At 45.1% G+C, this 62,857-nt stretch overlaps 1 protein-coding gene and 5 non-coding genes across 6 annotated transcripts; 4 read left to right on the forward strand and 2 right to left on the reverse strand.

Moving 5' to 3' along the window:
• Nucleotides 1-24,305: 24,305 nt before the first annotated feature.
• Nucleotides 24,306-25,329, reverse strand: LOC115077624 (olfactory receptor 1019-like). The gene has a single exon (XM_029579919.1). The coding sequence runs from the start codon at nt 25,326-25,328 to the stop codon at nt 24,306-24,308; it is 1,023 nt and encodes a 340-aa protein (XP_029435779.1). The 5' UTR covers nt 25,329.
• A 17,693-nt stretch (nt 25,330-43,022) lies between these two features.
• On the forward strand, nt 43,023-43,103 carry TRNAS-CGA. Its single transcript has one exon. It is a non-coding gene; the product is annotated as a tRNA-Ser (tRNA).
• Nucleotides 43,104-43,992: 889 nt separating this feature from the next.
• On the forward strand, nt 43,993-44,074 carry TRNAS-CGA. Its single transcript has one exon. It is a non-coding gene; the product is annotated as a tRNA-Ser (tRNA).
• Nucleotides 44,075-46,672: 2,598 nt separating this feature from the next.
• TRNAS-AGA lies at nt 46,673-46,754 on the reverse strand. The gene has a single exon. It is a non-coding gene; the product is annotated as a tRNA-Ser (tRNA).
• A 12,620-nt stretch (nt 46,755-59,374) lies between these two features.
• TRNAK-CUU lies at nt 59,375-59,447 on the forward strand. The gene has a single exon. It is a non-coding gene; the product is annotated as a tRNA-Lys (tRNA).
• Nucleotides 59,448-62,007: 2,560 nt separating this feature from the next.
• On the forward strand, nt 62,008-62,080 carry TRNAK-CUU. The gene has a single exon. It is a non-coding gene; the product is annotated as a tRNA-Lys (tRNA).
• Nucleotides 62,081-62,857: the final 777 nt, after the last annotated feature.

Below are 62,857 nucleotides of genomic sequence, written 5' to 3' on the forward strand. Positions count from 1 at the left end.
TTAGAAGTATTTATAGTCACCATGTATCCCTTCGGGAAAGAAAGAATCCCTCAGGCTGAAAATTTCCAATCATAGATCACATGGCAGAGAAACAGCAAGGGAGTCCTGTATTATGTACATGGTTAGACTATCTTATATATTTGTGATCGGGGGCAGAGGAAGTATTCTCAGATTATATCTTATGAATTGCTAAAGAATAGATTTCTAACCACATTATTCTCCTTTCAGCGGGCTTCAATGGCAGCAAAAATTTAAATTATTCAATTTCTCTACCTTTTATCATTTATCTCTAAAAGTACATAGCATTATCCTCCTAGCACAGCCTTCGGCATTCATAGACATCAAGAGCATTACCCTTAGAATTACTGCAAAATGACAAGTTCCTTACTCATTGGTAGTCTCTCTCCCTGCTGCCTAACATTTATTTTATTTATTTATTTATTTATTTATTTTATTTTTAACTTTTATATACCGACATTCTTGCATTAAATGCAAATCATGCCGGTTTACAGTGAAACAGAAAAACATAACCTCCCTTTGCCCTCTAGCCCACTCAGGAAAAATATGTTCTACTCCCATCCCCACCCAAATGGGTCCCCCATTTCCCCTGGCTCTACTCCTTACATCAAGGGAAGCCGAGCTCGTCAGAGATAGGATCAGTACCCGATCGCTCCTGTCCCACCAGCAGCATCACTGAAGATGGCACTGGAAAAGCTGTGGCTCCCCTGTCCACCAGTGTCCATTCTGTGCAGGCACTTGATGCAAAGAGTGCACTATTATTGGCTTCCCTTTCTTTATGAAAGACTTAAACTCAGCTTCCCATGTGTTGTCTGTAAATTTCAGTGCAGTCTATCATGGCCATGTAAGAAAGTCTTCTGGTTGCGCTACAACACACTCTAGTGCAGCAGCCCTGCCATAGAATCCCTGACAAGTCTACCACTAATGCATCACTGATACGATGCTCAGAGAGGATTGCACTGATTGTACATGAATTCTAAACATGCTGTAAGCTGGCATGGGCAGGCTAAAAATCCAAAGTGTGGTTTATTATTATTATTATTATTATTATTATAGAGAGTACCAAGGTCTGGAAGCAGATGCCATGAAATAAAATCTTTGGCATGAAGGTGCTTTTATTCAGTTTCACTGTACACACAGGGATGGTTAGACAGAGTCTGCATTGTCAATGGACATTCACTGCCATTCAGAATACATATTGGGAGAGAGTGTCACACAATTAGGAAGTTAATGCTTAGTGGAAATACATGATATTTTCATCTTTTCCAGAGTGGATTATGTATTCACTAGTTATACTCATTATCTATGGGAAACAATTAATGAAGACAAAAGACATTTGGAGCTCAGTTTCCAGGCCTCCATTGTAGAAATAAAATTAAGGGGGATGTTGGTCACCGCACTGTTTTCTTCCGGTGTCCATTAAATGGAGGTGAGAGTGATCATGGCATTCTCCTATTCCCCTGCTGACCAATCTGTGCTAGATTCCTCTGCATTTAGTAGGGATGTGCATTCGGATTGACCGCATATGGAAAACGCAACTCAATATTTTTTTTTAACTTAAAAAAAAGATGGGGCGTATACGAGCAGATTTCCGACATAAATGAACATAGATATGTCGGATACGGCGAATCGCCATGCGCGCGCTTTCTCGCCGCCATTACCTGCGACTCGAGCTCGGAGCCCCGGATTACCTGAAAATGGCGGCGCCCCTGCGGTAACCATGCCAACCTGTCTGACCCTGTCCTGTGAGTCTCAGTGACTCACAGGAAAGGGTGGGACAGGTCGGCATGGATACTGGAACGCAGCGAATCTGCGTTCACCTTTTCAGAGAAGCACTGAATGCAGCGAATCGCGCTGTCATTCCGTGCTTCTCTGAGGATTTCCTGAAGAGCCAGCAGCACTATAAAAGCAGCAGCAGCACGAGGACTGACGGACATTGTCAGCGATTCAGTGGGGAGGTGGGATCGGGATCGTGCAGGGTGGGCTTAGGCAGGCTGAGGCAGAGAAGATAGCAGAACCCGATTTGATAGACAACACAGAACAGAACCAGATTTGATAGACAACACAGAACAGATTCTTTGTTAGGGAAAAAAAAAAAAGAACATTCTTATTGAGTGAGTCTGTACATTTTATCCTGGGCAGTGCCAGGCAGGGCTGGCAGTACTCTGCCTCATATTTGCTATTTTTAAACAGACTTAAAAGCATTCTCCTTGAGTGGTTCAGTGCTGGCTGGGCAGCAGTTCCAGGGCTGGGAGTACTCTGCCTCATATCTACTTTAGTTCTATGTGCACTGCAGTGCACACAGACAGACACATTCCGTGCATTGCCAGGCAGGCAGTGAGGCAGTGGGCATTGTAAACAGAGTGAACATTGCCCTTCAGCGAGTCTGTTCAATTTGCTATTTTTAAACAGACTTAAAAGCATTCTCCTTGAGTGGTTCAGTGCTGGGTGGGCAGCAGTTCCAGGGCTGGGAGTACTCTGCCTCATGTCTACTTTAGTTCTATGTGCACTGCAGTGCACACAGACCGACACATTCCGTGCATTGCCAGGCAGACAGTGAGGCAGTGGGCATTGTAAACAGAGTGAACATTGCCCTTCAGCGAGTCTGTTCAATTTGCTATTTTTAAACAGACTTAAAAGCATTCTCCTTGAGTGGTTCAGTGCTGGGTGGGCAGCAGTTCCAGTGCTGGGAGTACCCTGCCTCATATCTACTTTAGTTCTATGTGCACTCCAGTGCACACAGACAGACACATTCCGTGCATTGCCAGGCAGGCAGTGAGGCAGTGGGCATTGTAAACAGAGTGAACATTGCCCTTCAGCGAGTCTGTTACATTTGCTATTTTTAAACAGTCTTAAAAGCATTCTCCTTGAGTGGTTCAGTGCTGGGTGGGCAGTGCCAGGGCTGGCACTGGCAGTTCTCTGCCTCATATCTACTGAAAAGGAAGCTTGTTCTCTGTGCACTCACTGCACACACACAGACAGACACATTCCGTGCATTGCCAGGCAGGCAGTGAGGCAGTGGGCATTGTAAACAGAGTGAACATTGCCCTTCAGCGAGTCTGTTCAATTTGCTATTTCTAAACAGACTTAAAAGCATTCTCCTTGAGTGGTTCAGTGCTGGGTGGGCAGCAGTTCCAGTGCTGGGAGTACCCTGCCTCATATCTACTTTAGTTCTATGTGCACTCCAGTGCACACAGACAGACACATTCCGTGCATTGCCAGGCAGGCAGTGAGGCAGTGGGCATTGTAAACAGAGTGAACATTGCCCTTCAGCGAGTCTGTTCAATTTGCTATTTTTAAACAGACTTAAAAGCATTCTCCTTGAGTGGTTCAGTGCTGGGTGGGCAGCAGTTCCAGGGCTGGGAGTACTCTGCCTCATGTCTACTTTAGTTCTATGTGCACTGCAGTGCACACAGACCGACACATTCCGTGCATTGCCAGGCAGACAGTGAGGCAGTGGGCATTGTAAACAGAGTGAACATTGCCCTTCAGCGAGTCTGTTCAATTTGCTATTTTTAAACAGACTTAAAAGCATTCTCCTTGAGTGGTTCAGTGCTGGGTGGGCAGCAGTTCCAGTGCTGGGAGTACCCTGCCTCATATCTACTTTAGTTCTATGTGCACTCCAGTGCACACAGACAGACACATTCCGTGCATTGCCAGGCAGGCAGTGAGGCAGTGGGCATTGTAAACAGAGTGAACATTGCCCTTCAGCGAGTCTGTTACATTTGCTATTTTTAAACAGTCTTAAAAGCATTCTCCTTGAGTGGTTCAGTGCTGGGTGGGCAGTGCCAGGGCTGGCACTGGCAGTTCTCTGCCTCATATCTACTGAAAAGGAAGCTTGTTCTCTGTGCACTCACTGCACACACACAGACAGACACATTCCGTGCATTGCCAGGCAGGCAGTGAGGCAGTGGGCATTGTAAACAGAGTGAACATTGCCCTTCAGCGAGTCTGTTCAATTTGCTATTTCTAAACAGACTTAAAAGCATTCTCCTTGAGTGGTTCAGTGCTGGGTGGGCAGTGCCAGGGCTGGCACTGGCAGTTCTCTGCCTCATATCTACTGAAAAGGAAGCTTGTTCTCTGTGCACTCACTGCACACACACAGACAGACACATTCCGTGCATTGCCAGGCAGGCAGTGAGGCAGTGGGCATTGTAAACAGAGTGAACATTGCCCTTCAGCGAGTCTGTTCAATTTGCTATTTCTAAACAGACTTAACCGCATTGTCCTTGAGTGGTTCAGTGCTGGGTGGGCAGCAGTTCCAGGGCTGGGAGTACCCTGCCTCATATCTACTGAAAAGGAAGCTTGTTCTCTGTGCACTCACTGCACACAAACAGACAGACACATTCCGTGCATTGCCAGGCAGGCAGTGGGCATAAACAGAGTGAAGATTGGCCTTAAGCGAGTCTGTTCAATTTGTTATTTTTAAACAGACTTAACCGCATTGTCCTTGAGTGGTTCAGTGCTGGGTGGGCAGCAGTTCCAGGGCTGGGAGTACCCTGCCTCATATCTACTGAAAAGGAAGCTTGTTCTCTGTGCACTCACTGCACACACACAGACAGACACATTCCGTGCATTGCCAGGCAGGCAGTGAGGCAGTGGGCATTGTAAACAGAGTGAAGATTGGCCTTCAGCGAGTCTGTTCAATCTGCTATTTTTAAACAGACTTAACCGCATTGTCCTTGACTTGGTCCGTTCATTTTGTTATTTTAAACAGACTGAGCATTCTTCTTGAGTGGGTCTGTTAATTTAGTTATTTTAAACTGACCGAACATTATTATTGTGGGACAGTGGGCAGTGTTACCACTAGTACTCATTGACATTAAATCCATAATGTCAGGGAAAGGGAGATGCAAGCGACTTAGTGGGAATGGCAGCGGAGGCACCGCAAAAGACACCAGCGCAACACCACCAGTACAGGTAAAAAGGCAACTGTCGCAATCAAACGTCTTTGTAGGGGATGGCAGTTCCATGGCAAAAAAAAAGAAATCAGACCATGAAACTTTGCAATCGCCAGCACGTGTTTCTGGCACTGTAGTTTTGGAGGAGAGTGAAGAGGAGGCAGAGTCTAGCCAGACAAAAGTTACACACCCAAGAGCAGCCAGGGGACAGAAGTGTCCTGCAAAACTTTGCGGTGACAAGGTAGCGCTGGCACTGTTAGCTTCTGATTCAGAAGAAGAATCTTCTTGGATGGGATTCTCATCAGAAACGGAAGATGTAATACCTGAGCAATCTTCGGTAGAATTGTCAGTTAGTCCTGTTTTAGCCTCCACCTCCAGAAATCTGCGGCAGGGGAGACATTCCACTGATATCGAGGAGGAGGAAGAGCTGTCAGAAGGGAGACAGAGGGTGACTGTTGCCCCCGCTGGCATTGCTTCGCCGGGTGCAGTGGGTGCACCACCCACACCCAGTAGTACCTCAACTCCAGTGCCACCATCCACCCCCAGGGCGGGAAAGAGAGGAGGATCACAAAAGAAATCTGCGATCTGGGCACATTTTAAAGTGACAGAAGACCCGCGTTATGCTCGGTGTAATTACTGTGCCAGGGATATTAGCAGAGGCAAGCAACTGGGACATCTGTCAAATTTTGGCATGGAGTATCATATTAAGAGGCAACACCCAACAAGATTACTGCCATCTGGGGATGGTAGCATTTTCCGTCAGGGGACCCCTTCCCCTTCCAACCAGGGTGCAGTGGTAGGAAAGCAGCAGAGTCAGCCCACGCCCTCATACCCTTCTAGCAGTCAGGCAGCAGGCCAGAAACCCACTGACATGTGGGAGAAGCGACAATGCACCATGTTGGAAATGGGGTGGAGTGCGGTAACGCTATCCCGGGGTAGGAGGCAGGCAGCCGCAAAAGTAGTAACCAGGAGCATTGGGGAAATGATTGCCCTTGATGACCAGCCCCTGCAGTTAGTTGAGAATGTGGGTTTCAAACGTTTCTTGAAGGTCGTACTTCCAAATTACAAAGTCCCCTCCAGAACCACATTTAGTAGAAAGGTCATCCCCAGCCTGTACAAGCACTGTGTCAGTCGCGTGCAAGCACTGCTAGGTAAGGCAGACGGAAGAGTGCATTTCACCTGCGATATCTGGACCGCCATGAATGCTGCACACTCTTACCTCTCTCTGACAGCACACTGGTGGGACATGGCAGAGGCAGGGGCAGCCAGCAGCTCTATTACTGAACAAGCATCAGGGTGGAGGTGGGCTTTACTGAACACCCACCTGACGGACCATTCCCATACCGCTGCCAATATTCTAGCATGCATCAGAAAGATGCTGGCGAGCTGGAAAGTACACCAGCGAGACAGTAAAACGCGGGCAGGCTTTTTTGTCACAGACAACGGTGCAAACATGGTTAAGGCAATAAGCGATGGGCGGTTTAAGAACATCCGATGTTTTGCACACACTCTGCATCTGGTAGTGAAGTCAGGTTTGGGCTTGGAGTCCAAGGACAAGGAGACTGAATACCTGCGTCGGTTAATACACAAGTGCAGGAACATAGCAGCACACTTCCACAGAAGTGTCAGGGCGGGGCAGGTTCTCCGAGAAAAGCAGACTGATTTGGATATGCCTTAGAAGCGTCTCATTCAAGACGTTGCCACCCGGTGGAATTCAACCTTTATGATGCTGGAGAGGTTACTGGAGCTGCAGACACCCCTTCATGAACTTTCTGGTACAATAGACATAGGTGTGCAGAATCCCCTAGGGCATCACGATTGGTTAGTCATGAGTCAGCTGGTAAAAATCCTGCAGCCCTTCAAGGACGTCACGGAGGAGCTGAGTTCCAGAAGTTCCACCTTGGCTGACATCATCCCTATAGTGAAATTCCTGGATGACCATTTGGAAGGCATTAAACGGCAAGAGGGAATGACTGCTGAGGTGCTGCAGTGTGTGGATGTTTTGCAGCAGCAGGTGAAAGACAGATTAAGGCCTTTAACAGAGGACAGCACATACATGCTCGCCTCTGTCTGTGATCCCCGTGTGAAAGGTAAACTCGCCCTACAGACCAATTGTCTGTCATTTGTGAAGGAGCTGTTGTTAGCACAGGTCCGTGAACAGGAGCACCATAGGCGGAGACAGATTAGGCTTGAAGCACAGGTGGAAAAAGCAGGCACGTCACAGAGTTGTGCTGCTGCTAGCCCTGGCAGGAGAAGGACTGTGTCAGTGACAGATACTATTATTAGTGCGTCCACCTCAACGTCAGAACACCCAAGGCATGTTGGCCATAAAGATACATCAGTTGTGCAACGGGCGAGAGAGAAAGTAACTGGATTGAATGACTCTCAGCCCTCCCAAGCACAGGAGGAGACAGCAGCAGAGCTGTCAGTGACACGGTATCTCTCAGAGCCGATAGAGAACACGCAGACAGATCCGCTGGCATATTGGGCACACAAGTCCACTGTCTGGCCACACCTAGCCAAAGTGGCTGAAGGATATCTGTCATGTCCACCAACCAGTGTGCCCAGTGAACGTGTTTTTTCAATGACAGGGGATATCATGAGCCCTCACCGCTCAAGGCTGTCACCGGTCTTGATGGAAATGCTAGTGTTTTTGAAAGTAAACCTGCCATTGCTTGGCTTTCCCGATTTTCCTTGTGAATGGCAAGATGAATAAAAGCTATTGAAAGGAGCCTTGCAGCAGTTCCAATTGCCTCCTATGCTCAAGATAATGTAAGCACTGCAGCACATGTTCTTGACATGAATCGCTGTGCCTGACCGGCATCTACTGTGCAGCCCTTGTGTTCCCACAAGTGTTTTAACTCCGTTGCTGTTCCTGCCTGTACCTCCAGGCATTGTGTTCCTACTGGTGTTTTAACTCCATTGCTGTGCTTGCCTGTCCCTCCAGGCCTTGTGTCCCTAGCCGGGATTGACCTCTGTCCTCCAATGATGTGCCTGTTCCTCCAGGCCTTGTGTCCCTAGCTGGGCAGTTCCGTTTTGTTATTTTAAACAGACTGAGCATTGTCCTTCAGAGTGGGTCTGTTGATATTGCTATTTTAAACAGACTGAGCATTGACCTTCATAGTGGGTCCGTTAATTTTGTTCTTTTAAACAGACTGAGCATAGTCCTTGAGTGGGTCCGTTAATTTTGTTCTTTTAAACAGACTGAGCATGGTCCTTCAGAGTGGGTCCGTTCATTTTCTTATTTTAAACAGACTGAGCATTCTTCTTCAAGGCCGAAGTGGAGAAGGGATCCATGTGAACAGCAGTTCAACATGGGTCAGTCGGTCCTAAGAGATAGGCGAGAGCCGTTCCGAAGGGACGGGCGAAGGCCTCCGTCGCCCTGGGCCAATCGAAAGGGAGTCGGGTTCAGATCCCCGAACCCAGAGTGGCGGAGATTCGGCGCTGGGCTCTTCCCTCTTCACTCGCCGTTACTGAGGGAATCCTGGTTAGTTTCTTTTCCTACGCGGCTTGTGTCCCTAGCTGGGATTGACCTCTGTCCTCCAATGATGTGCCTGTTCATCCAGACCTTGTGTTCCCACGCGTATTCTTATTTCTGAGAGATTTTCCGATTCCTTTGTCATCAGCTAAAGTGCATAAGATGCGTTGATGAATAGTTTTGAAGATGACACATCTGGCTTTATAGATGATACGGAAGTGGACGGGTAGCCAATGTAACTCTTTCAGAATGGGAGATATGTGGTCTCTCTTTCTTGCGCCTGTTAGTAATCGGGCTGCTGAATTTTGAACCATCTGTAGTGGTTTGGAATAGGATGAGGGCAGACCTAGCAATAGGGAAATGCAGTAGTCTAATTTCGCAAAAATGACTGCTTCGATGATCGTTCTGAAGTCTTGAGCATGGAAAAGAGGTCTTATCCTCTTCCGAACCTGGAGTTTATAGAAGCAGTCTTTGGTTGTTTTGTTGATATGTGCCTTGAAGTTTAGCCGGTTGTCTATTATCACTCCTAACTCTCTAACTTGTGTGGTAGGTAGGTTGGTGGGAAGAGTAGTGTTGGAGATATTGTTTTCAGGAGAGATGAGTAGGATTTCTGTCTTGGATGAGTTTAAGATGAGGTGTAGGTTGTTTACTACTTGTTTGATTTTCTGGTGGCATGTTTCCCAGTACTCAAGAGTTTTACAGTATGTGTCTTTGATAGGGATGATGATTTCAATATCATCTGCGTAAAGGAAGTACTTTAGATTGAGGTCGGTAAGAAGTCGGCAGAGAGGAAGAAGATAGATATTAAATAGGGTCGGAGACAATGAAGAACCTTGAGGGACTCCTATGACAGAGTCAAATCTTGAGGATTCCTTGTTTTGGAGTTTAACTTTGTAACCTCTGTAATTGAGAAACGTTTTGAACCAGGATAGGACAGTGCCGCTGATTCTTATGGACGAAAGCTGGTTTAGGAGGATGGCGTGGTTGACCGTGTCGAACGCTGCGGAAAGGTCTAACAAGATCAATAGGAAAGAGTTTCCTTTGTCGAGGCCCATTAAGATATAATATTATATCTTATAGTTGTGGTTTGGATCATATTCTTTAGGTGAAGACGGTTGTCTATAATTACTCCCAGGTTTCTCACATGGTTGTGGGTGAGAAGGTGTTTGTGATGGATCTGAGATGGGAGGTTTTCTTGCTTGTAGGAAATGAAGAGGAGTTTAGTTTTAGAGGCATTGAGGACCAGGTTTACACTGTTGAGGAGATTAGTGGTGGCTTGTAAGCTGTTGTTCCAAAGTGCGATGGCTTTGTTAATAGATTCTGTTATGGGAATAAGAATCTGAACATCGTCTGCATAGATGTAGTGAATGAGGTTAAGACTACTTAACAGTTGGCAAAGGGGAAGGAGGAAACGGCGGGGGAAACGGCAAAGCTGCTGCCAGGGGGGGCTATAACACGCGCCGCCGGAGCGGCGGGCCACCTGCCCCCCCTGGGCCTTCCCAGCCGACACGGAGCCGGTTGCGGCGCTCCGCCGCGGAGGAAATGCGCCCTGCGGCCGTCCGGGAGGCGTTCCCCGCCCCCCCGCGAAAGGGGTGGGGGATCCGCCGAAACCCCGGTCCCACCGAACCCGCCGGGTTGAATCCTCCAGGTGGACTGCACGCACCTCACCCGTTTAACTCTTAACGGTTTCCCGCCCTTTTGAACTCGCTCTTGAAAGTTGTTTTCAACTTTTCCTTACGTACTTATTGATTTTATTGATTTACTTTATTTTTTTTATTCCTGGACGGGGCCGGGGCCGCGGACTGCACGCAACCCACCCGTTTAACTCTTAACGGTTTCCCGCCCTTTTGAACTCGCTCTTGAAAGTTGTTTTCAACTTTCCCTTACGTACTTATTGATTTTATTGCTTTACTTTATTTTTTTTATTCCTGGACGGGGCTGGGGCCGCGGACTGCACGCACCTCACCCGTTTAACTCTTAACGGTTTCCCGCCCTTTTGAACTCGCTCTTGAAAGTTGTTTTCAACTTTCCCTTACGTACTTATTGATTTTATTGATTTACTTTATTTTTTTATTCCTGGACGGGGCCGGGGCCGTCCGGGAGGCGTTCCCCGCCCCCCCGCGAAAGGGGTGGGGGATCCGCCGAAACCCCGGTCCCACCGAACCCGCCGGGTTCAATCCTCCAGGCGGACTGCACGCACCCCACCCGTTTAACTCTTAACGGTTTCCCGCCCTTTTGAACTCGCTCTTGAAAGTTGTTTTCAACTTTCCCTTACGTACTTATTGATTTTATTGATTTACTTTATTTTTTTATTCCTGGACGGGGCCGGGGCCGTCCGGGAGGCGTTCCCCGCCCCCCCGCGAAAGGGGTGGGGGATCCGCCGAAACCCCGGTCCCACCGAACCCGCCGGGTTCAATCCTCCAGGCGGACTGCACGCACCCCACCCGTTTAACTCTTAACGGTTTCCCGCCCTTTTGAACTCGCTCTTGAAAGTTGTTTTCAACTTTCCCTTACGTACTTATTGATTTTATTGCTTTACTTTATTTTTTTATTCCTGGACGGGGCCGGGGCCGCGGACTGCACGCACCTCACCCGTTTAACTCTTAACGGTTTCCCGCCCTTTTGAACTCGCTCTTGAAAGTTGTTTTCAACTTTCCCTTACGTACTTATTGATTTTATTTATTTATACCGGCATTGCATCCTCTGTAGGCTTCCCTGGTGGGTCTTGTGCATTTGAATAAACGAAGAGGAATTTGTAGGTCGATTATGGTGTGTTGGTGAATGATTTCTTATATCAAGGTGATGGATTTGTAAATGACTCTGAACTGAATTGGTAACCAGTGGAGGTCTTTTAGGACTGGGGAAATGTGGCCTCCTTTCCTAGTGTTTGTTAGTAGACGGGCTGCTGCGTTTTCAACCATTTGGAGTGGTTTTGTGTATGAGGAAGGGAGTCCAAGTAATGTAGAGTTGCAGTAGTAGAAAATGAGGGCTTGGAGGATGGTTCTGAAGTCTTTGGTGTGGAAGAGTGGTCTTATCCTTTTTTAAACTTGCAGTTTATAGAAGCAGTCTTTGGTGGTTTTATTGATATGGGATTTCAAGTTCAGTAAATTGTCGATTAGCACACCTAGATCCCTCACATGAGTAGTTTGTAGGTTGGTTGGGAGACAAGCTGTGAGATTGTTGTCAGGAGTTATGAGTAATACTTCAGTTTTAGAGGAGTTTAGTACCAGATTTAGGCTTTTGAGGAGGCTTTTGATTTCTAGGTGACAGGAATCCCAGTATTCGAGGGTTTTTGTGTATGATTCTTTGATGGGGATCAGGATCTGGATGTCGTCTGCATAGAGAAAGTGTATTAAATTGAGGTTGGTAAGGAGTCGGCAGAGTGGTAGGAGGTAAATATTAAAGAGTTTAGGGGATAAAGAGGAACCTTGTGGGACTCCGATGGCCGAGTCGTGGCGTGGTGATTCTTTGTTCTGGATTTTTACCTTATAACCTCTGTTGGTTAGCAACAATTTGAACCAGGCGAGCGCCAATCCAGAGATTCCGATTGCTACTAGCTGTTTCATCGGTCTCGTGCCAGTATTCAGCCTTACACGGAGTTTACCACCCGCTTTGGGCTGATTTCCCAAAGAACCCGACTCAGAGAAGACCCGGTCCCGGCGCGCCGGGGGCCACTACCGGCCTAACACCATCCGCGGGCTGATCCTCCATCAGAAGGACTTGGGCCCCCGAGCGGCGCTGGGGAGGCGGTCATCCGTATGCCACATTTCCCGCGCCCGCCGGACAGGCGGGGATTCGGCGCTGGGCTCTTCCCTCTTCACTCGCCGTTACTGAGGGAATCCTGGTTAGTTTCTTTTCCTCCACAGCTTGTGTCCCTAGGTGGTCCCTGCGGGTCGGTACGGCAAGAGCGGTATTCAAACAGCAAGCACTGGGGTATGAAAATACAGACCCCTGTGTACTTACTTGGTAGAGGTTTTGCTAGGAGTAAGAATTTGTTGAGGATAATGTCAGTTTCTTAATAAGATCTCATGCTTTGACTGTTGAGGAGATTAGTGATGGCTTGTAAGCTGTTGTTCCAAAGTGCGATGGCTTTGTTAATAGATTCTGTTATGGGAATAAGAATCTGAACATCGTCTGCATAGATGTAGTGAATGAGGTTAAGACTAGTTAACAGTTGGCAAAGGGGAAGGAGGAAACGGCGGGGGAAACGGCGAAGCTGCTGCCAGGGGGGGCTATAACACGCGCCGCCGGAGCGGCGGGCCACCTGTATATACAATATATACAGCTTCTGAGCAGAGAATTTATTGATGGTGCGTGTTAGGTGGAGTTCGGGAAGGCTTGCCTGAAAAGCCATGTCTTGAGTCTTTCCAGAAAGGTTAGGAGGCGAGGTTCATTTCTGAGATCTCCCCGTGTACAACATTTTGAATTAAACATGCCACTTTATATTGTATGCGATATTGGATGGACATGCACAGCATTCCAGGTCAAACCCTTTTAGAGATGTCAAGCCTCGACAGACAAAGTAAAAAGTAAGAAATTGTTGAACTTGGAGGTGGACCCTTGTCCGGGGGAAACGGCGAAGCTGCTGCCGGGGGGGGGGGGGGGGGGGGGGCAATAACACGCGCCGGAGCCGGTATTTACCCTTAGATGGAGTTTACCACCCACTTTGGCCTGCATTCCCAAACAAACAGACTACGAGAAAACCCGGTCCCGGCGCGCCGGGGGCCGCTACCGGCCTAACACCGTCCGCGGGCTGAGGCTTGATGAGAAGGACTTGGGCCCCCGAGCGGCGCCAGAGAGGCGATCTTCCATACGCCACATTTCCCGCGCCCGCCGGACGAGCGGGGATTCGGCGCTGGGCTCTTCCCTCTTCACTCGCCGTTACGGAGGGAATCCTGGTTAGTTTCTTTTCCTCCGCGGCTTGTGTCCATAGGTGGGATTGACCTCTGTCCTAGAATGATGTGCCTCTTCATCCAGGCCTAGTGTTCCTACTGGTGTTTTAAGTCCATTGCTGTGCCTGCCTGTTCATCCAGACCTTGTGTTCCCACACGTATTATTATTTCTGAGAGATCTTCCAATTCCTTTGTCATTTTCTGAAGTGCATAAGTAGGGTAGCTAAATGAGGAGAATATTGGAGGGGCGAAGTTCCATATTCAAAGCTGAGTAGCTGTACTTATCTAGTGAAAGTTTGAAGGATCAGGGAAGGCTTGTAAGAATAGCCAAGTTTGTTAATAGATTCTGTTATGGGAATAAGAATCTGAACATCGTCTGCATAGATGTAGTGAATGAGGTTAAGACAAGTTAACAGTTGCCAAAGGGGAAGGAGGAAACGCCGGGAGGGGGGGCTATAACACGCGCCGCCAGAGCAGCGGGCCACCTGCCCCCCCTGGGCCTTCCCAGCCGACCCGTTGCCGGTCGCGGCGCACCGCCGCGGAGGAAATGCGCCCTGCGGGGGCCGGGGCCGTCCAGGAGGCGTTCCCCTCCCCCACCCCCCGCGAAAGGGGTGGGGGTGGGGGATCCGCCGAAACCCCGGTCTGACCGAACCCGCCGGGTTGAATCCTGCGGGCGGACTGCACGGACCCCACCCATTTACCTCTTTACAATTTCACGCCCTCTTGAACTCCCTCTTCAAAGTTGTTTTCAACTTTCCCTTGCGGTACTTACTTATTTATTTTATTTAAGGTTTTTTTATACCGGCATTCATGAAATCGTTCACATGATGTCGCTTTACAGAAAACAGGGGTGCAAAGAAAACAACCTATAACATAAATACACGTGGTGAAGAGATGCAGTTACAATTAACTGGGGCTATGAACTGGGAGTGTAAGAAATAAAGAGGGATAGAGGAGGTTAATTATATACATGTGTAGAATATAAAAATATACAAGAGTACATTACAAATATGGCGTCCAATATATACAGCTTCTGAGCTGAGAATTTATTGATGGTGTGTGTTAGGTGCAGTTCGGGAAGGCTTGCCTGAAAAGCCATGTCTTGAGTCTTTTCCGAAAGGTTAGGAGGCAAGGTTCATTTCTGAGATCTGGGGGGATGGAGTTCCATAACGGTGGACCTGCTGTGGAAAGGGCTCAATCTCTAAAGGTGCTGTGATAAGTGGTTTTGGAGGGTGGAACAAGGAGGCATCCTCTGTAGGCTTCCCTGGTCGGTCTTGTGCATTTGTATAAACGGAGAGGAATTTGTAGGTCGATTATGGTGTGTTGGTGAAAGATTTTGTATATCAAGGTGATGGATTTGTAAATGACTCTGAACTGAATTGGTAACCAGTGGAGGTCTTTTAGGACTGGGGAAATGTTGTCTCTTTTCCTAGTGTTTGTTAGTAGACGGGCTGCTGCGTTTTGAACCATTTGGAGTGGTTTTGTGTATGAGGAAGGGAGTCCAAGAAATGTAGAGTTGCAGTAGTCTAATTTGGAGAAAATGAGGGCTTGGAGGATCCTGGTTAGTGTCTTTTCCTCCGCGGCTTGTGTCCCTAGCTGTGATTGAACTCTGTCCTCGAATGATGTGCCTCTTCATCCAGGCCTTGTGTCCCTAGCTGGGATCGACCTCTGTGCTCGACTGCTGCGCCTCTTCATCCCGGCCTTGTGTTCCCACAAGTGTTTTAACTCCGTTGCTGTGCCCGTTCCTGCAGGCCTTGTGTTCCTCTGGGGATAGGGAAATACATACAGTAACTGAGTGTAAGCAAGTATGATTTGCATTGAATACAAGAATGTCAGTATATAAAAATGACAAATAAATATAAAAATAAATGAAGTGCTATAAACTTTTTAAAAAAAGAATATAAATCCATAAAAAAAAAATTGTACTATCCGAGTATCAGTGTTCATCCATGTTCCTACTGGTGTTTTAACTCCATTGCTGTGCCTGCCTGTTCATCCAGGCCTTGTGTTCCCACAGGTGTTTTAACTCAGTGGCGGTGCCTGTTCATCCAGGCCTTGTGTTCCTCTGGGGATAGGGAAATACCTACAGTACCTGAGTGTAATCAAGTCTGACGTGCTAGAAACGTTTTCGAATAAGAATATAAATACATTAAAAAACAAATAATTACTATCCGAGTATCCGTGTTCATCCAGGCCTTGTGTTCCCACAGGTGTTTTAACTCAGTGGCGGTGCCTGTTCATCCAGGCCTTGTGTTCCTCTGGGGATAGGGAAATACCTACAGTACCTGAGTGTAATCAAGTATGACGTGCTAGAAACGTTTTCGAATAAGAATATAAATACATTAAAAAAACACATAATTACTATCCGAGTATCCGTGTTCATCCAGGCCTTGTGTTCCCACAGGTGTTTTAACTCAGTTGCTGTGCCCATTCTTCCGGGCCTTGTGTTCCCACAGGTGTTTTAACTCAGTGGCTGTGCCTGTTCATCCAGGCCTTGTGTTCCCACAAGTGTTTTAACCTGGTCGCTGTGCCTGTTCATGCAGGCCTTGTGTCCCTAGCTGGAATTGACCTCTGTCCTCGAATGATGTACCTGTTCATCCAGGCCTTGTGTTCCCACACGTATTCTTATTTGTGAGAGATCCTAGGCTCCAATTCGTTTGTCATCAGCTGAAGTGCGTAAGTACAGTCTGAATTCACTAGACGCCAACGTAATTCACTAGACGCCAACGATATTCACTGGACGCCAATGTAAACACCGGGTACACACAACTCTAGGGGTGGACCCGTTCCAGGGAGTCCTTCCCTGAACAAGCATGAGGGTGGAGGTGGGCTTTACTGCACACCCACCTGACGGACCATGCCCATACCGCTGCCAATATTCTAGCATGCATCAGAAAGATGCTGGCGAGCTACCAGTGTTTTAACCTAGTTCCTGTGCCTGTTCATGCAGGCCTTGTGTCCCTAGCTGGGATTGACCTCTGTCCTCGAATGAAGTGCCTGTTCATCCAGGCCTTGTGTTCCTACTGCTGTTTTAACTCCATTGCTGTGCCTGCCTGTTCATCCAGACCTTGTGTTCCCACACGTATTCTTATTTCTGAGAGATCCTCCAATTCCTTTGTCATCTGCTGAAGTGCGTAAGTACCGTCTGAATTCACTAGACGCCAACGGAATTCACTAGACGCCAACGATATTCACTGGACGCCAATGTAAACACCGGGTACACACAACTCTAGGGGTGGACCCTTTCCAGGGAGTACTTCCCTGCACAAAGGAAAGGGAACTCTCTCCTGGGCCAATTGATAAGAAAACCACAATTCTGCAGCCAAAAATAGGCTGGAAATCCTTCCCCCATTGACTTTAATGGGCGACATATGTACATATACCCAACTCATTAGATTTTTTTTATGTCCATATTGGCCGCAAGTGGGACCCCCTTTCGGACATAAGAAATATGAACATAAAATTTTGCTCTGCACATCCCTAGCATTTAGGACATTATGCAAAGGTGTTTAGCTAGGTACATAACTAGTTACCTGGCTGCAGACCCCTGGGTGGGTATCATCCCCCTCAGAGCAGGTAGCACTACTCGGAGGCTTTCACAATGTATTTTTAGCTGATGTTTTTGTATATATATAATATGTTAAATTGTTGGATATATATCTTAAATTTAAATGTTGTGTATATATATTGTTAAATTTTCCATTCAACGTATACCAGTTTCATAACAATGCAGAACAAAACAGCAAGACTCCTCACTCCCCCCCCCCCCCCACACCTCCACCAACTGGTAAAATATTTCAGGCTCTCATAAGTGTTAGGTTCTTTGTACTATCCTTGTTGTTTTCAGTGCAGGGCGGAAAATAGACATTTAGATTTAGATATTCGAACGCTCTTGGCTGGATAAATCTGACTTAATTGGCTAAATGGCTGTTGTTGAATATCCGGATACACCACTTAGCTGGTTAAGTGACTTATCTAGTTAAATAGTTAGCCATATAGTCAGTGGGTGAGCAGTGGGCCTAACAGGGCAGCACTACCTAGCTGGTTAACTTTGCTGGATAAGTAGCGATAATGACCCTTATCTGATAAAGTTAACTGGATAAGTTAGCACCCATGGCATGTGTAAAGTTAGCCAGATAAGATTATCCAGCTAACGTTAATACTTATCCAGGTGTATTCAGCGGCATTGCGTGCCACTGAATAACCCATTTATGTTAGCCTGATAAGTCTTATCCTATCTTACATAGCTGGATATATTTTAATATTGACCACTTAGATTGTACTACTTTAGGTCTAAGATTTTGGTGTCAAAGGTTTGTGGTCTAAGTGTAGCAACTCTGCTAATTCCACCATCCAATATGAAAAGAAGGACTTTGTCTTGATATCCATTTAGCTAGAATACATTTTTTTTTACTAATCACAAACCTTTAAAGGCAAATAATAGATCATATTTAAAGCATCCAATATCTTCAGGCATAGTGCCTAAAATACAGAAAGTTGCACATAAAGGCTTTGAATCCTCTAAAATAGTAGACATAAATGGAATTATTTCTCCTCAAAATTGTTGTCCCAAATCATTACATTCATAACGAAACATTTAGTATGTGAAGAGCTTTGATACCCATTTGGTGTGCTCTATATGGAAAGATTATTCATCTATGAAGGATTTGTAGCTGCTGTTCTCTCATTAAAACAGAAGCTATTGATTTAAACAGCAACACAATGCTAGCATTTATATCATCTCCTCAACTGTCAATTTAAACATGAACTCCAAACTTCAGCCAATATTTTCGTGGTATTGTAAGATGTTACCCAATGTAAATATCTATAAAATATGGACAATGTATGTTTACCCACTTTATATATCTGCAATGTACCAGAATTGTAATTCTGCCTGTTAATTTTCAGTTTGTCATGAACAAAGCTAGATATTTGCATGTGAGCTACAAAATCTGTTAGACCAAACCCTAACTGTGATTAGTGTTTTTCAAAAGAATGGAATTTTTTTTGCTTGATTATTGATAAAGGACTGAAATGTGTCAACCTCTTTCTGTGTGAGAATTTGAAATATATTCCTTGAATCACCGGTAGAAACTATGGATTGCCACTAATTGGTAGCCATGGAGATGTCTCCAAAGAGAGGGATAAACTGACACATACATTTCCACGTATACTGCATAGTTTACTGTCAATGAGATCAAGTGAGTCCTTACTTTTTGCATGTAGTATAAATCTAAGATCATAAGCAGCCACCAAATGCTGTTCTGCCTTAATATCAGAGTAATCATTCCTTTTCCATGACCAATCTCCCAGAGATCTCATTAAACAGGCCAAGTTGTAATACTTCAGAGTGGGGAAGCCCCATCCATCCTCCATTGTGAGAACAGATAACTATTGAAGTTCTTGCCCTCTTTCCTTTCTACATGAATTGAACATGTTATTCAGTAATTTAATATCGGCCTACCTTGGTACTAATGGCATCCTTTGTAGACACTATAATAATTTGGATAGCAAAGATTTTTTTTAATCAAAGCTATTCAACCTTAGTTGGATATCTTGTCCACTAAATGTCCTAGTGAACTGAATATTGCCCTCAGCATGTCCAAATTTAGTAGAGATATAATCTGTAAGACAACGGAAGTTAGTGATCCCAGCCTGGTTTAGGTAATACAATGATATTCATCACCTTCAATGAGTCCGGCATCTTCCCATTGACAATCATATGTAAAAATAAAGCTTTAAGGTTATCTAATAATGGTGCGTTGAAAGAGATATAGAAGTGAGCTGTTAGTCCATCTGGACCTGGTGCTTTAAAGTTATAGATGATATTTCAGAGGTTTACAAAGCAGCATTTTACATTTCCGTGAGCATTGCCCCCTTCATAGCAGCTAACAATACATGGGGGCTTTCACAATGTGCTTTTAGATGATTTAAAGAGAGGCATTACTGGGGGGGGGGGGGGGGGTGATGGAGGCTGGGGATAAATAACACATGTATGATTGTGTTTTCAGATGTACCAGTGTTCAATGTTTGGCTTCTATTCCATTGCCCACAGGAAAAGTTAGTGCAAATGCTTTTGAGCCTCTGTATCTCATAGGAAGATAGCGAAAGGAAACTTTAAATATTGGCTACAAAGTCCCTGGGGAGAAAAATGTCCATGCACTTTACAACCATGCAGGTTACTGAAAATGACCCTGCATGCCTCTATCTATGTGTCCCATGTACAGCACCAGTTATCTACTGGTTTCTGAGCCCAGTTCTGGGAAGGTCAGCTGAGAGACAGCGTGGTCACTCGCTAGCTAAGTTCTGCCATGGAGAGCCCACTCATCATCCCTTAAACATCCCTCAAACTGCATAGGTCAATGCATATTAAGAACTGGAAGGAGTTGGTAGAGTCAGGCCCAGTTTTGCACCAATGCATGCATGAACTTGTAGTTCCAGGTTTTCTAAAAACAGCAGCAGCCTGAATTTGCAGAACTGAGCTGGGCTGTCTCTGATCTTGTAAACCCAGGACTTAACTTCTAGACAAAAAGAAAGTGGAGGAGAAAGGGTTGATTTGGGAGAGCAGGGCCGGGGCTGGGTATAACCTTTGTGAGGGAGAAGGGCGAGAGCCAGGTGTGACCTCTCTCCTAAACACTCGCACACCATATATGCAAACACATCCAGTGCTAGCAGGCTTTCACCTCCTTTCTCATCGACTTGGCCATTCTCCCTCATGGCCTCCTCAGTTGTGCCAGCAAACTGCACAAACATCAGAGCCATGTAGCTGCTTCCATCTCACAGTAAGCAGTTCCAACAGTCTTTGCTCTGCTTCCTCTGGGGCTTGGAGGGTCAGAAATGATCCTGGGCCCCTGCCTGCTCCACTGGTCTGCAGGGGAGTCAGAAATGATTTCCGCTCCCGGCCAATGTTCCATCTAATTTTTGAAAAGCTGCATGCTCAAACATTTTCTTTTTTGCCACATTTTATAAGCTGGCCTCAAATTTGTGAGCTATGAGCAAACAATATTGGGATTTTATGTGTGCACAGGGTTCATCACTTGTGTACATGCACACATATGTACAGTTTAGGAGGGACCAAAGCTCTAATCTGCTTCCTTGAGTTCTGAAGAAAAGGTGGCAGGAGGCCATTCTGGGTTGTTCTGCCAGAAATAAAGCCTCGAGTAGCATAAAAAGAGGTTGAATTAGCAGAGGTTTGAAATTTGTGAGCTGCTGTGCTAATCATCAAGGCTAGGATTGAAACTTTAACAAGGGGGCCTCTGCTTACAAGTTTCAGACTTGTGCTAATCTAAGCTTTTTTGTACTTCTTCTTTGCTCTGTAGTGTCTGCTTCAGTGTCGCGCCTTCCACCTTCTCTTCCCCATAGAACAGGAAGGAACGGCTTGTTTAGGAAGCAGAGTGGCTGCTTTGCTGCTCCTGGCAAACCCTCTCTCCTCTTCTTCCCTGCAGGCTGCCTGAAGGAGAGGAGCTGGAGCAGAACTCCCCCGTGGCTTTACCTGTTAAGTCTGAAACGTCCTGGTGCAACCTCATTTTGGGCCTGAAGGGGAGGAGCTGGAGCAGAACTCCCCCGCGGCTTTACCTGTTAAGTCTGAGACATCATGGTGCAACCTCATTCTGGGCCTGAGGGGGAGGAGCTGGAGCAGAACTCCCCTGCGGCTTTACCTGTTAAGTCTGAGACATCATGGTGCAACCTCATTCTGGGCCTGAGGGGGAGGAGCTGGAGCAGAACCCCCCTGCGGCTTTACCTGTTAAGTCTGAAACGTCATGGTGCAACCTCATTCTGGGCCTGAGGGGGAGGAGCTGGAGCAGAACTCCCCTGCTGCTTTACCTGTTAAGTCTGAGACATCCTGGTGCGACCTCATTCTGGGCCTGAAGGGGAGGAGCTGGAGCAGAACTCCCCCGTGGCTTTACCTGTTAAGTCTGAAACGTCATGGTGCAACCTCATTCTGGGCCTGAAGGGGAGGAGCTGGAGCAGAACTCCCCTGCTGCTTTACCTGTTAAGTCTGAAACATCATGATGCAACCTCATTCTGGGCCTGAGGGGAGGAGCTGGAGCAGAACTCCCCTGCTGCTTTACCTGTTAAGTCTGAAACATCATGATGCAACCTCATTCTGGGCCTGAGGGGAGGAGCTGGAGCAGAACTCCCCTGCTGCTTTACCTGTTAAGTCTGAAACGTCATGGTGCAACCTCATTCTGGGCCTGAAGGGGAGGAGCTGGAGCAGAACTCTCCTGCTGCTTTACCTGTTAAGTCTGAGACATCATGGTGCAACCTCATTCTGGGCCTGAAGGGGAGGAGCTGGAGCAGAACTCCCCTGCTGCTTTACCTGTTAAGTCTGAGACATCATGGTGCAACCTCATTCTGGGCCTGAGGGGGAGGAGCTGGAGCAGAACTCCCCCTGCTGCTTTACCTGTTAAGTCTGAGACATCATGGTGCAACCTCATTGCTGGGCCTGAAGGGGAGGAGCTGGAGCAGAACTCCCCTGCTGCTTTACCTGTTAAGTCTGAACTATCATGGTGCAACCTCATTCTGGGCCTGAAGGGGGAGGAGCTGGAGCAGAACTCCCCCTGCTGGCTTTTACCTGTTAAGTCTGAAACGATCATGGTGCAACCTCATTCTGGGCCTGAAGGGGAGGAGCTGGAGCAGAACTCCCCTGTGCTTTACCTGTTAAGTCTGAAACTATCATGGTGCAACCTCATTCTGGGCCTGAAGGGGAGGAGCTGGAGCAGAACTCCCCGCTGGCTTTACCTGTTAAGTCTGAGACATCATGGTGCAACCTCATTCTGGGCCTGAAGAGGAGGAGCTGGAGCAGAACTCCCCTGCTGCTTTACCTGTTAAGTCTGAGACATCATGGTGCAACCTCATTCTGGGCCTGAAGGGGAGGAGCTGGAGCAGAACTCCCCTGCGGCTTTATCTGTTAAGTCTGAGACATCATGGTGCAACCTCATTCTGGGCCTGAGGGGAGGAGCTGGAGCAGAACTCCCCTGCTGCTTTACCTGTTAAGTCTGAAACGTCATGGTGCAACCTCATTCTGGGCCTGAAGGGGAGGAGCTGGAGCAGAACTCCCCCGCGGCTTTACCTGTTAAGTCTGAGACATCATGATGCAACCTCATTCTGGGCCTGAGGGGGAGGAGCTGGAGCAGAACTCCCCTGCTGCTTTACCTGTTAAGTCTGAAATATCATGGTGCAACCTCATTCTGGGCCTGAGTGGGAGGAGCTGGAGCAGAACTCCCCTGCTGCTTTACCTGTTAAGTCTGAAACATCATGGTGCAACCTCATTCTGGGCCTGAGGGGAGGAGCTGGAGCAGAACTCCCCTGCTGCTTTACCTGATAAGTCTGAGACATCCTGGTGCAACCTCATTCTGGGCCTGAGGGGGAGGAGCTGGAGCAGAACTCCCCTGTGGCTTTACCTGTTAAGTCTGAGACATCATGGTGCAACCTCATTCTGGGCCTGAGTGGGAGGAGCTGGAGTAGAACTCCCCTGCTTCTTTACCTGTTAAGTCTGAAACGTCATGGTGCAACCTCATTCTGGGCCTGAAGGGGAGGAGCTGGAGCAGAACTCTCCTGCTGCTTTACCTGTTAAGTCTGAGACATCATGGTGCAACCTCATTCTGGGCCTGAGTGGGAGGAGCTGGAGTAGAACTCCCCTGCTTCTTTACCTGTTAAGTCTGAGACATCATGGTGTAACCTCATTCTGGGCCTGAAGGGGAGGAGCTGGAGCAGAACTCCCCCGTGGCTTTACCTGTTAAGTCTGAAACGTCATGGTGCAACCTAATTCTGGGCCTGAGGGGGAGGAGCTGGAGCAGAACTCCCCTGCTGCTTTACCTGATAAGTCTGAGACATCCTGGTGCAACCTCATTCTGGGCCTGAGGGGAGGAGCTGGAGCAGAACTCCCCTGCTGCTTTACCTGTTAAGTCTGAAATATCATGGTGCGACCTCATTCTGGGCCTGAAGGGGAGGAGCTGGAGCAGAACTCCCCCGTGGCTTTACCTGTTAAGTCTGAGACATCATGGTGCAACCTCATTCTGGGCCTGAGTGGGAGGAGCTGGAGCAGAATTCCCCTGCGGCTTTATCTGTTAAGTCTGAGACATCATGGTGCAACCTCATTCTGGGCCTGAGGGGAGGAGCTGGAGCAGAACTCCCCTGCTGCTTTACCTGTTAAGTCTGAAACGTCATGGTGCAACCTCATTCTGGGCCTGAAGGGGAGGAGCTGGAGCAGAACTCCCCCGCGGCTTTACCTGTTAAGTCTGAGACATCATGATGCAACCTCATTCTGGGCCTGAGGGGGAGGAGCTGGAGCAGAACTCCCCTGCTGCTTTACCTGTTAAGTCTGAAATATCATGGTGCAACCTCATTCTGGGCCTGAGTGGGAGGAGCTGGAGCAGAACTCCCCTGCTGCTTTACCTGTTAAGTCTGAAACATCATGGTGCAACCTCATTCTGGGCCTGAGGGGAGGAGCTGGAGCAGAACTCCCCTGCTGCTTTACCTGATAAGTCTGAGACATCCTGGTGCAACCTCATTCTGGGCCTGAGGGGGAGGAGCTGGAGCAGAACTCCCCTGTGGCTTTACCTGTTAAGTCTGAGACATCATGGTGCAACCTCATTCTGCAATTTGTATCCCCACAAATTAAGGACTCTGCAAAAATAACTGGTAACCCCTTTATGAGAGACAGTAACCTCACTAGGCAATTTGGTTTTGAATTTTTGGGATTCATAAGTACAAAGCATAATGTGAGATTAGCCTTTAATAAAGAGATTTTAAAAAAATGTAGAAACATTAAAATGATAACAGAAATAGACCATGAGACCCATCTAGTATCTGCCCCATTCCATTCCTGGTGCAATGCCCCAGAGTCCAGCTTATCACTGGAATTGCCCTCAAGTCTTAAAAACTCAGGATCCTCTCTGCTTGTCTTCACCACCTCCTATTTTATACGGAGGGTCTGAACAGAACACATTTCTTGCTGTCTTTTCGTTAACCCTGACATTTGACAGTCACAAACACAGATGTTCTTCTAATCATTCATTTAAAATGATTTCTAATAAATACTTTTTGTAGGGCTTCTTTTACTGCTTTGTTATTCAGACTGTAAATGAGGGGGTTGAACATGGGGATTAAAACATTATACAGCAGAGCAAAGAGCTTGTTTTGATCCAGTGACTGCATGGATGTTGGCCTCATATACAAACACATTATAGTCCCATAAAAGAGAATAACGACCGTGAGGTGGGAGGAGCAGGTGGAGAAGGCCTTGCGTCTCCCCTCCGCAGAACGGATCCTCAGAATGGAAGAGATGATGTAGACGTAGGATGTCAGGGTTAAGATGAGGCAGGGCAGTACTATAAAAAATCCAGCAATGTAAGTTATACTTTCAACAGCAAAGGTACTGGTGCAGGAGAGTTTTAGCAGTGCGGAGAGATCACAGAAGAAATGATTAATCTCAATAGACCCACAAAAGGAGAAATGAGATACGAGAACAGTATATGCCACTGGTCCCAGAAACCCAAACATCCAGGTTCCTGTGACCATCAATAAACAGACTCTGGGATTCATAATTGTAGTGTAACGTAAGGGGTGACAGATGGCCACATAGCAGTCATAAGCCATGACTGTAAGGAGAACATATTCTATACCTAATAAAGAGATGAAAAAGTGCATTTGTATAAAACATACAAATGCAGAAATATGTTTCCCTTTCCTCAAGAAAATGTCCATCAGTTTAGGGAGCGTGAGTGATGTGTAAGAGATATCGAGGAAGGACAAGTTACAGAGGAAAAAGTACATGGGGGTGTGCAGGCGAGGGTCCAGGCACGTCAGGGTTATAATTGTGAGGTTCCCCATCAGGATGATCAGGTAAATCAGTAAGAACAGAAGGAAAAGGGGGATTTGTAGCTGAGGGAATTCAGGAAACCCCAAAATGATGAATTCTGTCACTGTGGTGAGATTTTCCTCTTTGATTGGGGTCTGGGAAATTAAGGATAAATAGTCATCATTAGAAATTATCTCATTAGATGCATATGAGGGGGAAGCTATCAGATGCTGCATGGGGACACACACAGTTATTCAGTTTGAAAGGCGAGGTCCATCCACAGAGTTCAGTCTTCTTTAAATAGCCCATGTTTGGGTATTACTTGTTTGTTATGTTGATGATGTTGAGTTCGGGAAGACATCATTCATCTTTTCTGAGAGCCTTCTGGCTCACCCATATCCTGAGAAAGAACAGAGAAAGAACCATTAGGGTGAGTCAGCTGGGCGAGTATGAAGGGGTCAGTTTTGAAAAGCATTGACTAAGATTTTACCTTAACGTAGAAAAAGAGAGGGGCAGAGATAGCCACTAATCAGCTAAATAACACCAAATAGTGTAACCTTAAACAATCAAGTAAGAAACATAATTAACATCCCTAATGTGTCATTATAAACTTTGAAATAGGTAAGAGCCACACATCATTCTGTAACCCCTTGTCTCATTGCCCCTGCTCCCTGGAGTGAATGCTCCATTGTGAGGGGAAGGATTTACTCTCAAGGGCCAATGCGCTGACCATTGCTGTGTCTTCAGTGTGCCAGTAAATAGCTGGGACTTCATACTGGTGTTCCAAAATAAAATTTTACTGAATCAAATTTTCAACATGAATAATTTGGCATTATGCACATTTCTTTCTTGTAGCTTCCCACATGCAGAAAATAAATTCCAATTATAAAATCTGTGTCTTTTTTAATCTCTCTATGGGGTTCCCTCTGTTCCCTCCTGGATATTAGTGTGGGCTTCGTGGTAACTAAGAAGGTTCCAGCCTTCTACTGAGGTTTCTTCTTGGTGATTCCTGTAATCTACTGCTTGATGTTGATTCTCAGTTCCATTCCTCTCCTTCTTAGTGTGCCAGGTGGGCACCTGCTCTGCTGCTGGGTGAACATTGGATAGGGAGCTCAGTGCTTCCTATCTCCTCTCAATGGGCATTGGATTGGCAGTCCCTCCCTCCTCTAAACGATTTCTATCACGATGACACTGAGAATCTCAGGTTGAGTGAAATGGGATGAACTTCAAGGTCCCTAAAAGTGAAAGGCCACCTCCATCTATTAAAGCAGATCTCTCAGGGAAGCCTTACACATCTCTAGCATCACTAATGCTAAATCATAAGTGACTGTTCCTAGATGTAATCACAAGACATTCTAATGCTTAACTCATATTCAAATGTTATTAGAACATCACAGAATCCTTCCTTAGATGCCAAAGTCAAGTTTCATCCATGGCATGCTTTATTTTTAATTCAACCCTGACATAAGTCATATTTTCCTCAGAAAAACTGCTTCAGAGTGAAATAACTTCATATGCTGTTAAGGCATCATCAAAAATAAACACAGGAGAGATCATATATGCACAACATTCATCACAAGTGAGGACAGCGTAGGAAACATATCAATAGGTGCATTTCATAGGTTATCAGGGACAGTGTTATAATATTAATTACGGCATGCAATGGATGTCAATTGGTTTCAGCTTCCTAGTGATGTACTTTATAGTGAAGGATGCTATGGATGAATTATTTCTGTGTTCATCACTGCACAGTAGCAGTGCTAATTCTGCTTTCTTAACATATCTAAGATACTGTTTTTGTGATGTCATAAACCTTTGTGATGTGAATAAACCTTGCTGAGGGTGTTTAACGTTTGTAAAACAGGACTGAAGTTTGCCATTGAAAAATGTTTAAGAATCATTGTGACACAGAAGCAGAAAGAGGCAATAATTATTGATAGTGATTCTAAACTCTCGCTGAGGATGTTTAAAGTTTGGACGCAGAAAGCGTCGAAGGTTTGAGCAGTGGTTTAAAAAAAATCATTAAGAATTACTGTTACATAGACGCAGAGAGTGGTAAAAAAAATAAATATTTGAACCGTGAATCCCAGTGTCTAAGATTTGATACATCGAGGAAGATTGAGCCACGTTTGGCTGATTTTAAGTACACGAACACAAAAATTTTTTCACACAAAAATCTTTTTCGCACAAAAAGCAAATGTTGCTTACCTGATGTAACAGGTGTTCTCACAGGACAGCAGGATGTTAGTCCTCACAAATGGGTGACATCGAGGATGGAGCCCTGTACGGAAAACTTTTCTGTCAAAGTTTCAACAAGCTTTGACTGACACTAGCACACTGGGTGCACTGAGCATGCCCAGCCTGCAATTATCCCTGTGAGCCACAGGTGTCTCCCTCAGTCTCGTCTTATAGCTAAAAAGCGCAAGCGAAACTAAAATAAAAGTATACAGACCCAACTCCGCGGGGTGGCGGGCGGGTTTCGTGAGGACTAACGTCCTGCTGTCCTGTGAGAACACCTGTTACATCAGGTAAGCAACATTTGCTTTCTCACAGGACAAGCAGGATGGTAGCCCTCACAAATTGGTGAGTACCGAGCTGAGGATGCCCGGGAATGCACCAGATACACCGCAGATGCGCAAAGGCGTAACGACTGAGGTGGAAATGGGAACGGAGGGCATCCGCAACACCATAATGGGTTCGTGGAAGGATGTTGGGTAGTGAATTGAAAAAAGTAAGAGTAGGCGGACTGGCCAAACATGGAGCATGCCGGCTAGTCAAATGTAAGCAATAATAGGCTGCGAAGGTATGGAGAGAACTCCAGGCTGCAACCTGATAAAAAAGTACAAGCAGCAGTAACCAAAGGGAAGCTGTTAAGGCTAAGACGGACACAACAGTATGTGGATACCCACAGTGTTGTAGTGAAATGTCTGCTTGTTGGTAGGAAAGGAAATATAGACCACTTAATCAGAAGGATTAGGTCTGTGTGGCCACTGGAAGTAGCAGCTTGACCCTTGCATGAAGGAAAGAGTCAAGTGGAATTCACATGGAATGCAGTGCAATGTAGATAGAATGTAAGCGCAGCATTACTGTCCAGGAATGTGGAAAACCCAGTCTCTCCCTAGGGCGAGAGAGAGAGGTTAGGAAAAATTAATAGAGTATTTCCTGAGGAAAGGAGATACAACATCTACCTGAAAAGGATAGAAAGTTGAATGCGTAGAACTACTCAGTGGCAGAGGAACGGAGTCAGGTGAGTATGGAAAGAGTGCATAACTCACGGACCCTGCTGGCAGGAATGACATTAAGAGGGAAAGAAGTTCCCTTGCCAAACTGAGGAAGAGAGGAATGGAAAGGCTCAAACGTAGAATGTATGAGACTTATAAGGAGAATATATATGTTCATTCCGTGATTAGAGAAATAGAGGCGGCTTGATCAGTGGATAATCCATGGTAAGCCGACTCAGAGAGGATTACCGAAAACGGGAACCCAACTCCCAAAACGATACACCTCCTAAGAGAAAGGTGTATCTATGTGGAGGATGTCTGGAGAACAGAATCCGAGGGAGTAAGAAAAAATGGTGGAAAAGTAAAAGGGGTAATACCTCTTTTTTTTTTTTTTTTTTAGCGTCAGGAGGTAAAGCCTGCCATATTAAACGGCAAGATTTATGTTTAGAAGGTTTTGTGACGCTACCAGAACCTAAGAACATCAGTAAGTCTATGATTTGGGACTGACTGGTGAGAGAATAAAAGGTTACTGATATGATGGATTGAGAAGTATGGGAAAGCATACTGATCTCAGTCAGGGAGTGGGGAAAAGAATACTGAACCCCATCCCAGTTCAACATTAGAAGAATGCTGGCTACGAGAGGCAGCAGAAGAGATATATTGAAGAGGCCTTTGATGGAAGAAAAGGCATCTAAGGGAACGCATAGGAAACATGTGCAGGGAGCAGAACCTGTGCATCGTATGGAATGATGCAGACGCCGAGGAAAGTTTAGTTAAACTCAGCGTTAAAAGATTTGCCCTGTACACATGTAATTGAGACCATTCGAGAGGATAGAACCTACGTGGAGAAGGTCTGATAGAGCGTTCATTAAATCTCTTAGATATGTGGCCCAAGGACGCATGAAGTGAACAAGGGCCAAGGGTAGAGCTGCGCAGCTGTCTAGCAGAGCAGCTAAGAGGTAATGCGTGTTTATGAGTTGGAAAGCACATTGTCCCTATGCTGTCTGTCTGTATGCACAAAGAATTGTTGCAAAAGCAGTATTGGAAGGCATAAGGGCATAACTCATGGGTGCAACGTCCAGGAAGTTTATGAGAAACTATGCTGGAGTGCAATAGATGCATAATGGGTTGACAGCTTTCAGGAGAAACTTTATAACCCTAAGGAATTGCGAGCATGAGTCGAAGGAGACTAGGTCCTAGTTCGAACTGGGATAAGAATCAGGGACGAAAGCAATGAAACCACTTAGGTCCATTGAGTATAGAATGTCACTGAATATAACCCATAGCAGTTTTGAATTATGAGAAAAATGCATAGTGGGAAGAAACCCCATAGCCCAACCATGAAAAGTTGAAAGGCTGAGGTTATGGAAAATATGCGCAGGGACATTTAACAATGTATCAGAATGTCTGTGCGCATGCTGGACAAGAGGGTCTTAAGACTGTGGTGTCCAGAAGTGTTACAGAAGGGATTTATGGCAGTGACAGTAATCCCAGTTAGTAAATGTATAGTGAGTCCTGAAAAAAGTGAGAGCTCCTTGCATGTACTGAAAGTGGTTAGCAGTAGTCTATGCAAGGAAAGTGAATGATGTTACACTCCGCAGAGAAAACAGCATTCACCAACAGTGATGCAAGAGACAGTTCACTTACCGAAGCTGGTGCCAGCGGCAGAGCTTGGGGTTGTAATGTTGACTCACCATAAAGCACATAGAAACATTAAAATAATGTACTTACTGCAGTATGGAGTGATGGTAACCAAAGATACCATTGTACCTGTGACGTCTAAAGAAAGTTGGATTTTCTTAGGTCCAGGATGTGTGGAGAGTAACTATTTTCTGTTAAAAGAAAGAATAGTGCAATTAAAACTCCCCAACCCCCCTCCCTTCTCCCCTCTGCACTTCGTAGCGCCTGGGGGAGTGTACCGGGACTTTGGTACAAGGTGGGGTGGCCGCTCTGATATCTGACCAGATGGGAGACCAGGAGGTGTCCCAATGGAGGATATCATGTAGGCTCCTGCAGGTGTGTGAGCGGTAAGTGGTACCCGCATTTCTGTATGCTGTACAAGGAGACACTGAGACCTGTGGCCAGGCCTCAAGGTGGACTTGTACATGGGGCAATGGTTGCTGAATCTCATGTTTAGCAGATCAGCCAATGCAGCTGGACCTTGGATGGGAGGGAACCAAGAGTCAGAGCATTGGTCGGCACAGGGACTTGTTACTGACAAGAGAAGAAGCCCTGCTGCAATCCCAAGAAGATAGAGGGGTTCTCCTGATATTGTGGCTAACATAGCTAACATAGCGATATGTGACACTAATACAGTTCTAAAAGGCACATGACCCAGAACTTTTCGAACCACGGTCCGAATGGGAGAACACAACTCTATGGGAATGCCGCCGAAGCGGGTACTTACCATCCGACGTGGATCGCCGCAAGACGAGCCGGTGAAGATTGTTGACTCCGACGGTCTCCGGAGTCCTCGAGGGTAAGGCCGGGGACGTAAAAGTCCATCTCGCTCTGAAACCCGGTATGGTGGCACAGGTTACAGAGGAGACAGGCCAGGCGTGAGTGGCGTTTAGACTGCTAAGTGTAACAGATGGCCATAGTCCCACACCACTTGACGGTGGGGCACGCCAGGAACAGAGGAGCCCTAACGGAACTCATGTTCCCTTCCCTCGTCACAGCGGCTCGATGTGTCGTGACGCCAATGCAGAAGCTGTCGGACCTGGATCCGGAAGTTCTGGATCACCAAGGACTGCCAAAACTGTAAGAACAGTGCTGATGGCAGTGGTGATGTCGCTCTGCCCGAGCGTTGTCCAGCCTGGAGAAGGATGGCACCGATGTGCTGGATGGCGTCAGCGGCTGACGATCACGATGTCGGCGATGATGGGTGCCACGGTGCTCGGCCCGGTCTTTCCCCAGCGCCGAGATGGAAGCCCTCGTCGTCCTGGAAGGCGATCGATGACGAACTGTCAGCACGCCTGCTCTGCTCCTGACACAATGGAGTGTCTTAAGCTAATACGGGGCTTAAAAAAGAACCCAAAGCGTGGAGCAATGTAAGGAGGCGAGGGTATTATGTGGCGGTGCTATGTCGGTATTGACGATATTGAAGGCAACCTAAGGGGCTTCGAGGATATCATCAAAATGGGTATGAAAAATCGTCGATGACTGGCCAGGAGAATGATGACAGTGACGGGCACTGACAGCAGTGGCATAGGTATCTTTGAAACGATGTGGAATCGAATAATCGAAAAAACATTGCCGTTATTGAAAAAGATACCGGCATCGACTGAGTCGAAGTCGAATCAATAGGGCGTCAAGGACACCGAAGGAAAACGGAGGTGTCGAGGGCATCGATGCATGGAGGCGGGCATTTATGCCGTTTGTGGCATGGCCACGGGCATCAACTATAGGGCCACAGACGTTGACGGTATCGATTTGGACAGACTCAGATTTCCAAGTGTACATGGCATCGGTGCCCCAGACACGTGTGTCGGTGGCATCGATATGGACACGTATGGAATCGATGGCATGGATCTCCCAGTCGATGAATTCCATCCCGGCATCAACGCCAGTCCTGGAATCGGCATGGGCATCGATGCCAGCCATAAGGCTGGCATTGGCATCAACGCCCATTGACGGAATCGAGCCGGCATGGATACCCACTGATGGGACCCACCTGGGCATCGAATTTCACCGATGGGAGCAGCCTGGCATCGACTGCCCTCGATGGATGCATTCTAACATAGATGCCCATGGATGAAACACCTGGGCATCGGTGTCCATCGATGCAAAAGGACCTGGCACCGATGCCATCGACGGACGGCCATCCGGCACCAATGCCATCGACGGACAAGCCATCCGGCACTGATGTCCATCGATGGGGACCATCCGGCACCGATGTCCACTGATGGGGACCATCCGGCATCGATGCCCACCGACGAATCGATGTGGCACCGATGCCCACCGACGGAAAAGGGCTGGACATCGGTGGGGAGGATGGGGCATCGATGGCATCCCCAAAAGGGGGGGTGGCATCGATGAAGTGACCCTGGGATCATTAAAAAGTGTCTCGGGCAGCGGTGGCGGCGACCCGAGTATGCATGGCAGTGACTAACAGCGTGTGCGTCAATGGCATGCATCCGGGTAGGGACGGCACCGAGGAAGCCCAAGGAAAAAAACAGTGCGTAGGAGGAAAAAGCCTGGTAGCACTGAAAAGCAAAAAACATGGATAAAGGCATCAGGGCACCGTGGGGGGAGGGGCGCTGATGACATATAAAAGCCCAGGGCGGTTTAGGAGGGTCCCGGTGTAGCGATAGGGTATCGACTGCGTGAGGGTACCAGGGAACGAAGGACTTGAAGCTACAGAGGTCCTAAAGTTAAGGAAAAAATCCCTACCCCACTAGCATAAGCAAGCAGAGTGTCACAGAGATACTCGCAAGCTGTTTAAAGCTAACTGAAAAATGGGGGAAGGGAAGGCTTCAGTCAGTTAACAGCCTTAAGATAGTGACAGGAACCGACCGAAAAATAAGAATTAGTACTCACCGAGCGTCGTAAAAACGTACGCGGAGGGAGACCTGTGCAGGGAAAAGTGTTTTTTGAAGTGAAAAGTTAAGTGTTTCCATGAGGTAATTAGTTAAAAAATCCTCACAGAGCTCCAACTAGGGGTGTGCATTCGGATTGACCGCATTAGTAAAACGCAACTCATATTTTTTTTTTACTTAAAAAATTGATTCGACATAAACGATCGGATTTCCCACATATCGAACATAGATATGTTCGATATGTGTGAAATCGCGATTGTTGAGCCAAAATAAAAATATAAACCCCCTCATCCTCCTTAATCCCCCCCCCCGACTTACCACAACTCCCTGGTGATGGAGCGAGGAGTGAGGACGCCATTTCTGCAATCCTTGGCGAGAAGCATGTGACGTCGGCGGCACGTCGAGTGACGCCGGCGTCACGTGATTCCCGGCTCGTTCGCGCCGGACGGCTCGTTCGGCCCAAAAAGAACTTTTGGCCAGCTTGGGGGGGTCAGGAGGCCCCCCCAAGCTGGCCAAAAGTTCTTTTTGGGCCGAACGAGCCGTCCGGCGCGAACGAGCCGGGAATCACATGGCGCCGCGTCACTCAGACGCGGCGTCACGTGATTCCCGGCAAGTTCGCGCCGGACGGCTCGTTCGGCCCAAAAAGAACTTTTGGCCAGCTTGAAGGGGTCAGGAGGCCCCCCCAAGCTGGCCAAAAGTTCTTTTTGGGCCGAACGAGCCGTCCGGCGCGAACGAGCCGGGAATCACGTGGCGCCGCGTCACTCAGACGCGGCGTCACGTGATTCCCGGCAAGTTCGCGCCGGACGGCTCGTTCGGCCCAAAAAGAACTTTTGGCCAGCTTGGGGGAGTCAGGAGGCCCCCCCAAGCTGGCCAAAAGTTATTTTTGGGCCGAACGAGCCGTCCGGCGCGAACGAGCCGGGAATCACGTGACGCCGCGTCACTCGACGTGCCACCGACGTCACATGCTTCTCGCCAAGGATTGCAGAAATGACGTCCTCACTCCTCGCTCGATCACCAGGGAGTTGTGGTAAGTCTGGGGGGGGGATTAAGGAGGGTGAGGGGGTTTAAATTTTTTTTTGCACATATGTACATATACCCAACTCATTGGATTTTTTTTATGTCCATATTGGCCGCAAGTGGGACCCCCTTTCGGACATAAAAAATATGAACATAAAATTTTGCTCTGCACATCCCTAGCTCCAACCGCTATGCTGACTGCAGAGCGGAAAAAAGAAGACTGAGGGAGACACCTGTGGCTCACAGGGATAATTGCAGGCTGGGCATGCTCAGTGCACCCAGTGTGCTAGTGTCAGTCAAAGCTTGTTGAAACTTTGACAGAAAAGTTTTCCGTACAGGGCTCCATCCTCGATGTCACCCATTTGTGAGGACTACCATCCTGCTTGTCCTGTGAGAAAATATTTTTTAAAAACCACTATGGTAGGATGGAGGGCAGTTTATGATTACAATCCATAAATATTCTGTGTACAAGGCCGAGGAGGCATGGCACAGATGATGTATGAAACTTCCCTCTTCCTATCTTAATTATTTTCTACAAGAGTGGGGTAAATATTGGACTGCTTGGTTATATTTCTTTTACCTGGACATTTAGCCACCCTTGGATCAATATGCTTGGGTTCAGAAACTGTATCACAAGTTGGGATGACTTTCATGGAGACAGTTTTGAAAAGTAACCACGTAGATGCAAAATCTCTGGATGCTTTTATGCACAAGCTTTGCACCAGTTTTTAAAGGGAAGGTCTGAGCATCCTTTCCCTTCAAATATCACCCTAGGGCAAAGGACCCAGAGAGATTTGCCTCCCTAAGCTTTGCAGAGACATTTTGTCCTTAAAATAATGTGCGTAGATTTGAAAATCCCATCTATGGCGTTATTTCTCTCCTCTGACCTAACCAAAACTCCGCAAATGCGTTCTCCTAATACGGCTAACAGTCCCGAGCCACGGAGCACCATGTGGGCATTTATCTGGGTAAGAGCCAGGCAGCTCGCATGCATCCGGTTTACTCAGGTTACTCAGCATTTACCCGGTGAAAGGCTTTGGAAAATGTCATGATCTGAATGCTTCGTTCATGCACGGTGCACTCTACAGCCTTCAAGCCAAGTCTCCCTGCCTACGCTTGCATATTTGTTGCTCCCCAGGATTCACAGCTCAACAATAAAAACTTTTGAATCCTAAATATTAATTAAAAATTACACAAGAACTCACAGGAGACCTGTTTTTTCAAAATCAGTGCCTGGAGAAGTGCACAACATAACATCACCGGTGGGCTTTGTCTGTTGTTTGTGTGAATGCTGGGGGAGGAGAGCAGGGGACATTGTGCTTTGGAAACCGATAAAGAATTGTTCCCTTTTTATAGGATGGCAATTTCAGACAGGCCCAAGTTACTCGGAGCAAATCGCTATTTCCTTGGATAAATGACTCCAAAAGTTGCCTATTCATGTTTCTGCAGAGACACATTTTGATCTTGTCAAATGAATCAAGACCCAAATCACTCTCCTATACCTTAAATAAATTCCTTAATGGGAACCTCTCATATATGGGTCTCTGTCTCCTCCATAGCAATGTTCGTCAGTCCTGGTTGCTACTGCTCAAAGTTCTTTCAAGGTCAGAGTCTCGACTCTGTCTCCTCCATTCTCAAGGCCATGAATTGTCTCCCAGTCTGTCTCAACAGTTCATCTCAAAGAATCCTAAACCTCTCCTTCCTAGTCCTACTCTCCAATGTCCTCCTCCCTATCTTTCAGCCCTCACCTCTTCCTCTGCTCGTTTATACTTATCACTGCCCACAGCACAGACACCACTCCTGTCTGCCCTTCTTCCTTCATGCCTTCTCCACCTCTGGATCTCTTTCCTTCTCTCTCCTCACCAAATTCCTCTCCATTTCAAAATCCAGCCTCATCACCTACTTATTTTAAGAGAAACCTTTTAGTAATAAAACCCTCGGCTCCCTTTCTTCTGCATACATCACACACTGCCTCACTCTCAGAACTGCAGTGCCTCCATACATAAAGCCTCTGTCACAACTAATTTAAGCCTATTATGGAAAGAACCTGTCACCTCCATCATCTCCCGTTTGTTCTTCATTTTGTTCATTCTTAATGTAACACTTTAATCCATTGTAAGCAAGAATAGATGGAGGCTGAGTAGGATTCAAGAGCAAATAACGAACATCCCTCACACATTCCTTACCTTCAGGGTCCTCCTCATTCCATGTCCATCATTCCATGCACAATCAGTGATGACCCTCATATGATTAGTAACTGAAAGATCTGTATCAGATTTGTCCTCAACAGGTAGAAGTATTTACAGTTACTATGCACTCCTTTGGGAAATGATTTCTCAGGTTGAAAATTTCCAATTGCAGCTCACATGGCAGAGAAGCAGCAAGGGAGCTGTGAGTTTTGTACATAGTTGGAATATCTTGTACACTTGTGATTGATGAAACAGGAAGTATTCTCAGAGGAGTAGCCTAGTGGTTAGAGCAGCAGGTTATGACTAGGGGAAATCAAGGTTCAAGTCCTACTGTTGCTCCTTGTGACCTTGGGCAAGTCACTTTACCCTCTGTTTCTTCAGGTACAAAATTAGATTGAGTGCTGAAAAGTGGAATATAAACATCTATATATTATATGTAATGGGATTTCAGTGGTATCACTCATGTAACCACAACATTCTCCTCCATAGAGTTCAATGGTATCACCCTCCTCATTCACCTCCATATACTTCAACGGTATCACCCTCTGAACCACATCATTCCCCTCCATAGTATCAGGGATGGGCCCTCCCCCTCTTCTGGTTCCTGGGGATAGCACTCCAGCCATTCTGAAGCCCTTTCAGATTGACAAACAGGAACAGTGAATGTATGAGTCCCTTTGCTGTGATGCTACGTCAAGGCCCAAGACAAGTGAGATCCAATAAAATTTGGGGATGAGGCATGCAGTAGTAACCAGTCCAGGATCAAGCCAGGAAGTGAGTGAGGAGAATCCAATAACTGGGTCAGGGTCAAGGCAGGAATAATCCAGAGCAGGCAGAATTCAGAACCAGGCACACTGCGAGGAAGACAAAGATGAGGAACCTGCTGCCACGGCAAAGATTCTAGGTTCAGGAAGGCTAAGTAGTCTGGAGTGCGTGACATCATAAGCAGGTGAATTCTCATCTCTCCCTTCAATGTGCGCAGCATCGTGTGTGCTGATGCACAAGTATGCCTGTGTGTTCCTCCACCAGGTCTTACTTGCATACTTGTCAGTGTGCCCTCTGGCAGTTCTCTGCCATGCAGTGAGCATCTAAAGCTGGGGATTCTGGGAAGGATTTCTAACACAGTGAGGTTGATCTTCAAAACATACGCGCGTGCATACTTTTGTTCATGCCACCGGCGCGAACAAAAGTACACCAGATTTTATAAGATATGCGCGTATCTTATAAAATCCGGGGTCGGCGCGCGCAAGGCTGTGCAAAATCGGCAGCCTGCGCGCGCCGAGCCGTGCAGCCTGCCTCCGTTCCACCGAGGCCGCTCCGAAATCGGAGCGGCCTCGGAGGGAACTTTCCTTCCGTGTCCCCCCACCTTCCCCTCCCTTCCCCTATCTACCCCACCCCCCAGCCCTACCTAAATCCACCCCCCCCGCTACCTTTGTTGGGCAAGTTACGCCTGCTTGAAGCAGGCGTAACTTGCGCATGCCACCCTGGCATCCCCCGGCACAGGCCGCAGTGCCGGGGGACTCGGGACCGCCCTCTCAGCCCACCCCAGAACCATTGCCACACCCCTGGACCCGCCCCGGACCACCCCGGACATGCCCCAGACATGCCCCAGACATGCCCCCAGACAGGCCCCCTCCCGCCCCTTTTACGAAGCCCCGGGACTTACGCACATCCCGGGGCTTTGCACGTGCAGGCGGCCTATGCAAACTAGGTGCACCGGCGCGCGAGTGCCCTGCCGAGTAAATCCGGGAGGATTTATGCGCGCAGGATTTTTTAAATCTACCCCATAGATTTCAATGGTATCACCTTCCTAACCACATCATTCGCCGCCATAGATTTCAATGACATAATTCTGTGAACCATGTTATTTATCCTTATTTATTTTGTTTGTTTTCCATTTTTAAAGCACTTCATAACAGATTATATTAATTTACTGTAGATATTTTTCTTTTCCTAGAGAGCTCAAATCTAAGTTTGTAGCTGGTGCAATTGAGGGTGCAGTGACTCACCCAAGGTCACAAAGAATATCAGTGGTATTTAAACCTTGGCTTCCCTGGTTGGAAGCCCTCTGTTTTTACCACTTGGATATTGTTATCAAGAGTTTTAGTGTCTCTATTGATGTGTAAGTCCATTTCAGATTTATATAGTAAATTATAACTAGAGTAGCCATTTTCCCTATCCAAGTAGAAGATGTTAGATTTTTTTTTACCTTCAACTGTGATTTTTCTTCATAGTCTTGCATGTCCAGCTTGTCCAAGTTCTCCTGTAGTCTTTTAGTTTCTACTAATCCTTTATGAAGTGTTCAATCGTCTAAGTTAAGAATATTATAGTGTAGTTGAGTGAAATGCCTTATAGAATAATACAATGTTTTGTTGTAGTACAGTGGCATATAGAATATTATTTTGTAGTTTAGATAACTAATTCTAAAGACCCTCACAAAGTGACTAAGTAGACTCTTCCACCTGCCCCAACATAATTTCCCTTTGCCCTCTAGCCCACCCAGAAAAATTGTTCTACTGCACCACCCCCCAACCTTCAGAACACCTTAGGTTCCCTATGTCCACCAGCTCTCTTCCTTTTTCCAAGGGAAGCTGAGCTCTTTACAGGTAGGATTAATACTTGATCACTTCTGTCCCAACAGTCACATCACTGAAGATGGCATTGGCAAAGTCATGGCTCCCTTGTCAATGAGCATCCATTCTGGGCAGATATTTGATGCAAAGAGAACAAGCATATGTGGTCTGTAAATGTCAATGCAGTCTGCCACAGCTGTGCAAGAAAGGCTTCTGGTCACACTACATCATACTCTAGTGCAGCAGCCCTGCCATAGAATCCCTGACAAGTCTACCACTGCTCCATCATGATAACGATGCTCAGAGAGCATTGCACTGATTGTACATGAATTCTAAACGTGCTGTAAGCTGCTTTGGGGCAGGCTAAAAATCCAAAGTGTGGTTTATTATTATTATTATTATTATTATTATTATAGAGAGCACCAAGGTATGGAAGCAGATACCATGAAATAAAATCTTTGGCATGAAGGTGTTTTATTCAATTTCACTGTATACTCAGGGATGGTTAGACAGAGTCTACATTGTCAATGGACATTCACTGCCATTCAGAAAAATATTGGGAGAAAGTGTCACACAATCGTAAAGTTAATGCTTAGTAGAAATAATGATATTTTCACCTTTTCCAGAGTGGATTATGTATTCACTAGTTATACTCATTATCTATGGGAAATAATCAATGAAGAGAAAACACATTTGGAGCTCAGTTTCCAGGCCTCTATTGTAGAAATGAAATTAAGGGGAATGTTGGTCACCGCAGTTTTCTTCTGGTGTCCATTAAATGGAGGTGAGAGTGACCCTGCCATTCTCCTATACTCGTGCTGTCCAATCTGCCCTAGATTCCACTGCGTTTGAGTGTGCATAGGAAGGACATTATGCAACGGTGTTTAGCTAGGTACATAAGTAGTTACCTGGCTGCAGACCCCTGGGTGGGAATCGTCCCCCTCAGAGCAGGTAGCACTACACAGAGGCTTGCACAATGTATTTTTAGCTGATTTTTTAAATATATATATCTTTGTTAAATTTTCCAATCAACATATACCAGTTTCATAATGATGCAGAACAGAAAGTAACATTCCTCACTTTCCCCTCACATCTCCATAACTCATAAAATATTTCAGGCTCTCATAAGTGTTAGGTTCTTTGTACTGTCCTTGTTGTTTTCAGTGCAGGGTGGAAAATAGATATTTTGGTTTAGATATATGAATGCTACCTCTTTCCAGATCATTTATAAATGTATTAAAAAGCACCTGTCCAAGTACAGATCCATGAGGCACTCCACTGTCTACCCTTTTCCACTGAGAAAATTGGCCATTTAATCCTACTCTCTGTTTCCTTTTAACCAACTTGCAATCCATAAAAGGATATTGCCTCCTACCCATGACTTTTTAGTTTTCTTAGAATCCTCTCATGAGGAACTTTGTTGAACTCCTTCTGAAAATCCAAATACACCACATCTACTGGTTTACCTTTGTCCCTTGGGTAAATCCATGCTGGCTGTGTCCCATTAAACCATGTCTATCTAAATGTTTGTGATTTTATTCTTTATAACAGTTTCCCCGACTTTTCCCAGCACTGAAGTCAGGCTCACCAGTCTATAGTTTCCTGGAGCTCTTTTTAAATATGGGGTTACATTGGCTATCTTCCTATTTTTAGGTACAATGGAGAATTTTAATGATAGGTTACAAATTAATTGAAATAGGTCTCTAATTTCATTTTTTAGTTCTTTCAGAACCTTGGGATGTATACCATCTCGGCCAGATGATTTACTATCTCCAGTTTGTTAATCTGCCTCCACATCTTCTAGGTTCACCATGATTTGGTTCAGTCCATCTGAATCATTACTCATGAAAACCTTCTCCGGAATGGGTATCTCCCCAACATCCTCTTCATTAAACACAGAATCAAAGAAATTGTTTAATCTTTCCATGTTGGCCTTATCTTACCTAAGTGCCCCTTTAATCCCTTTAATCCCTCGATCATCTAACAGTCCAACCGACTCCCTCACAGGCTTTCTTCTTCGGATATATTTTAAAAGGTTTTTATTGTGATTTTTTTGTCTCTTTAGCCAACATCTTTTCAAATTCTTTCTTAGCCTGTTTTATCAACGTCTTACATTTAACTTGCCAGTGCTTATTATTTATTTATTTATTTATTTGTTCTTATATACCGACATTCAAACATGAGTATCACATCGGTTTACATGATAACTTGTGAGATAGTGTGACAACAGGTTTATCCTATTTTCTTCTGATGGATGCTTCTTCCAATTTTTGAATGAAGATCTTTTGGCTGAAATGGCCTCTTTCACCTCACCTTTTAACCATGCTAGTAATTGTTTTGCTTTCCTTTCACTTTTCTAAATGCATGGAATACCTCTGGACTGAGCTTCTAAGATTGTATTTGTAATCAGTGTTCACACCTGTTTTACACTTTTAGCCTTTGCAACTGTACCTTTCAGTTTTTTTTTCTAACTATTTTCTAAACTAAATAGTAGGCAAGAGAACACAAGAGTTACACACATTTTTCATAAGGGACATACAAGGCAGAAGTTCATTTCTAATATTGCCATATCATTGACAAGTATGATTACTGTCTATAATTGTTTAAAATTGATAAATAAAGAATTAAAAAAAAAATCTATACTGCAATCCCATCATAACATAACAGTAATAACACCAAGGACTCAAACAACAATAACCCTACATTTGAAAAAGCAAGGGTAAATATTACACTGGTTTAGAATACCAATACACCACCTACTGAGGAAACAAAACAAACCTGATTGCTATAGATCCCTATACAGACACTATATGCTAGCAGAATCTCTCATCATGGTCACACACACAGAGCAGAGACAGACCCTCACCAAATACAGAATAAAGCCACATAAAGTATAAATAGAAATGTGCAGACAAAAACTGAACTGTAAAACGCATCACGCCAGACTCTATAGAGTGCAACAATGGAAAAACAAAAATTTCACCATTCCTAGGGAAACAAATCAATAAAATCAAGATATATAAATCATTAATCATAATTATAAAATCATACAAATAAAATAATTTCAAAACAGCTGATGAATAGAATATTCAATAATTAAAGACTCATGCAAATTTTGAAAGCTTTACCAAACACCAATAAAATATTTCAAACAGCAGACATATCACATACTACCCAATAATTAAAATGATAGTTAATCAAGAAAAATGATCTTAAAAAGCCACCTTTACTTATCCTCTCCAGCAGTTCTCCTACTCCTTTCCCTTGCAGGCCACACCAGAAGCAGCAGTAGCTGTCCTCACAATCCTCTTCCTTAGGGGCCACAACTAGTCTCTTCTCTCTCTCTCTCACACAGACACACACACCCATACCCTCAGGATCAGTTTCTGTCTCTCACACACCAATCATCTCCCCAACCAGTCTCTCTCTCTCTCACACACACAAGCACACACATACAAGTCATCTCCCTGATCAGTTTCTCTCACACATATACATGTCACCTCTCTGGCTAGTCTCTCTCAATCACACAATGCTCTCGCTCTCTCTTACTTACACAGCAGATTATAAAATGCTAGCACATATCATCCATACTATTAATTTCAACCAGTCCATGTCACTGCAGAGTATGAATATTTGTAGTTGGCAACACTCAAACCTGCATGAGATGACCCCAATAGATTTAAATTATATCACCTTAACCACTCAGCCACAACTACATCCTCTAGGTCAACTTTGTATCTCTCAGTAACATGACTGTAGGCTCCACCAGGCAATATTCAGGGTAGCTAATTTGCAACCGTTATTGGCGGGCCATTTTTAAATATGGTGCGGGCCATCCAGTGCTCCTACCATGTGACAGGGGCCGGCCAATGGCATGGATACCCTGTCACATGGTAAGGGCAAAGGGCCATCGGCACCATTTTTATTAGCGCAGCCGACAGCCCGAGAGCGGGAGATTGCTCCCCGTGCTCCCACTGGACCATAAGGTAATTTAAAAATGTTTTTGGGGAGTCGGGGGGTGGGGGAGACTAAGGGGTCAGTTTTAAAGGGTCAGGGTGGGATTTTTGATTATCAGATCGGGATGGACGATAAAAATTATAAGATTTGAATCGGAACCAGAACCGATTACGGTTCTGATTCACATCTCTAATACTTTGTGTTCAAGTTCTCCCTTAAACTCCCTCACTTCTTTTTATACAGTTTCCCCCATCGCTTTCCTTTTTACACCTACTCCTGCCATTCTGTCCTTCACTAAACATCCTTTCACACCATGTAAAAAATATATATGCAAATATACCTTCGCTAATCCCACACAGAAAACTCTTCTTCTTCATGTCTACTCCAAACGCTCATTTTAAAGACATGACTGTGGGAGCTACTTGCAGTCAGGTTGTAGTCGTGGCCGAGTGGTTAAGGCGATGGACTCGAAATCCATTGGGGCTCCCCTCGCAGGTTCGAATCCTGCCTACTACGGTCCTCCATGCAAAGACATTGTTTGTGCCTTACCTGTTTGAGCCTCTTGCATTTTGTTAATAATAATAGGGTAGATAATGGAAGGTTTTGAATACTGAAATGAGGAAAGAAGGTGCTATACAAACCTATTGTTCTTATATCGCTAGGTGATATACGGTAGAGCATCTGATTAGAGGTCCTAAGGCTTCGTGTTCCTGACATGTTGGGCATGTCATCCTTCTATTCTGCTAACTTTCATCTCTTCTTAATATTTACTGATGAAGCTCATGATTAAAAGAAGATGGATTGACCAAGAGACATTCACTTCTCAAGATATCCACTGGTTTCAGAGCTTTGTACTCAGATTTTTTAATTTTAAGAATATTATTTTTCTTTGCTTTACAAATCAAGCCCTAGTGCAGTATATGGAAGGGCGGGGTAATAAGTTGTGAGGGGAGAGGGGAGAGGAGAGAGGGAGAGTTTTGAAATAGGAACAGAGAGAGAAGAAAAAACAGAGGCATGAAGGAAAGACAGGAGAAAAGTGAGATGAGGGAAAGAGACACAAATGCCCACTCAACTTCCCGACATCTGCTCCAGCCCTCCACATATAAGCACTTTGCTTTCTCCTGCTCCAGCCTGCCACAGATGGACATACACTCTCACGTCTACTTTATGCTCATGTTCTCCCTTACACTCCCTCACTTCTTTTTATACAGTTTCCCCCATCGCTTTCCTTTTTACACCTACTCCTGCCATTCTGTCCTTCACTAAACATCCTTTCACACCATGTAAAAAATATATATGCAAATATACCTTCGCTAATCCCTCACAGAAATCTCTTCCTCTTCATAGGTCTACTCCACACATTCATGCTAAAGACATGACTCTGGGAACTGCTCGTAGCCAGGTTGTAGTCGTGGCCGAGTGGTTAAGGTGATGGACTCGAAATCCATTGGGGTCTCCCCTCGCAGGTTCGAATCCTGCCGACTACGGTCTCCCATACAAGGATATTGTTTGTTCCTTACCTGTCTGAGTCTCTTGCATTTTGTTAATAATAATAGGATAGATAATGGAAGGTTTTGAATACTGAAATGAGGAAAGAAGGTGCTATGCAAACCTATTGTTCTAACATCGCTAGGTGATATACGATAGAGCATCTGATTAGAGGTCCCAAGGCTTCGTGTTCCTAACATGTTGGACATGTCATCCTTCTATTCTTCTAACTTGTATATCTTCTTAATATTTACTTTTCTATTTAACTCTGTATAGCAACAGCTCTTTATATTGATGGATAGCATATAACCTATATGGGGAAATCTGCATTTTTCATCACTGGTAGTGCAGACACAAACAGAAAACCGCCAAAACAAAACAAAAAGCAGAGATGTGCAGGAAAAATGTGTCTATCTGCCCAGCACTCCTCCTCCTCCATTCCTTTCTGCTTTACTCTCAGCTTCCACCCAGTTGCACCGTAAGCCTTGAACAACCTCAGAAAAGGGAAGGAGAGACAGTCAAGGTAGAGAGCAATTCTGGCTAGCAACTTTCTATAATTACACCCGGAATTGGAATTTTGACATGGATTGAAGAAATCCAAATCTACCAATGAAGTGAAAGCCAGGCGAGCTGGAGAAATGCTTTCTATAAGGCAAACATAGTAGAAGAGGACAGATAAAGACCAATTCACAACTCAGGCACCCGTTCTCTACCACTTTGGGTACATAATTCTATACAATCCAATGTGTAATCAAAAAACAGCTTCCCCTCCCCAATGTGTTTAATTCACTCTCAACTCCCCGAGCTGCTTGGAACATGAGGACTTCTGAACTCAATCTGTTCAATTGACAGGGATATTCACCTACAGTATTAATGAACTTCAGCCGGCTGTCCCAATAGGACTCACACACAACTAAAAGCTACGGGAGACCCTCTGGAAATGGGGAAGCCTTACCAATACCATGAAAGTAAGTGAGCATGGGAAAGAATTGGCAGGGAAGTATAAGATAAGGTAAATAAACACAGTAGGTAACGAGAGGAGCACGAATGGAAAAAAACCCCAATAACCCTGAAATGATCAAGCGCAAATTCTGTCTCACACGCATGCATGTTGTTAGCAACATGCTCCTTCTCTTTTTCCCATCTTTTTAAAAAGCTGTGGCTTTCAAAGATCGGCCTTGAAAACCAAATCCAGGTATGTGCTTGTTGCAGGATCTATGGCAACAATCAGTCATTAATATCTGCTAGGGATGTGAATCGTTTTAAACCGTTATGGAACACAATACAATAGAGATTCTAACGATTTATCGTTATAAATCGTTAGAATCGTGAGCCGGCACACTAAAACCCCCTAAAACCCACCCCCGACCCTTTAAATTAAATCCCCCACCCTCCCGAACCCCCCCCAAATGACTTAAATAACCTGTTGTTGTCTTCAGCCGGCGCCATTTTACAAAATGGCGGCGAAAAATGGCGGCGGCCATAGACGAACACGATTGGACGGCAGGAGGTCCTTCCGGACCCCCGCTGGACTTTTGGCAAGTCTCGTGGGGGTCAGAAGGCCCCCCACAAGCTGGCCAAAAGTTCCTGGAGGTCCAGCGGGGGTCAGGGAGCGATTTCCCGCCGCGAATCGTTTTCGTACGGAAAATGGCGCCGGCAGGAGATCGACTGCAGGAGGTTGTTCAGCGAGGCGCCGGAACCCTCGCTGAACGACCTCCTGCAGTCGATCTCCTGCCGGCGCCATTTTCCATACGAAAACGATTCGCGGCGGGAAATCGCTCCCTGACCCCCGCTGGACCTCCAGGAACTTTTGGCCAGCTTGTGGGGGGGCCTTCTGACCCCCACGAGACTTGCCAAAAGTCCAGCGGGGGTCCGGAAGGACCTCCTGCCGTCCAATCGTGTTCGTCTATGGCCGCCGCCATTTTTTGCCGCCATTTTGGAAAATGGCGCCGGCTGAAGACAACAAGATTGAGGAGCAGGAGCCCGTTCCGGACCGCTGCCGTTCCGGACCGCCGCTGGACCCGCAGGTTATTTAAGTCATTTGGGGGGGTTCGGGAGGGTGGGGGATTTAATTTAAAGGGTCGGGGGTGGGTTTTAGGGGGTTTTAGTGTGCCGGTTTTGCGATTTTGCGATTTTTAGATTTTTCACGATTTTTCACGATATTTTACCCCCCCAAACGGCAACAATACGATTCCCTCCCCCTCCCAGCCGAAATCGATCGTTAAGACGATCGAGGACACGATTCACATCCCTAATATCTGCACACAAGTTGGTCTATCCTGAATCTGGAATCCTTTCCACCAGCACCGCCACCCCCTTTATAATTCTTTCTTTCCACGAAAGCTCTAAGTTTCTCCAGCTGTGTAAGAGAAGTGTCTCATGCCTTCGCATTGCCTGGATACTGCCGACATATCAAAAAGACTGAAATGTGCTGTCGTATTATATTCTGGCATTTCAGTCCATCTGCACGATCCACTTTAAAATCTGAATATATTAGAAAAGTGCAACACTGCTCAGATGCAGATCATAAAATGCTAGCAGATATCATCCATACTATTAATTTCAATCAGTCCTTGCCATCATGGAGCATGAATATTCATAGTTAGCATGACTGGAACCTGCACGGGGAGACCCCAATAGATTTCTAGTCTATCGCCTTAACCACTCGGCCACAACTACATCCTAACACTCATTGTTGTACCTCTCAGTAGCATGACTGTAGGCACCGCCAAGCAATATTCGTAGTTGCTAATTTGCAGCTCAAGATGTTTCTCTTTTATATATAAAATGTGGCTCTTGTCCCCTTTCCCCTGGGCAGCAATGTGGTGAACAGGAGGTGTGGGTTCAAATCCCACTTCTGACATTCTGGTTAGCTTTTAAACTGGATACTGTTGTCTATAATGTAGATGGTCGGTGTTGGAAATCATTGAGCAGCATTCAGACCAGAGGATCACCTTGCTGTTGGCTGAAATGAGTCAGTAAGTTTTGTTTGGGAAATTGGTAAAATAATTGGGGAGAAGTAAACTACTGGGATATATTATTTAGTGCTTGTGCTTTTAATAGAAGGCAGTTAATAAAGAATCAATCAGTAAGGCAGCTAATAAGCAGATATTAGTGTGTTTGCGTATTTAAAAAATACATAAAACGGTATCCAAAAGCTAGAAATATGCTAGGAGCAGAGTGTACCTAAGTAAAAAGGTTGAAAAGTTCAGTTACTTACCTTGGAAAGGTGTAAAGGTGTTGTGATTTGGTTTCATTGGGGACTATTATTTGTTAATCAAGTCAGGAGTGAGTCTCTCAGGCTGACTAAATGAAGTGATAGGGTTGTGTGATTGCTTTGTTCAGGTACAATCATTTGTTAAGCAGAACGGCAGTGAGTCATGCAGGACAACTAACTGTAGTGTAAATTTCCAAGGCAATTGTTTTCCACTAACTTACTTTGGAAGAAGGATATATAATGCAAGGGCAGAGCTCAGTAACCCACAATCCAGTGGCAGCTCTGAGAGGAGAGGATCACCTTGCCGGTGGCTGAAAGGCATCAGTAAGTTTTGATGCTTCCCACAAGCAGTGAGATTTCCGACCATAGTAAACTGCTCCCCATGCTGTGTAGCAGGTCTCTTGTGTAAACTGGTGATGGCTCTGAGCGCCGATAACTCGCGCTAAGCACCTTACAAAGGTTTGGCATTTAAGACCTTCCTCCTGTATTTCTTTATCTCTTCAGTATGCATTTTAGCCTTGGGAAATACAAATGTTCCCTTATTCTTCACGATTAAATGTGGATGGTTTGTGCATCTGATTTTGGAAATAAAATCGGTCTCAACTGAGCATAACTCTAAAGGTAGTAGAGCAGAAGGCTCCAGGGATCAAAATGGAAGGTGAAGGAAAAGGATGGAAGGTGAGCTAGTTTGATATGACTTTCAGCTGGAAATGGGGCTGTTCTAGCTTCATGTTATTGTTTCCGAATCTGATTGGTTGGGGCCGCTGGGTAGTTGGTTAGAATGTGACATGTCAGTTTTCCTTGGTATTAGGTTGGCATAGAAATGGCTTGGTGTTTGGATGCTGCTTGTTGCACAGAAGTAGGCATCCATGTGAGTGGCAGCAGATGAGGAAATCCTTGAAGGACAGTCGCCCGTTGTTTCTGAAGTGTTCATGGTGTTTTCTTTGTGAGCTGGAAGTTGCTATCCATCGAGTTTAAGTGTGGTGTGTTAGACAGCTTATAAGTAGGCAAGAGTGATCATAAGCGTGATTATGTCAGAGTTATAGGAAGCCAAAGAATAACGCTAGTATTTCTGTAGTGAAGAAAACAATTGCAATAAGAAGGAATCTTAAAATGGGTAGTGATCTTAGCTCCTTCGATAGCTCAGGTGGTAGAGTGGAGGACTGTCAAGGAATAGTGGAGATCCTTAGGTTGTTGGTTCAGTTCCTGCTCAAAGGAGCATTTTTCCAATCTTTGCTTTGTGATTATGTCACCCAATTTTATTTAATCTTGAATTTGCATTGCTAAAATGCAGAGAAGAACAGATGATGGTATTCTCTTGGACAGAGAGTGACATAAGTCCTGTTTTGTCCCATGTGCATTCCTTCACTTAAGAATCAACCACCTTAACCACTAGGCCACATCTACATCCTCATGGTCAATTTTGTATCTCTCAGCAAAATGACTGTAGGCACCACCAAGCAATATTCAGAGTAGCTAATTTGCAGCTCAAGATGTTTCTCTTTTATATATAAAATGTGTCTCTTGTCCCCTTTCCCCTGGGCAGCAATGTGGTGAACAGGAGAAGAGAGGATGGAGCAGGGAGCACTTACAGTATAAGAGAGCAGAGAACAACCATTTTCTCTAACCCATCTCCTTCTGGATGTGGATGCATGAGGAGAAGCAGTGAAAAAGGGGATCAATGTTTGGGGGAGATGAATGTTGTTTCCATTCCCATCTCCTTATAAGTCAGCATTAGTTAGTAGGCATGTCCTGAGGTATCCTTCTCCCCTGGTCTGATCAGTTTCTTATTACAGGTCATTTGTACCTCTCACCACGTCAAATGTTTACACATCCTACGCTGATGAAGTTCTTCATTAAAAGAAGATGGATTGACCAAGAGACATTCACTTCTCAAGATATCCACTGGTTTCAGAGCTTTTTACTCGGAATTTTTCATATTAAGAATATTCTTTTTCTTTGCTTTACAAATCAAGCCCTAGTGCAATATATGGGAGGATAGAGGGGTAATAGGTGGTGAGGGGAGAGGGGAGAGGGAGAGATTTGAAATAGGAACAGAGAGAGAAGAAAAAACAGAGGCATGAAGGAAAGACAGGACAAAGTGAGATGAGGGAAAGAGACACAAATGCCCACTCAACTTCCAGACATCTGCTCCAGCCCTCCCCATATAAGCACCTTGCTTTCTCCTGCTCCAGCCTGCCCCAGATGGACATGAAGTCTCACCCATACTTTATGCTCATGTTCTCCCTTACACTCCCTCACTTCTTTCCTATACACTTTTCCCCATCCCTTTCCTTTTCACACCTTCTCCTGCCATTGTATCCTTCACTAAACATCCTTTCACGCCATGTAAAAAATATATATGCAAATATATGTTTGCTAATCCCACACAGAAAGCTCTTCCTCTTCATATGTCTAATCCTATACAGAGACCCTGAGAAAAGCAAGGAGAGGACAAGGGAGAATTTGTACCGAGTCACTGAACCAGACCCTTTCTTGCCAGACACCATCTGTACAGTGAGCTCATGAAGCAAAGTTGCTGATGAGAGCCAGCTGAAAGCAGTGCCCTGCACCTACCCTACCCCCATCTCATAAAGGTTCCTCGGGGAAGATGCCCACCCATCCCCACCTCAGGAGCCTTCACCCCTCTACCCAAAGGAAGAACAATGGAGCAGGCAAGATGAGAGGGGGGAGGTCCAGCCAGAGGCTGGGAAGGGAAGGGAATAGAAATGCACTGGGGCACTGGGGTCCCAGGGGAGAGAAAAATAGAATTAGTACTGAGAACAGGTTGTGGGAGAGGGAGAGACTGCTGGGATGTGTGTGGGGGTGGGGGAGGGAGAGAGAGAGAGACAGACTGCTGGGATGGGGGTGGAGGAGGGAGACAGACTGCTGGGATGCGTGTGGGGGTGGGGAACACAGAGAGAGAGAGGGAGACTGCTGGGGGTGGGGTATTTGACTGAGACAGGCCTATACATTTCTGCTACTTGGAAATAGGGGGTGGGATGGAAAGAAAGTTGACCCTGGCACACGCTCTCCTCCCCCACATCCATCACCTGATCTGCTACTTTTCTTTTTTAAAATCTGGAAGCAGACTCATTAAATGGGCCACAGAACCCAGGTGTGGTAGAACCGGGAGGCTCAGGGAATCAGGGTCAGCCCGGGCTGCAGGAAGAGGCCACCATGGCCCACAGTCCCCTGGCAAGTAAGGACAACAGAGGGAGATGTGCAGACTCCTTCAAACTGGACTCATCCAGCACCTTCCAAGGCTCAGGGAATTGGTTTATGAGATTTTAAGATGAAAAATAACCACACAGTGATTTCATCAGCCTAGGGAATCCTTGCTGAATTTTTTCAAATCACCTAAAATCACCTGATTTTAGCCTACTGATTACATTCCAAGGTAATGTATATTGATGATTTTATTATCTCTGCTCTTACTATACTGCCTATCTGTCTAACTTTTATGATTATTTACTATTTTATTTTATTTATATTATGAAACTATGTATTTACTTCCTTATTTCTATTGTAAATGAAAATATTTTTAAATGAATATTTGTTAGATAATGTAAACCGATTTGATATGTTCTCATGAAACATCAGTATATAAAAAGTATTAAATAAATAAATAATAAATAAACCTGCAGATATACTGGAGCCTGGGAAAATCCTGAATTTTGTCACATTCAATCCAGAATGAACGTTTCCTGATTCAAATTTCACTTTGAATTGTTTGCATCTCTCTGGTCCATTGAAATGAGGATCTTCATCGGAGCTCCAATGCAGTCATCATACTGATACATGTAAAGCAAGAATACAGCACAGACAGCTGAAGCACAGATCTTCATCAGAGCCTCATGCAGGCGTGAAATTGTTACATGTAAAGCATGAATACAGCACAGTCAGCTTAAGATCAGATCTTCATCAGTCTCATGCGGGTGTCATATTAATACACATAAAGCACGAATACAGCACAGACAGCTGAAAAGCAGATCTTCATCAGAGCCCCATGCAAGATTCACATAAAGCATGAATACAGCACACATGAAGACCAGGTCTTCATCTGAGCCTCATGTACACATCACATTGATACACGTAAAGCATGAATACAGCACAGACAGATGAAGAGCAGACCCTTATGAAAGCCCCATGCAGGTGTTACACATATGCACGTAAAGCATGAATACAGCATGGACAGCTGAAGAATGGGACTCTGGGAACTAAATTATTCAAAATGTAAAAATGTAAATGTAGGGCAGCTTAGGCCTTACTATAGGTTAGTGCGCTGCACTGGTTAGTACTGGGAGCCTTGTAGGAGGGGTAGGACTGAGTGATGGTGGATGGGTGACAGGAGGGAGTACGAGTGCCTCCCATGAGGCACCACAGGGAGTTGTGGATGGGGTCTCTGTATAAGGGGTCCTAGCAGTCTGTGTAGAAGAAGCCTTAAACTGAAAGACCTGAGAGCCGTGTGCAGGACAGGAAGGGGCAGTCGGGAGATGTGAGCCCTGACCGGGGCTGCCAGGAGAGTTCCCGGGGAGGACCAGGAGTGAAGGAGGATGTCCTGCCCACCAGAGATTGGGTTTGGGCTGCTCGGTGTAAGTGATGGGAGAAGTTTCTCAGGGCTGAGTGGCACCGGGGGGAGAGTGACTGACTCACTGCGCAGAAGGACTCTGCAGGGAGAAGGGGATTGGGAGATTTTGGAGAAGGAGAGGGGAGGGGCTGTTTCTCCTTGACTGGGACTGGTCTGAACTTTGCTTTGTAACTGTTTTTCTCTAAGTGAAATCTTTCTGTTGCCTGGTGCACAGCTTGATGTGGATTGTGTGTTGTTAATTTCGGAGGTATCCTTGACTCAGTGGCCTTGCTTTTAATTCCTGCCCCCAATCTACAGGACCCAGAACTTTTCCCCACCCTGGTGGGGCAAATCCAGTGATCTCTAGGGCTGGGATGTTGACCCCTGGTGAAGGGAGGGGGTTACCTAAGAAATGGAATATGGAAAAAGACAGGAGAAGGAGGAATAAGACCATAAGAGGAAGTGATAGGACCGAGAGATGAACAAGCAGATACCTTGGGGAGTTGTAGTCGGATCTGCTGGTTTAATGAGGCTCCTTGCACCACCTTTCTTAAATGAAATGGATGTAATTATGAGAGAAGTCATGGCCCAACTATAGCCAAGAGACACGGGTGCAAGTCCTGCTCCTGCCTCCGACACTCCTTGTGACCTTGCACAAGGCTTTTTATCTCTTTCTGTCTCAGGAACCTGCACAGACTGTAAGCTCTCTGGGGAAGGGACTCAGTGTGCCTGTATGTAATTTATTGCAAGGCAGCAGAATATGAAAGTGTAACTGAGAGGGGAGAGATTTGGGTGGTTCTGGATTCCAAGTCAATCTATAGGATAACATAAGAAGTGCTCAGACGTCTCTTACAGCGTTTGATTGAAGGGGGAGCCGTCCACCCAGGTCCAGGAGCTCCCCGGTGCTGGGATGTGAAGTCCGATCCAGTGATACCTATCACCTGCCTGACGGTGTATGAAATCCTGAGCAAACACAGAACAGAAACCGTCTGTACATCTCAGCAAAGCAAACTTCAGAATCAGAAGCCCCGAGCAATGAAAATCCCCTAAAGATGAGCCATGTTCAGTGCACCCCTGCCCCCAAGAAAAGGAACATTCCAGCTTGGTCCATGTTAATATTTACCCTCGGCACCTCCCGTCCCATGGATGGCGAGCAGACTAGAAGCGCAGGACAGAGAAGGGCGGTATAGACTTGTTGTACCCTTATGAAGGGCACCAGGCACCCTATTCTTATTTTTCTAATTCTAGGTCCTATAATTAGCCACCTTCTGTCCTATCCTGATTGTTATTCTTTTTATATTGTGTATGCATCTCCGAGAGACACCCAGAAGAGATGTCTGGTGATTGGGCAGGCCAGAAATTACTGTAAATAAATACAGAAATGGATTGGAAAAGGCACAAAGTTTAAACCGGAGAACTCTATCTAATAATGTACAGGACGCACATATAACCAAGAGGCCTCCAACCCACTTTCTAACGCTCCACTTGCTGTTATGTGAGCTCCAAAAACCCCTAATCTTTTTTATGGGGGAACTACAGAAAGAAAACATTTGTATGAGGCATTATCCAGCTCCATGTCTGGACTCCCACTGGACCCTTCCTCTGACTTGCTCATCTCTCCTGGAGGAAGAGCCCAGTGGGACCCAAGAGATCGCATTGGGTTTGCATTAAACACATCTTTGAATCTGTAGAATACATTTGCTGGGCTGCATTTTTGCTTTCTTGCTTTCTTCAGCTCTTCTCTTTCCTGCATTTTTGCTTTCTTCAGCTCTTCTCTTTCCTGCTTCTTCTTCACTCCCTGTCCCCTTGCAGTTCTCAGGACTCTGTGAGATCTTTGCTGTAGCTCTGAGTAACTTTTATGCCGTACACATTTATTTATTTATTTATTTATTTATTTATTTATTTAACAGTTTTATATACCGCAGTTCAGGTAACATTGTTACTAATCACTTCGGTTCACATTTCAACAAATTACAATGACAATATAAAGAATAATTTATAATGTCTTACATAGAACAGGGAGAGTGAAACATGGATAATAACGTACAATGAACAGGGAGATTACAAATTATATACAAATAGCTTATAAAAACAGAATGTGAAGTCACTGGAGCTGTCTTGGAAAGACCTAGAGTCACTGTCATGACATTCGTTCGGAGAAGCAAGTGCGCATGGGAGATTATTGATGAAGGATGTTGAGGTGTCAAGGGGAGGAATTCTTCCGTAGTGGTCTGTGAGGGGATAAATGGGTTATGAAAATGCTTCGTTGAACAGCCAGGTCTTAAGTCTTTTTTTGAAGGTGGGTGTCGATTGTTCGAGCCTGAGGTCTGGAGGGAGTGAATTCCAATGTAACGGGCCTGCGGTGGAAAGGGCTCTTCTACTTAGTGTTGTTTTGATAGGATGTGCCTGTAGAGTGCCTCTCTGGCCTTGTCTCATTGGTCGGGAGGTAGTGTGAGGCTGTAATGGGATCATGAGCTCAATTGACGTTGAGTTGAGGATGACTTTGTGGATGATTGAGAGGGTCTTGTAAAGGATTCTATATTTGATTGGGAGCCAGTGAAGGTTCTTTAAGATGGGTGTTATGTGGTCCCTTTTGTTGGATTTTGTTAGAATCCTTGCTGTGGCGTTCTGTAGCATTTGTAACGGTTTTAGTGTGTTGGCCGGTAGCCCAAGCAGCAAAGAGTTGCAATAATCTATTTTCGAGAAAATGATTACTTGTAACACAGATCTGAAATCCTGGAAGTGTAGGAGGGGTCTTAGCCTCTTTAAGACTTGGAGTTTAAAAAAGCATTCTTTAACGGTGTTATTGATGAAGCTTCTGTAGTTAAATTGATTATCAATGATGACCCCAAGATTTCTGACCTGTGGGGATAAGACTGGAAGGGATAAGGTGTTTACGTTAGATAATGAGAAATTGCCGTCTGGGGTGATGAGAAGAAACTCAGTCTTGTTGGAGTTGAGTATTAAGTTGAGTTTAGTTACAAGGTTGTTGATGGAAAGAAGACAAGAGTTCCAATAGAGCATGGTATTGTGTAATGAATCTTTAATCGGTATGAGGATTTGTACGTCGTCAGCATATATGTAGTGTGTTAGATTAAGATTGGAAAGGAGCTGACACAGAGGGAGAAGATAAATGTTAAATAATGTTGGAGATAGCGAGGATCCTTGCGGAACACCAAGTGTGGATTTGAAAGGAGGCGATTCTTTGCTGTTAACCTTAACTTTATAGAACCTGTTCTGGAGGAAGGATGAGAACCAGCTGAGGGCGGTGTTTTTGATGCCGATCTCGGAGAGACGCTCTAAGAGAATATCGTGGTTCACTGTGTTGAATGCCACTGTTAGGTCGAGAAGGATGAGCAGACAGGATTGTTTTTTCTCAAGGTTCCTGAGAATATTGTCTGATAGTGATAAAAGGAGGGATTCAGTACTTCGGGATTTACGGAATCCTAGTTGAGATGGTGAGAGTAGGTTGTTGTTGTCCAGTTATTCTGAAAGCTGTTTATTTACTATTCTTTCCAGTATTTTTGCGATAATCGGAAGATTTGCTATGGGGCGAAAGTTGGCTGGGTTATCAGGTTTTGGTTTTTTTAGAAGAGGTTTCAGGATAGCGAGTTTGAGGGGGGTGGGGACAAGGCCCTGTGATAAGGAGGCATTTATAATCTGTGATATTGGAATTGAGATGTCTTTGGCACTTGCAATCAGGAGGTTAGCTGGAATCGCATCTATTGGGTGGGAAGATGGTTTCAGTTTTTTTAGAACATTTTCAATCTCTAAAGTGGAAACAGTCTCGAGGGTCTCAAGGCTTGAAGTGAGTAGTAGGGGTGGGGTAAACATATGATGTGGGGAAGGGCTATCTTTTCCTTAAGAGGGTCAAGGAGGTTGGAAATTTTGTTCATGAAATAGGTGGCCAATTCAGTGGCTTTACTTGCTGCTTTGTCGTCTGGAATAGTGAAGGCGGGTGGTTTGGTGAGGGAAGCAACCAGTGAGAAAAGGGCTTTTGGGTCGAAGATAAAGTTATGAATTTTTTGTGAGTAGAAATCCTTTTTTGCTTGAAGTATGGAGATCCTGTATTGGTGCATGAGAGTTTTAAAGGCTGCAAGATATGAAGTTGAGGGGTTTTTGTGCCATGTCTTTTCTTTGTTTCTGAGTTCACGCTTTAAGATTTTTAACTTGGAGTATACCATGGTTTTTTTGTATCCTTGTTGTTTTGGATTGTTTTGGTAATTAGAGGGCAGGTCAGGTTAGCCACTTTGTGATTTTGGACCAGGAGGCTAATGCTGAGTTAGCGTCTGTGAGGTCCAGATGGGTTAGTTCAGGGGTTAGAATGGAGATGAGAGTTTCAGGGTTGCAAAGTTTTCTGAATTGAACCGTGGATTTCTGTGGTGCCTTAGGGATAGGTTGATGGTTTAGTAAAGATAAATTAATTAGCTTGTGATCAGACCATGGTATTGGCCGGCAGGTAGTGTTGGAAGAGAGGGTGAGGCTTTGGTTTATGAAGATTAAATCCAGGGTGTGACAAGCTTTATGAGTAGGATTATTTATGAGTTGTTTGAAACCCATGAAGTTGAGGGTGTTTAGGAAGGCTTCACAGTTGGATGAACGAGGTGTGGCATCTACATGGAGATTGAAGTCTCCCATCAATATGGCTGGAGCATCAGTGTCAATGTGCTTGGCAATGCATTGTATTAAAGGCTAGGGGTCTGAATCTAGATGACCTGGAGGGGCGTAAATGAGGCCTATTTGCAAATGAGAGGATTTGAAGATAGCAAATTCGAGAGAGTGGGAAGAGGTGGATGAATGAAGCGACAGTCTAAATTTTTTGTTGGCAGCGAGTAGAAGACCGCCACCTCTTTTTTTCAGTCTTGGGATGGAGAATATATCATAGCTAAGTATCAGAAGTTGATTGAGGAGGACTGTGTCTTCTGGTTTTAACCAAGTTTCTGTGATGGCACACAGGTCAGGTTGCTCTTCTGTGAGGAGGTCATTCAATAGGTGAGTTTTTTTAGAGAGGGATTGAGCATTCAGTAGAGAAAGCATGAAAAGTGTGAAGCCCAGGAGTTGATTCAGGGGTGATATCATGATTGGGATGAGCCTGTTAGGTTGTTGTGCGGAGGGAGAGCCTTGTTTTTTTGTTGGGTTTCTCTTGCTGTTGAAAATGATTGGAATGGTTGAGTGGCACATGTTTAATTTCTGTTGGTGAAGTTGTGAGGGGTGTTGTGTGTAAGGTTGAAGGAGGGGGAGGGGTGGAAGTAAAGAGTAATGCAGCTAACTAAGTCTGGGGGGAAGAGAGGAAGAGAGGAGATAGCATGAGGAGGCAAAATATTGAGTGTTTGTTGGGTCTGTCCGAAGGGTTTTTCCGAAGGGGCGTACAAAGGGGCAGGCCCCTTTGTTGTGCACCTTCGGCGTGCGACGCTCGGCGCGCGGCGCCAGAGTGAAGAGAATTTAAATGCCTGCTTGGGGCAGCCTGATTGGCTGTCTGTGGCTCCTCCGATTGGCTGGCTGTGCTGCTGCTGCGCTGCTGGAAGCCGGAAGAGGAGCGCTGCAGGGAGGAGGCTCGGGCGCAATCCGGCGGTGTGGGAGTCTCGTGGTCGGACCGGGGACCCGTTTGTGGTGAGTTTTGTTGGGCCTTACCCCGGCGGGTCTCCGGTGCCGAATGCGCAGGCCTGCACTCGGTCGGGTCGGTCCGAAGAATAGATCGTGGCGCTGGATGGATCCTCACCTTCTCCTCCTGGTCCTTTATCACCAGGAGCTGAGAGTCTCTCTCTGCACAGTCCTCATGGCTCCTGCTCCAGCTCCTCTCAGTGTTTCTAGAGAAGTAATAGCACTTTCCCTTGTGCCGGAGCCAGTTCATGGGGCAGGTCTGAGCACCAGATCCATTTCCAGGAAGACAAGGACACAGGGGTGCTGTGAATATTGTAAGTACATTTTAAACAATCTGGTAGTCCAGAAAATCAGTAAAAAGCTGCAGTTCATAGGGCACAACTTGGCACCAAATTCCACTAGAAAATGAAACAGAAGCAGGAGATAATGAGGTCAATATTCAGAGAGGCGGCGAGCAGCATAACGTCCCAGATATTCAGCGAGACATACTCGTACACTCTGCCACTGAATATACTCTGATACATTCATGAGCGTAACTTTATCCAGGTAACCTAGTACTGTGATTTTTCAAAGCAGATGTGTACATAACATTAACTGGAGAGTCTTCAATGTGTGCGCTGTCCAGTTACAGTTTAGCTCTTCACTAGAAATGCCTCTATTGATGCTCTTTTTGTGCGGATAAACTTTGAAAAAAAAAAAGATGTGTGCACAAAATTTAGTAATTCAGCATTCGAAAATATTCAAAACTTGTTTTTTGAGCATAATGCAATAATTAACCTGCAAAAAGGCATTGCGTATTGACCCCACTGTATATTGCACTGTAGTTGATGTAGTCAGATTTTTAGGAAACTTTAGAAAATCCTCTTCTTTTGAGGGGGAGGTTTGTCCAGAGTGGGTGATTAAAGCTGCTTCACAAAGCTTTGTGCAGTTTCCTATTCAACTGCTTGCAGCTCATTATCAGAAGGAGTTGCTCCTGTAGCCATGAAGAAAGCTCATGTATACCCTAAAATTAAAAAGCCATCTCTAGATCTCTGCCCACTACTTATCATCCAATTTCTAATATGCTGTGTTTGGCAAAATAATTGGAGAAGGTTGATCTGAACCAGGAACACGACTTTCAGAACAAGTTCTATGTATTGCACCTGTCACAGTTTGGGTTTCATAAACGTCATGGAAAAGAAACTTTATTATTATCTGCCCTGGGTTTTATGAGGCAGGGCTTAGACATGGGAAACTCATATCCAATGGGCCTTCTTGAAGTCTCCGCTGCCCTTGATACTCTGCACCCTATTATTTTGTGAGCCTAATTGGCAGGGCTTAAGCTTTGCCCTGACGTACTTAAATGGTTCCAGTCCTTTCCTACAAATCGTTACTAACAGGTAAGGCCTGGTTCTTCTCAAGTGGAATGGTGCCCATTTGTGTAAGGCGTTCTGCATGACTCTGTCCTTTTACCAGCACTAATATGTAACATCTGTAACATCTGTATGCTTCCACTGGCAAATTTACTTGCTTCATTTAACATCCATTTTTGGTTTATGCAGATGATATCCAGCTGGAAATAAATATAATAAGAGCTTGAAACCTCGTGGCCAGAAATGCCATTGCCACTTGATGCTCAGAAAAAAAGATTTAGACAGGAATCCTAATAAAGTGCCTTCTTTGAAAAAAACATAATTTTACATAAGCGAAATATGCCTTTTATACACATAAGAGAAGAGGTGAAACCCAAACCCACAGAAATCACAAAAATATGTTTATGTTAAGATGAGCTAAATCTATGAGTCCTACTCGGTCGCTGTCTTAAGGCACGGGTGCAAGTATTGAATTGTTTGAATCCCTACAGCTGTATGAAATGTGACTTAAGCAAAGATTGTGAGAACCAATATCTGCTGAAAAACGCTTTTTCCCCAAGCCTGACTAGCTCAGTCGGTAGAGCATGAGACTCTTAATCTCAGGGTCATGGGTTCAAGCCCCATGTTGGGCGAGGGGTATTTACTTTTTCTGTTTCAGTAATTCATTAGGAAACCTACAAAAATGTTAGTGAAGCATTGGGTACTTGCCAGGTTCTTATGGCCTGGATTGGCCACTGTTGGAAACAGGATGCTGGGCTTGATGTATCCTTGGTCTGACCCAGTATGGCATGTTCTTATGGGTATCTCCTTTTCTGAACATTTAAGCATCTTAAGGTGCCAGAAAAAATATATCAGTTTCCAACCTGCAGAGCAGAAATGACAACTTCATATGCTTCTCAGAAAAAAGGAGTCCATGTACAAAATCACAAATATTCACCCAAAGGGATCCACTTTCTAGAAATTACCAAGGAATTGTACTTCTTCCTGGGTGAACATGCTGGTCGCTGTTTCCCCAATCAATTCGCAATAGCAGAGCAAATCTGCAATACATAACATATGGCTTTTACTAGAATCTATTTTGACAGGAGACATAAACTGAAATAATGAAAGCAGAAAAATTCAAACATTCAAAGAAAAAAATCAATGTTCACAAAACTTTCATTCTCAGTGACTTTGAATCAGAGGAGCTTCTACTCAGAATGGATAATTTCCTCACTCGTTGTGTTCCGTAGTTGACGTGGATGCCCTGGAATCTTCATGCTGCATTATGAGCAAAATGTCCTCAGTACTTGGGAGAAAATATACAGGATCCTCCAAGCAGCTAAAACGGGAATGAAAGAGGATCTTAAAGTAGGACCCACCCATTTCATAATGAATGAAGAGCAAAGGCTTCTTATCGAGAAGCTTTGACCCTCTCTTGCAAAGCTCTGTGATACTTTACAGGTTTTTCTCTTAATTAAGATGAACAGAATCACATCCTGTAGATGTGAAGGTCTAGGAATATCTGTGAATGGCCACGAAGATGAGTGAAATGCTTTTTAAGGTAGTTAATTAAGCCTCAAATAATGCTCAATGAAGCATGCATATATTGAACTTAGCACCCAGAATGCTAATATTCAACACAGTTTCTGTCTTTGAGAAATACCTTGAAAGAGAATATTAATTTTAAACCTGTTTTGCCAGATCTTAACTATTTGCTTACAATTTAATGCAGAAGTTTGTTATGATAAATGTGGTATAGTTTATCAAGCTCATCTGTTTTCTTGAAAGTAATCTCTAAAGGTTTTAATTCAATTTCAGTTTAGCATTAAATTCAGCACCTTTATGAGTGTGTAAAAGAAGTATGCTTTTTCTAGTGAATATGACCCCCTCTCTATGGAGGTTTTAACGGTAGCCATGCGAAGGGGATGATACATGTTAACTATGTTTCATAGGGGGTTACTTTTGTTATATAGTTACCTGAAATTGAATTTAGTCAAATAGTTCAAATGAGAAGGAAGTATTTTCTTCAATTCTCAGAAAGAATGTAATTCTTCTCAGGTGAACTTTCTGATCATGCTTTGTGAAGCATTTCACACAATAATAACCAGCATGACTATTATAATGAGAGGTCTCCATGAAAACATGTCAGAAATAACATATAAAAATTACCATTGATCTAACTGGCAGGAACAAAATCTAATATTAGTGTCAACTGTGAGTGCACAGATTAAAATCATGTTTTATTCTTATGACAATTAAACCATGTTGAAATGTCCAAATAATTCACACAACTGGAAGCACGTTCTAGAATGTATCAAAAATTGTAATCCTTCTTGTGTAAATGTCCTGTCAATATTTTCACAGTCAATTTTCTCTAGCAGAACAAACCTGCAGTACAAATGTATATGGCCCATATTATTATGTATTTGCTGATTAAATTGTGCTCATTAAAATACTGGAAATAAATATAATAAGAGCCTGAAACCTCGTGGCATTCCAATACTGGAAATAAATATAATAAGAGCCTGAAACCTCGGGGCATTCCATGAAGTTAGCAAGTAGCACATTTAAGACTAATCGGAGAAAATTCTTTTTCACTCAACGCACAATAAATCTCTGGAATTTGTTGCCAGAGGATGTGGTTAGTGCAGTTAGTGTAGCTGGGTTCAAAAAAGGTTTGGATAAGTTCTTGGAAGAGAAGTCCATTAACTGCTATTAATCAAGTTTACTTACGGAATAGTCACTGCTATTAATTGCATCAGTAGCATGGGATCTTCTAGGTGTTTGGGTAATTGCCAGGTTCTTGTGGCCTGGTTTGGCCTCTGTTGGAAACAGGATGCTGGGCTTGATGGACCCTTGGTCTGACCCAGCATGGCAATTTCTTATGTTCTTATGTTCTTATGTTCACTTGATGCTCAGAAAAAAAGATTTAGACAGGAATCCTAATAAAATGCCTTCTTTGAAAAAAAATAATTTTACATAAGCGAAATATGCCTTTTATACACATAAGAGAAGAGGTGAAACCCAAACCCACAGAAATCACAAAAATATGTTTATGTTAAGATGAGCTAAATCTGTGAGTCCTACTCGGTCGCTGTCTTAAGGCACGGGTGCAAGTATTGAATTGTTTGAATCCCTACAGCTGTATGAAATGTGACTTAAGCAAAGATTGTGAGAACCAATATCTGCTGAAAAACGCTTTTTCCCCAAGCCTGACTAGCTCAGTCGGTAGAGCATGAGACTCTTAATCTCAGGGTCATGGGTTCAAGCCCCATGTTGGGCGAGGGGTATTTACTTTTTCTGTTTCAGTAATTCATTAGGAAACCTACAAAAATGTTAGTGAAGCATTGGGTACTTGCCAGGTTCTTATGGCCTGGATTGGCCACTGTTGGAAACAGGATGCTGGGCTTGATGTGTCCTTGGTCTGACCCAGTATGGCATGTTCTTATGGGTATCTCCTTTTCTGAACATTTAAGCATCTTAAGGTGCCAGAAAAAATATATCAGTTTCCAACCTGCAGAGCAGAAATGACAACTTCATATGCTTCTCAGAAAAAAGGAGTCCATGTTCAAAATCACAAATATTCACCCAAAGGGATCCACTTTCTAGAAATTACCAAGGAATTGTACTTCTTCCTGGGTGAACATGCTGGTCGCTGTTTCCCCAATCAATTCGCAATAGCAGAGCAAATCTGCAATACATAACATATGGCTTTTACTAGAATCTATTTTGACAGGAGACATAAACTGAAATAATGAAAGCAGAAAAATTCAAACATTCAAAGAAAAAAATCAATGTTCACAAAACTTTCATTCTCAGTGACTTTGAATCAGAGGAGCTTCTACTCAGAATGGATAATTTCCTCACTCGTTGTGTTCCGTAGTTGACGTGGATGCCCTGGAATCTTCATGCTGCATTATGAGCAAAATGTCCTCAGTACTTGGGAGAAAATATACAGGATCCTCCAAGCAGCTAAAACGGGAATGAAAGAGGATCTTAAAGTAGGACCCACCCATTTCATAATGAATGAAGAGCAAAGGCTTCTTATCGAGAAGCTTTG

The sequence above is a fragment of the Rhinatrema bivittatum genome, chromosome 16, assembly GCF_901001135.1.
Source record: "Rhinatrema bivittatum chromosome 16, aRhiBiv1.1, whole genome shotgun sequence".
Lineage (NCBI taxonomy): Eukaryota > Metazoa > Chordata > Amphibia > Gymnophiona > Rhinatrematidae > Rhinatrema > Rhinatrema bivittatum.

Excerpts from the sequence above, each read along its gene's own strand:
- LOC115077624 (XM_029579919.1), bottom strand. The coding sequence starts at position 25,328 with ATGCAGCATCTGATAGCTTCCCCCTCATATGCATCTAATGAGATAATT.